Below are 72,089 nucleotides of genomic sequence, written 5' to 3'. Positions count from 1 at the left end.
CCACTCCGCTACCTTCAATCAACAGCACCTAAGAGAGAAGAATGACAGCTAAAAAGATCCAGGAACTTAATAAAAGTGGAGTATGACTTAGATACCAATATAGTGGCATCTGCATATCAGACTATCACATATAATGAACTTTATTTTCCCTTTCAATTTTAAGTTTTTTCTTTCAAAACTTTTTAATTTAGTATTGTGTACTATAAACAACTTATCTCAGCTCGCAGATGCTTTTTACGTTATCAATCCCTTCTTTAAAACCTTAAGCATGGACAACGCACTTTCATCAAATTCCCAAGTTATCAGCAGATATTCGATCCAGAAACAGATGAAACCCTATTATTACCTGGTAAAAACAAAGCCTTAATTTTAATCATCAACTCTACCATTGCCTCCCTTCACTGTGGAAGCACAGACAGACATGTGAACTGGTGTTTCCTTGAAAATTGGGAAGGCAGAACATACGGAATGGCTAGGCATGGTCAGTTCTTCCCATCCCAGCATGTATGTTTTGTTGATCAACTTAAATGACACTAAGTAGAAAATCTAAGCAATTCATAACCTAGCAATTCATTTAAAGAACATGACTAGCAATTTCTAGAAGATATCCCAAAATAGTCTGATGAAATCTGCATTCTTTACAGAATTTGTTGACAGCAAAGTCAAACAAGTGAGCAAATATAACACAGATACTATAGCAATCATGATGAGGAAGACCAGTTTTATAGGCTCTTTATGGTAAACATGCTTGTTTTGTCATGTGAATTTATTAAATGTGTTTGAGCGATTGTGAAGTAACATCTTCATCAATAAATGGGCTACAAGTTATTAAAAGAAAGTGGAAATATCAGGAGCAGACATGACTAGGCACAAGAAATTGACTCCCAACATGAACATTAGCAAACATTCAGATCACATGGCCAGGATAAAATGACAAATACAACAAAGCAAAGAACCGGATGAAGTACAGCAGGCATGTGTTCCCAATGATTTGTCAAGCAAAATGTATATCAGCTGTGAACCAAATGACTAATCACCTTATGGTGCTTCTTTTTTTTTTCTTTTTTTGGTTGGAGACATTTCAGCAGTATACCCTCAATTAACTACAAAAAGAATAGTTGTTTACACACAATTGAAACGTCCCTGAGAAGCAAAGATACTCCTGGACAACAAATTATCAATTCATTGTCCAAGAAATTTTAAAATGAAGCATATCATAAGTTAAAGCTTAAAAAATCCAGACAACCAATTATTAGCCAGCATGTCACAACAATAATAATGCAACCAGAGATAATAATAATGTACCTTAGCTTCTGAAAGATGTAGTCAAGGTCCGACTTCATGGACCTCAAGAGACGGGTATTTTTGGAGAAATCACCTGAAACCTCATTAAAGCAATTCTCAGAATATTCATTCAAATGTGAGAGCACCGCGTTGCTGTCCTGTAGCCTTCCCCAACTGCAATTTGAACCACGAAACAGGAAACAACCATCAAAAGAAGATAATAATACAATCAGCAATCCATCTAGAGCAACCAGACAGTCCAAAGATGAAATGGTAAGAACTACGCTGCACGTCATCCCACAGAAGAATTTTACCAACATAAGCAATCCATCTAAAGGAACAAGTAGCCCATTCAAAGATTAAAAGGGGACAAGTGTGTCGCAAGTCCAAAGATGAAATGGTAAGAACTACGCTGCACGTCATCCCACAGAAGAACTTTACCAACATAAGCAATCCATCTAAAGGAACAAGTAGCCCATTCAAAGATTAAAAGGGGACAAGTGTGTCGCAAGTCATCCACAGTGAGAAAAACAGTAGCATATGTGCTTATATAACGCATCCACACAGATATGATTAATCTAAATTAATTATGCAAAACATAGACAGCCCCTCATTCTTTTAACAATCAATGGTTAGAAAAATAGGTAAGCACAGAAATCTCCCATAACTGGCTGAGTAACTGGCCAGGATCATTTCATGGAACAAATATATGGTATGTATGTAGGTATGTAATGTATTTTGAAAGTATGTACATACTGATGCACTTATGAAACTATCTATATTACAGGTAACCTATATGTATCAACGTATATATGTGAATGGCTCCAATAAGATAATTTCTGGTCTTACAGAGTCATTCAACATTTGAAGCCACTTATTTCCAATTTATCTTAGATGTCCACCCAGAAGATCAGATCCTCTATACTAGTTTAAAGATTTTGAACCCAAGCAGCAAAAAGCCTTACATGATAAAGAAGTCACCATAACCAAAACATGATCCTACGTAGTGCAGAATTGCCCAGGCTCCAATTCGTAATCAAGTGAGATGAACAAATCCAACAAGAAGTGTGAGTCCACTTCCAACAGTTTTAGCATTCTTTACACTGAACTGGAACCTCAAGAAGAGAATCTCTAGTTCTCTTTTCACTTCATCTGCTTCTCCTTTTCCACTCTAGCTTGACTCTATATTATTACTCAATTCATTTTACAAAATCATCTGGCCTTGCTAAATGAGAACTAGCCTACCTAAGGACATATCTAAAGCTAAATGGTCATTCTACCAGGCATTTGGATGATAGTTAAAAGTGCATGCTTTTCATAGTAGACCCAGCATAAAGAATCGCATGTATAAACCTCAGTTCACAAAAATGACCCATAATCTGCGTTAAATCATAAATACTGAAACTCAAATGGACTGATCATCTAACTTAGAATATCCACTTTAAGGATTTGAGCATTTCCTATGAATTAGATAGTTCGTTAAATTAATTTTCCACAACCATCCTATGATGAATTATCATCCTAGTTTCCTATGAATACTTATTTTTCCACAACAATCTTATGTTATCATCCTTGTTTGCCTGAGGGTGGAAAGTACATGTTTATCATAGAAGCTAAACATTCAAATCAAATCAGAAGCTTTCCCAAAGAAGAAGCAAAAGTATTTTTTATATATTGAAAGTAAAAGATGTAAGATTATTTTGACAAATGTAATAGTTGTTGATGCACTTCTGTAACTATCGTCAATTTGCTACCACTGTGTAAACAGTCGATGTAAATAATCATAGGAATAAAAAAAAAAGGCACATCAAATGAGTAAAGTTTCACTTGATTTGACTTATTCTCCTTTGTCTCTATGCATTGATGACTAGGAATAAAGAAAAATGGCAATTTGAATGAACCTGAGGTAGCTTTCTTTTTCATAGACAAGATATGATGAGACAGACATAAGGGAGAATGCAGGATATTTACCAAGTGGAAGGATTCAACTATATAGATAGATCGTGGTGAAGAACACCAGTGCAGACAGACCTCTTTCTCTGACTAAAAATTTCCAACAAAAGTGAAGCTTTTCCTTCACTGGAAACAAAATTATTTTTTAGGAAAATCCAGAAGTTGGACCACTTCTGTGCATTCCTCATATTTATTTGTTTTTTGTTCACATTGACCCATAGTAACTCCTTGGCAGACCTACTTGTGTGATAAATTTCCTAATTCCTAATGCAACATTCCACTAGGTATCGCTTAAGTTCCAGAATTCAACATACACCACTCCACTTTTATAGTTCAAATTCTGAATAGATGTAAAATGTAGTATGCCGGCTCCAAGAAAGAAACTACAAGATCTCACGGAGACACAGAATTCAACATACACCGCTCCACTTTTTATAGTTCACATTCTGAATAAATATAAAATGCAGTATGCCAGCTCCAAGAAAGAAACTACATCCCACCAAGAGAGAGAAAGAGAGAGTGTGTGTACATGAGGTGCTGTATTTGCTTAAGGGAATCAACATCATCTGTATTAATGAGGGTCTTGAACTCTTGAGAAACCTCCACTGATGCCTCTTTTATTGATTCTTTCTCTGATTCTTCCATTGATGATAGAGTGCAAAAACTTCTGCACATTGAGAAAAATTCAAATAAGGGGCATATAACATGGAACTGCTCACAATTTTTCATTTTGAGAAAGAAATGGTAACTTGACATTAACAACCAGGCCATACAGTTCAGGATATGATAGAACCACAATCAATCATCTTCTTCTCATGTATCTTGGTTTTTATAAAGCCCAAATCATCAAATTCAGCAATCCATTATTATTTTTGACAGGTAAGGTGGGATGGGCAAATAAGAATCGAACAAAGACCTCTTAGACTTTAGTAAGTTGTAACACAACTAAACCAACAACAGCCAGCATGAACAGCTATGATTACTGGTGTTAGAATCCAGGAACCCAAAAAATCCTTAGGCATTCGAGATAAAGATTACTCTTTAGGTAGTCCATGCAATATAAGTTCCACACAGTATTTCCATTAAAAATGGCACAAGAAAACTGCCATCACTTTATCAGCATATATCATGGTAAAGAAAACCAGTAAAGGTTTGAAAAGGTAGCACAAGGTGATAGGAGAAAACAACCTAAGCTTTCCCCTCATGTACCGCCTTTTAGATTATTGGACTATAATCTGTTGAGATAGGTCCAGCATCGGGAGATGACTAGTTAACATGAACATGAAATGACAGGACCCATCTACACAACCACATCTAGCAAAAAGCTTCACTTTGCAGCAGAGCAGCAATAAAATTGACCTTAAAAAGTTCACACATCTAAAACGCCAAAAGCCACCACAAATCGAACCTTTGTACCTGGGTGGACGTCAAATTACAACCATTTTGAACAAACATCACAACATCAACATCAACATCAATTCCCCCTGACATCATTTACACGACTAATAAGGCACTTCAGTCGTCTGAATCAGGTATACATAACTGGCCGAACTGCTAGATTGCAGAAATGAGAACACCCACAAAAGATCATCGACCAATGAGCAAATTTCGACGTTCAAAATCAAAACTTTTCAGTGCCCAACTCATGATACTAAGCGCAACTTTTGCCCCCTGACATCCTTACCTTGAACTCTGCTTCTTCACATCACGCTCCGGACATTGTGGGGCGTTTAATCTGAACGGAGAAGTTTTCCGAACGGTAGAGATTCGCAAGGATAACGGTCGATTCCGTTTCGTGATCAAAGACGAGAGAGAGAGACTCTGCGTCGGTTTGAGTAATGGAATGGTGTTTTTCTCGGAAGAAGGGGAAGAGGAATTGACCAACGGTCTATCCCATTCAATGAAATTTCACCATCATCTACCATCCGCACTTCGCCGGACCACCTAGGCATCATCCACCATCATCTATTCTCGCTTAGGACCTCACCCTCAATCACGAAGCAAGCACCATAAAAGCACCGAACAAGACTCGAAAAGAATAGAAGGCATATTGAACAATGGTGACAAAAGGGTTGGGTTCATCTGCTGCTGCCAGAGCTCATCCTTTTAAGGCATTTGACCATGGTTGTAATTGTTACTAAGACTGTGCATGATAAAATTTTGAAATAGAAATTGATTTCGCTAAAAAATTGATTTCTTAATTTCTATTAAGGATAAATTTCTGAACTAAGAAATCAGTCCGTTTAACAACTCAAAATTTCTATTTCGAAACGAAATCAGTTTAATAACAGAATAAAATTTATATTTCTAAGAATAAAACTTAGATAGATAACAACATAGGAAATTCTCAAATATAAAATAATAGTTGAAATAATATTAGTACATTACAAAAATTGAAAATACAATTTCATGGAATTTTCAGCATATTATTATCCATTGCCATTTTATTGGCAATGGTTTTCCAAAGCGTATTTATTTGGTTTCCATCCCCAGTCAACTAAATGTTTGCAAGCTCATCCTGCGTAGGTTCAGCCAAGTACATCGAATTTCTATATAGAGAAAAGTTCTTATCCAGCTTGTCTTGATCACTGATGTAATTATGGATGGCACAACATACAATTATGATATGTGCTTGCTTTCAAATTGCAAATGAGGGCACGTGTCTCAAAATGAAAAGGTAATTCTTCAATGTCTCAAATGATCTTTCAATGACATTATTTAAAGAAGAATGCCTATAGTTGAACAATTTTCTTACAGTTGTTGGCCGTGTCGCTCTACCCCTATACTCATTTAAATGATACCGGTCACCTCTAAAAGGAGTTAAAAATCACGGAGTTGCTGCATAACCAGAATCCATGACATATTATTTGCCTACAACAATGTATTCATACATTGGTCATAATTTGTAACTATAAATATGATCATAAATAAAATTACTCCTTAAAGGACAAATAAATACTTAGTGGCCGTCGAGGAAATTCCAAGTGAGAAGTCTCCAGTGCTGCTGCAAGCACTCGACAATTGTTAGCAGAGCCTTCCCACCCAGAATATACAAAAGTAATTTCATATTAAATGAACAAACGCACATCACATCTAAGTGGTGGTGTCTTTCCTACCTCTAAATGTGATTTGTTTCGACACAAGTATAGAAGTATGAATGTGGGTGCCATCGATATTATCAAAGACTAGTATTATACAATATTATCAACAAAATAAAATTGATGGTGTAAAGAAATATATGAGAATTCTACCTTGAAGTAACGTATATGCTTAGGATCCATAAGAATCTCTTGTGGGACAACATCAAATGAATGTGGTATGATAACTTCTTTTGTCAATTTGAGAACAAAAATTTTATTTTTGAAAGATGGAGAAAAAAAAATAATTTCTGTTTCTATTTCAGAAACAGAGAAGCTACAATTTCTAGCTTCTAATTTTTCCTTCAAATTAATTTCTGGAATAGAAATCTGTTTCAGAAATAGATAAATCAAATTGCGTTATCAAACAAATTTCATTTTCAAACTGTTAATGAAGGCAGAAATAGAGAAATCAAGAAATATAAATTTTATCATGCACAGCCTCAATAGCCTGCTGTTGTTGCCTCAACCTTACAAGCTCCTGCATAAGCACATTCTTGTCTCTTTTGAACCTCTTAGCCTCTTCCTCACATTTTCCACCCTCCACACAAGCACTGACTGATTTACTATTTGATTGTTGTCTTAGCTAATGACTGTGGCCATGAGCAGGTTTTTTTGCCTATTTATACTCCTATCTAGCTATTGTCGCTGCTAATATGCTGCCAGGAAATCACCACCGGAATCAAGCCCTAAGACATAATTTGAGCCGCACCACATCAAGCACGGCCACCATTGTTGTCGTAGAAGCCACTCAGGCCTTCACCGCCATTCACCGATCATCACTACTGCCGTTGGGTGGGCTTGTCGCTGCTACCAGATTTTGAATCACCGAGCCCTAGGACTCGATTTTGGGGTCACTAGTGTCGTCTCGTCCTTCAATTGCTTGCCATTGTCCAAGCCCAAGCCATCGTCAACGGTTGCTGTCGAGCTCATGTGATTGATGAAGAGATGGAATGAGAAGATGGACTGGAAAGTCGATCTCAGGCTGAAGAAATAAGAAAAGACCTAATGAGAACAGGAGAAAAATAAATTAATAAGTAAAGAAATGCTCTACATAGAAATGCTTTTGTGATGAGTTTCACTTTCAATCCTCTTTTCAAAAAACCAAAAAAGAAAAGAAAAGAAAAGAAAATCATAGAATGCCATTACGGTTAACAGTGCTGCCTCCACCATAGGAGAGCCACCAGGTGGGATCCTTTAAATTAAAAATAATAATTCAAATGAAAAAAATAATAGAAAATGATACTTACTCGAAACATTATTAATATAAAATATCTTTTACATTCAGTTTAAAAAGTACAGTTTAAATATCTCTATTACTATGCAAACAGATGTAGGATTTCTATTAACTAAATTTGCAATATAAACATTTTCACTCTCAACGGCCATGAAAAAAATCATAATTTAACGAAATGAATACAATTGCCAAAATTCAAACTTGAATATCTAATTGACAGGACTTAAAGTATCTATAAATTCTACTCAAGCCATGGCAATCCAACGTAACTCGAAAATTAGAATCATGACATCTTGTGACTAATCAAAACCGGAATTTATTTAAAAATTTTAAGTATATTGAATTTATGTAAATAAAATTTTTTATCTCACCACTTTTTTCTTTTCGTATAGCTCCATTTTTTTACCATGCTAATCAACTTTGGAATTTTTCACTTGTTTGATACTACTTTGAAATTTCATTAAATTAAATTAAAAATTCGTGTGTCGTTACTAATTTGGCACTCGTTGTATCTATAATTGGTGAAAATGTTTTTGCGAGTACACTATAAAAATTTAATTAGTTATTCAAACTGTTAGGAAGTTCACAAGCATCGAATATATTTCCTTCTTGTTCGCTTCAATTTTATTTTATTTTTGTAAAAATTAATGTTGTCCAATATTTCAGAAATTTTTGTCAAGACTCTTTTCCAGAATCGCTCAATGCTAAGTTTATGGTGCCCATTACTTTTGAATGGCCATTCGTGGTCAACAACGCACCGTTGTCCATTGGAACAACGATGTTTTTTTTTTTTTTGGATGACCTACGAAACCTCAAAAACCGACAACCGGTGGGAAAAACTTAGGGCTGATGCAAGCTAGCGACCACACTCATGCCAGTGGTTAATTCACCAAGTAACGCCGCTGGGATTCGAACTTGGTACCTTTTGTGGGAGGCACAAAACTCAAGCCAACTATGCCACCGCAGTGGGTGGTCGGGAACAACGATGTTGTTACCATAACAACATCCAAAAAATATATTTTGGTTTAAGGTCTTATTTGAATTTATAAGCCCTCAATCATATTCTTGATTCCATAAAAAAAAAATCCCAATTTTATATTTAGTCACAAATCTGCCATGAACTTTTTTTTTCTTAACAAAACCCTCAACTATCATTGTAGTCCCAAATCTACCTTAATTAACTATCAATAAAAAATCACCGTTAAGTCTTCTGACATGGTAATTTCACATTAGCACAAAGTCCACGTTAGAAGCTGACATGGAAAAGCTCTCCAAAATGTCGACATTCTTACTCTACATATTTGGAGGAAGTTAGGTCTTGCTTCTTCTTCTTCTTCTTCAATTCGCGCTCAAAGAGACACCGGGATATTGCTCCCTCCATCGGGTTCACTGTCTACGCCACGAAGCCAAACCCAGTGAACTTCTCCGTCCCCCTATTCATGGGTTAGCCTTCCTATGTGTTTCACTTGAAGGGATAGATTGAGGACAAGAGGGATTCCTCCGTAGATTGAGTGAGTCGTGAGCTCCATAGCGCTTGGTCTCTTCCTATATAGGCTCATGCTTGGTCACTTGGAGGAGAGAGTGATGGAAACTACGATGGATGTGAGAATGCTTTCTCATAACTTATGAGATCAATCTAGCTCGGCTTAGAATTTATCCGAGAGTCCCTTGCATGTAATTGAATCATTCCTTGTTCATTGTCTCTCTAAATTTGCTGAATATATGTGACTGGGTCAATTAAACGAAAATTAATTATGCATATATGTATGTGCTGGGATGTCTTCTTCTCAATTTAGGTTAATTAATTACGATTATCCTGAATGGAATTAGTGCAAGTTTAGTATCAAATCCGAGCTTCTTAATGTGTTGTTTCTCCTTTTGTCGAGTGTACACAACCTGTTTGATGATATGTCCCTAAAATATAATCATGAATTAATTCCGAGAATTGCTTAATCTGAAGATGTTTTAATATAGTCACAAATGGTCTTTTGGGAAAAAACTTTGGTTTAAATGGGGTTTGAAAAAATCATTCCTTGTAAAAGATTTTGGATATTTTCTTTAAAGAAAAAAATTAGATTGGTGAAGGACTCAAGCGGATGGCAAGCCAAATCTGGCACTAATGGCGCCAAGGTTGCACAACCCAAGCAAGCTAATTTAAATGAAAAATATGGTTTTCTCCGAATCTTCTTGTTGTCAGTAGATGGAAAATTATATTTTTATGTTATTTTTCATGGTAATTATTAGGTTCTATTTGTAAACTAGAAATATTTTAAATGAAAACACGTGTACTTAGGAATTTTTTAAATTATGTTAAATTCTAACAAAATGCACGTTACATGTATCAAAATGTCTCCATAAATCTGAATGGTTGTTATTCCATTACTTATCAAAAAGATTAATCGAAAGTGAGTTTTGGAAGATTTCCTTGTTGGTTTGGAAAATATTGATAACTCTAATAATTTAAAAAAATTAATTTTAGGACCATTTTGCGATATTCAGGAAAATCAAGTAGCGATGTACTAACTTGCAAATATTTTCAGAGCCATATGATATGTGCGGGCCCCACTAGCCTAAGACTGAACCTCTGGGGATGTTGTTCGTCCTTTTGCCAAAACGGGCATTTTGGCCCAAGACTGTGTCTCGTTGTTGTGTTGAGTTAAGATATTCCGAAATGGGCCTTGAATATGTTGGGTCGACTCCGTATAATTTGACTCAAATTTGGGAGGTTATCGAGGTAAGCACCTTTTATCACTTTTGTGTTCCGTAAAAATTGCATAACATGTTTTCATCGGGAACTAAACTCGTACGTGTTAATTTGTGGCGTGTGCCTTGAAATATAGAGAAACAAAATTATTTTTGTGGTATGCTATTTGCGACAAATTGGACCTGGCGTTGGATAACCTGGGCATGACGTGAGCGTTGTTTGGAAGAGTATTGAAGCTATAAATGTAATCTATGTTGGGCGCGGCGTCTTAGGCCCGGGTGCTGTGGGCTTGAAGTCTCCCTCAGAGCACCCGTGCCTGGGTAATAAGGACCCGGACACGAGTACTAGGGTATCGAGACCAGCCCTTTATGGACCCAAAATACGGTGTTGGGCAACACTAACAAAGTCCTAGGCCCAGCCACCGGCACTGATGTCCCAAGTCCAACCTTTGTGGACTTGGGCTTGAACATTGAGTCTCCGAACTCGGCCTCATTGGTGCTGGGCTTGGACTCGATGGACCCTAGTTAATCCGGTCCCGGTTTCTAGACCCAGGTTTGTTGCCAAGGGTCTAGGAACAAACGTTGGCCATTAGGGTTTCTATACCCAAACACAAAGTTTTTGATTTAAGGACAGATATCTGATCATGTTCTATAAAATGATTTTTGATTTTTAAAAAAGAAAATTATTTTCCTGTATTTAAATATAGAATTTCCGTTGACTAAGAAAACATTTTTCATTGACAAGGAAAATATTTTCCATTAACTCATTTTCTTAAATGATCCAAACGTCGGAAATTATTTTCTGTGAAATAAATGGAGTCTTGATTATGACCGATGTATTTTTTCGAGGCTTAATTACAACCGAAATGGATCATGTTACCTAGTGAAGCATGATTGTAGGATTTTTACACAAGCGACTAAGAATGATAATTGTTGGGTATGTCATAGAAAAAAAAATCATCACGTTATTTTAGATTGCGTGTTGGAGTTATTGTCATGATACACAGAGCGCACGCTCGTGCATATATATAATTAAGCCCTAGATTTGCCCACCATTTAGGTTTCAAGAATGGAGGAGAGTGACCAATTTATGAAGAGGGCGTGATGGAGGTGGTGTCTTTTCGCTCTTTGACTAAAGCTTATTAATAATCACTGGAGTTTGTCCTAATAACTACTATTTTCACATAAGAAGGGAGAAGTGAGGAGTTCGATTCCCTACTTTCTTGGAGGGCTAAGGATAAAGACATTTAGTTTGAGGTGTGGATTTCAACTCCCATACTTTACAAATTTACAAAGAGAGAAGGCAAAAGTATGAGAGTGAGTTGAAAGTTAAGAGTATGACTGACTTAAAAAAAAGAAAAAAGAAAGGCTTATTAGAGTGGGCTTAAGGGGTTAATTTCTATTAATGCAAGATTCTATCTGTTAGGAAATAGTAATAAGGGTAAAATAGTCATAAGAGGGTTACTAGGGTTACTCCTATATATATATATATATATTCTTGTAATCCTTTTTTGATTAAGTTAATACAATACGTAGAATACTCTCTCCTTCAACACGGTATTAGAGCGAGGTTAAAACTTCAAGAGAGTGATCCCACCATCACCACAGCCCGGCGGCGGAGGCCATCGCTAGATCCAGACCCTCCGCCGCCGCCGCCACAACGTGCTTCTCTTCTAGATAGCGAAAGAGAAAGAACGCCTACATCGTCGTTCGGTCATCATACCTAGATCCAGATCTGTCTACTGGTTTTCTAAGATTTGGACAGAACTCTGCATCAATCGCCGAAGCCCATCCAGCAAAATCGGTTTGTGTTCAGTCTTCTTTCTTGATGACGGGATTGAAAATCGATTGCGCGATTTGGTCTTTGTTTGTCTTGCGATCTACATTTTGTGCTTTTCATATATCCTGAGGATTTCGGAAGCCTTCGGTTCTGCAAGGGTTTTGTTCGGTTCTGTAGGGTTTCACCCGGAAAAGAAAAAAAAAAAAAAAAAAAAAACGACCCGGCGAGGGCATCGAAGTTGTTTTCCAAGATACTTATATGGATTCTCATTGAAGTATATTGCTTGAAGTGCTGGTTGGTATGATTTAATGGCATCCTAGTACAGTATATTGACTTGGTGGTGAATCGATTGAACCCTTATTTATGTTTGTTGTTCTGTGGCTAATTGCACAACTGGAGTGCAGTGCTTGATTATTGTGTCATTCTTATTGGGTTCGGTCGATTCTTGTGTTCAACCTGTCTGGCTAATTGCATTATTGGAGTTCAGTAGAGTTAATACTGATGGCTTCTACATCATCTACTGGTTTGACGCATTTCCAATTGACATCTGTCAAGTTGGATGGCACTAACTATCCATTATGGTCTAAAGCTGTACAAGTTTATCTTACTGCAACTCGACAGCATGATTATCTTACATCCACACTTCCCTCGGATAAGAGTAAAGTAGATGATTGGATTGTTGGAGATGCAATGATCCGTACATTGTTATGGAATAGTATGGATCCGAAGATTAGCCCTCACTTCATTCAATGTAATTCTGCTAAGGGAGTTTGGGATAAATGTGCTCTACTTTATTCTGGCCAAAATAATATGACACGAGTGTGTGACACGTGGGAGGCCTTGTTTGATCTTCAGCATGGAGATCAGTCTCTATCTGAATATTATGCTCGTTTCACTACACTTTGCAGACAGCTAGATACTTATCTTCCAGCTTCCAATGATCCAAATGTATTAGTCAAACATCAGGAGGATCTTCGCGTGATACTATTTCTTAAAGCACTAGGGCCTGAATATTCCTCCCTTCGCCAGCAGATTACGTCTGAAAGCTCCCTTCCTACAGTTGATGAGGTTTTCTCCCGAGCCTTACGCTCGACACCTACTAACAAGATCTCCACTACAACTTTAGAGACAAGTGCCATGATTTCTCATGGCTCTAGTGGACGTGGAGCTCATGGTCGTGGTTATCGGGGTCATGGATGTGGGCATATTCAAGGTGGAAGTCGTGGTGGTCGTGATCGAATTCTTGGTCGCCGTGGCACTCGATATTGTAACCATTGTCGGAGGGCTGGACACACTTTGCTGCGCTACACGCTTCATCCAGAGCTTCGACCCACAGTTGCTGCATTTGTTGAAGTTGAAGATTCCTCACCAGTTCAATCCGATCCTACTAATGTGTAGGATACAAAAGATTCAGTTACATTGACACGTGCATAATATGAGGCTTGGATTCGCTCCAAACAGGTGACAGGAACTTCAGCTCCCACTACCACTCTAGTACATAACTCAAAAGGTAGTTCATCCTGTTTACTTTCTACAATGTCAAACTCTTGGGTTATAGATTCTGGAGCTACTCATCATATAGCTGGTAACTCTAAATTGTTGTCTTCGTTAAATTCCACACCTCTTGGGGTGTCCAACTCTGTTACCTTAGCTGATGGTTCAATTTCCCAAGTTACTGGTACTGGAGATGCCCATTTGAGTTCCTCCCTTTCTTTATCATCTGTCCTTCATCTCAAATCTCCATATAATTTGATTTCTGTTAGTTCATTAACTAAAGAGCTAAATTGTTACGTAACCTTTTTGCTTCTCATTGTGTTTTTCAGGATCTGAGGACTGGACAGATGATTGGTGGGGGACATGAATCAAATGGCCTATACTATCTAGACAAGAAGGTGATAGCTGCAGCAACTCTGAAGCACACATCCACTGATGTCTATCGGATGCATTGTCGTGCTGGTCATCCCCCGCCAAACATTCTTCGACGATTGTTTCCAGAGTCTGAGTCTGTGAGTACTTTTGAGTGTGAAGCTTGTCAGTTTGGAAAACACCATAGAGTCTCTTTTCCTTCTCGCTTTCAGAGTCGTGTGTCTAGTCCCTTTGAGTTAGTTCATTCAGATATATGGGGTCCATGTCGTGTTTCTAATACATCTGGTTTCCGGTACTTTGTTACATTTGTGGATGATTTTTCCCAAATGACTTGGTTGTTCCTAATAAAAGATCGTACGGAGATTTTTCATTGCTTTCGTCAATTCTATTTTGAAGTGCTGAATCAATATAATACTTCTGTGAAAAATCTCCGATCCGATAATGCCAAAGAGTATCTTGCCGTTGCCTTTGGTTTTCAACCTTTTCTTGATTCCCATGGCATTATTCATCAAACTTCTTGTTCATATACACCACAACAAAATGGTGTAGTTGAACGTAAAAATCGTCATCTTCTTGATGTTGCTCGTTGCCTTATGTTTCACATGCATCTTCCGAAAACATTTTGGGGCCATGCTGTTCTTACAGCCTGTTTCTTAATTAATCGACTTCCAAGTTCTGTTCTTCAAGGGGAGACACCTTTCTCTATTTTACATCAAAATCATCCTTCCTTTGCATTACCTCTACGTGTCTTTGGCTGTGTTTGTTTCGTCCATTCTCTGACTCCAGGTCTTGATAAGTTGGCTCATCGTGCTGATAAATGTATCTTTGTTGGGTACTCTCGAACTCAGAAGGGCTATAAATGTTACAATCCTATTAGTCGCCGAGTGTTTGTATCAGCAGATGTGACATTTTTTGAGGACCAGTCATACTATAGTACTCAAACAGTCTCTATTGTGTCTCTTGACACTGACAAGTGTGTCTTACCAATTCCTCCACCAATCTCACCTCCTCCAATATCATCAACAGGATTTCAGTTTGCTAATCAAACTTACCATAGACAAGGAACAGCTCCCACTACAGAGGTTCGGCCATCACTTGATTCATCTGATCCCTCATCAATTGCTGTGCCATCCCCTGATCAACCCATTGCTACTTGAAAAGGTACAAGATCTTGTGTTGGGCGTCCTGTGGATCGTTATACATTTTATTCCGGTTTGTCTGATTGTCTTCGTACTCGTCATCCTATTAGCAACTTTCTATCTTATGATCGTTTATCTCCTACCTTCTCTACTTTTGTCTCGTCCTTGTCCTCTATTTCTGTGCCTAGCAATGTTACTGAAGCTCTTGCTCATCCTGGTTGGAGACAAGCCATGGAGGATGAAATGAAAGCACTCATTGAGAAATCGCACTTGGAAGCTTACTACCCTTCCTGTGGGAAAGCAACCTGTTGGTTGTCGTTGGGTTTTCACGGTTAAGGTCCACCCTGATGGCCCTATAGATCGATTGAAGGCACGGTTAGTCGCTAAAGGATATACTCAAACATATGGTGTTGATTATGATGACACTTTTTCTCCTGTAGCCAAAATTCCATCTGTTTGTGTCTTTATTTCTCTAGCAGCACATTTTGGATGGTTTCTTCATCAATTAGACATCAAAAATGCATTCCTACATGGTGATTTGACTGGAGAGGTGTATATGGAGCAACCACCTGGATTTGTTGCTCAGGGGGAGAATCTGGTATGTCATTTACATAAGGCATTGTATGGACTCAAACAATCTCCTCGTGCTTGGTTTGGTAAGTTTAGTGATGCTGTTATCAAGTTTGGATTAAAGCGTTGTCAAGTAGACCATTCAGTCTTTAGTTCTGTCTCCTCAGCTGGTTGTATTCTTCTGGTGGTATATGTGGAAGACATTATTATTATTGGCAGTGATTCAGATGGTATTCAACAACTCAAGCAATTTCTGCATACACAGTTTAGTACTAAGGATATGGGACGTTTGCGGTATTTCCTAGGTATTGAGGTTGCCTACTTGCATACATGTATAAATTTAACTCAGAGAAAATATGTTCTTGACATTCTTGATGAGGTTGGACTTGTTGGGGCAAAACCAGTTGATACTCCTATGGAACCCAATATGAAACTTGATGCAGAAGATGGAGAATTATTACACGACCCATTGAAATATCGGAGAGTAGTTGGTAAGTTGAATTATCTTACCGTCACGAGACCTGATATATCTTTTGCCGTTAGTGTTGTAAGCCAATTCATGGGTTCTCCTTGAACTACTCACTAGGATGCTGTGCTTCGAATTATTAAATACTTGAAAGGAGCACCAGGTAAATGACTAATTTTCAAGAATTGTGGCCACCTGAATACCACAGGTTTTTTTGATGCGGATTGGGTTGGATGCTCTACTAGTAGAAGATCTACATCAGGTTATTGTGTATTTCTTGGAGGTAATTTAGTTGCTCGGAAGAGTAAGAAACAACATGTGGTTTCTCGATCAAGTGCAGAAGCGGAATATAGAGCAATGGCACATGTGACTAGTGAATTGCTGGTTGAGGATGTTATTGTCGAAATTGGGATATCAACATCAGAACCTTTGATATTATATTGTGACAATCAATCAGCTATTCATATTGCAAACAATCCCGTCTTCCATGAGCGAACCAAACACATTGAGGTTGATTGTCACTTTATACGAGAAAAAGTTCAGAAAGGAGAGATCACTCTTCAACATACAAGAACGGAGGATCAGCTTGCATATATTTTTACCAAGTCTTTATGAGGAAATAGAGTGAATTTTTTATGTAACAAGTTGGGATTGTTTGATATTTACATCCCAACTTGAGGGGGAGTGTTAGGAAATAGTAATAAGAGTAAAATAGTCATAAGAGGGTTACTAGGGTTACTCATATATATATTCTTGTAATCATTTTTTGATTAAGTTAATACAATACGTAGAATACTCTCTCCTTCAACACTATCCAATTAATATCTTTTCATATAATGATTTATTTTGGTTAAAGGCTTCATCCTTTATTTCATGAGGGATGGCCGGTCATTCCCCTAAATTCTGGATACAGATTTGGGGTGTGACGTCGAACCTTAAGAAGGTGACCATATGATGTTATGAAATGCTGCAAAATTTGGTTTGTTCTATCACATGCAAGTTGTAAGGTCTATAAATACTCTTGTGAGCTTCTAAAAGAAGAGAGGAGAACTACTTTGCTCATGGTTCGAAAGTTAGCCAACTCTAGAGAGAACAATCCCTTATTGAATCCTACTTGCCTGTTTCTCAAACACCATTGTAATTCTTCTAAAATGTTCAAACCTATGGCCGGATCATTGTCCGAACACCCTCCGATTAAGGATCCCTCTCTGCGCATTGAATTTATCAAACTTAAAAGTTGATCTTCTTAATTTAGCAAGCAAATAAATGAAACATTCATGCCCAGGAGAGGAACTAGATTTCATCGTTTCTCCTATTTCTGCAATAATAAAAAAAAAAACTCGAGGATATTGCTTTCTCAAGGTTATTGTTATGGATAAAGGTACGCCTTAATATCTCTTGCCGTGAATAAATCATGAAGATCTAAAATTCTTTTATTAAGAATTTCCACGTTATCGATTACATTATTGCTAACAATTGCAACTTCGGTTGTTGTAGATACATTTTGAAGTAATCTCAAGATGAACTTAGTCACGCTTGTTGTTTTCTTCCCTGCAAAATGAAGTGGAAATCCCGGATTCATATTATCGTCTCTGCATGTGTTTGCGCTCGGATGAATGTCTACCTACTATCTTGCAATGTTCTAGGATGTATATCAATGGCCCCCAATCATCCTAAATCCATTCATTTGAAATTTGAGAAATCTTTTTTTTAAGAAGGAACCTTAGATGCCGGTCTTTCTGTCCATCAATGTCCACCTCTGATTTTTTTTTTGTGTGCTAAATCCCCCAATATCCCATCCCCGCCCGTGCAACACTTAGGCAAGGGGTTGACAATGGCCCTCCACGTTTTGTGCCGGCTTGGTAGGCTACCGCTGACTGTCTAGACCTCCAATCAGCATAGGTTTAAGGCAACCAAGCCCTCGAGCCGAGCCTTGGACCTTCCCTGTCCCAATTGCAACTTGTCCTTCGTCCTCGTCGACACCGCACTTGAGATGGGACTGACTAGAGAGTATTGGACACAAATTATGTGACCCCAAGATCTCCATAACTAGAACAAGGACATGCATAATTGAGTAGAAAGATTAACGCACCTGTTTTGGGATCCATCGTTCTTGAAGCAGTAGCGGAAACACAATGATCCACGCGCAAATCATTCTCCTCTATTGCCCTCCATATCACTGACTCAATGAGACGGCCCCCTCATGTGTAACGTTAGGTAAACACCCCTTAGGTGAGGATATTGTGAGAATTAGGGTTAGAGGAGAGACTTGATCACTATTTATAGAGTTTCTAGCCAGGCCCCCTCATTACGGGCCAGGCTCAACTCGGCCCACACTAGCCAGCCTCATATTATACTAATTAAGAAACCTTCTATCTCACCTTAGACCAGTCCTGTTTTACGATAACCGTAAAAATAGTAAATTAGAATGTCAATTAATGTAGTCCACATTAAAAAAACTCTTACATTCTCCCACTTGGATTATATTAATTGAAATCGTACCTTATGTGCGCACATTGGTCTAGAGATAATTCTTAATAGTCAATTATATCCCATAAAGTCTCAAATACCAAATCATGGCGGTAACTGCATGTATACACACAAAGCCTTCTATGGTCACGAGTGCTCTCAACTTTATTGATATGGATTCAATATGGTAGTGTGGCAAATGGATAACATCTCTCATAGAGAGATCCCATTTGTCAGTCACCATTCTCTTACCTTAGGCGACACAAAAAACTTGTGCCACTAGAGAATGCTTTATGGTTCCAATGAACCCACATATATCTTGTCCTTACGGTTAACCTTTCTTTATGTATCACAAGACATATGCACAAGGCTAATAACCGGATGTCCGGATGCCCCTAGCCTTCACTCAAAATTTAAGCAATATCTTGAGACTTTTAACAATATATACATATATATATATATATATATATATATATATATATATATATATATTCAACATAATAACAATCCATTCAAAAAGTATTTTATTGAATGCAAAAGTTGACATACACACACACACAGATATATATATATATATATATATATATATATATATATATATATATATATCAAAGTGTTACTGAATTGTAACAAAACAGATGTAAACTTTATTCAAAGAAGAATAAAACACAGCTCCCACTAAATAACAGTATCCCAAGACGCTCCTAGGCCCATACTAATGACATGTCGATCAAATATACACGGGCGTAGGCCTTTTGTGACACCCCAAACCCTTTGCAGGTCGTCACCAGTGCCGGTGTTTCATCTTTTACCATCTCTATCTCTTGGCTAAATTAAGCCTTGCTAGATTACAGGCATTTTTTTTTTTAAAAGCAGTCCCATGCACGACTCATAGTGGAAGCAAAATTTACATCGTCATCCATCTCCCTTCTAACCCATGATACAAATACACACCAACTACACATCAGGATTTTATAAATAACGTTGACGCTTTGCTTACATACATACATATAGCGAGATGGGGTTTCCTTCGGGTCAGTACAAAAACCAGAAAGGTTAAGACTCTGCCATGTCCCACCTAAAATCTCAAAAAGGAACTCCGACCCCTAACATCACATGAACACAAAACCCTCCCATCACCAGCATCAACTATCTACATCAAAAAGTGATCTCGCTTCTACTCCTCACGCGCAGGTCTCACACCCAACCTGGTGCCTCAGGTGGTGGCGGCGGCAGCATCCCTCGCATAGCACCATCTCGACGGACGTGAACAGAAATGAACTCTTGTATGATAGGGCCCCTAGCCAGGCCGATATGATATATAACTAAGCATCGCACTCGGATAAACGTCAATCCGGGCACAGAGGGACAATCTATCTCCGTACACTCCACCTCAACATCAGACGGTAGACCGTAAAATACCCCACGCGAAACAGCAGGTAGCGGCATAGTGCTAATCTGAAATGTTATCCCCAAAAGGGGTGAGTACACCACTAGTACCCAGATAAGTGAAATCCAACAACAACTCAGTGCACCATGCATACCATCATACAATGCAGGCATTGCTTACCTTTTTTTTTGTCAAGCATATTCATGCATCATCAGAGCATATATATCATCATCATGGCATCTCATATATCATTATCATCATTAACCATGCATCGCCATGCATATCACATTATCATTAGCCATGCATCACCATGCATATCACATCATATCATCATTAACCATGCATCACCATGCATATCACATCATCATTAGCCATGCATCACCATGCATATCACATCATCATTATCCATGCATCACCGTGCATATCACATCATCATTAGCCATGCATCACCATGCATATCACATCATATCATCATTAGCCATGCATCACCATGCATCTCATATCATCATTAGCCATGCATCACCATGCATATCACATCATAGATCAATTTCCACTTTTACTTATTAATTGATCCCCACATTATCTTTTCTCAAATCATCAAATTTTACCATCATCGTCATCCCTTCGGGCAGAAACCTCCGACAGTGGTATCATTATCAATCCTTCGGGCGGAAACCTCCGACAGGATATCATTATCAATCCTTCGGGCAGAAACCTCCGACAGGATTCCATGATCAATTTCATCATCACCCTTCGGGCAGAAACCTCCGACAGGGTTCCCAGCATTCCAACCATCTCATGGCCACTGGGCTTCCGGCCCCCCACATTCCGAGCATCTCGCATCTCAACTAGCATCACGAGGCATTCCCTTCGGGCGAAACCTCCGATGGGGCTTCCGGCCTTTACCCTTCTAGCCGGGATCTCGCACCCCAATCCTGGCATCGCGAGTCACTCCCTTCGGGCAGAAACCTCCGACGGGCTTTCGGCCCCCACATTCCGGGCATCCCGAAACTCCTGTGGAATCTCTAGAATTACGCCACCGGGCCACCGAGACAACATCCTCCACCACAACCTCATCCTCATCCACATTTATCTTTTATCTCAATTTAACATGGCAGTTTGGTGTGGCATCAAACATATCACACTTGCATTTCAATTCACATGTCATGCACATGTCATAGCCTAATCACATAAGTATCTCAATTTACATGTTATGCACATGTCATAGTTTAAATCACATAAGTATTTCAATTCACATGTCATGCACATGTCATAGTTTAAATCACATAAGTATTTCAATTTAATGCATATACAAAGATCTCATCACACAAGTGCCACACAAATGGAATTGAATCCATGGCCAAATAAAAATCTATTTTATTTTATTATTTCATTATTTTATTATTATTTTATTATTTTATTATATTTATTTATTTTCATAAATAAATATTTAATATTTATGATTTTCCCAAAATCATAATATTCAATAATCATTTATAGGATCACAATTTTATATAAAATTCGTGGCCAAGCTGTATTTTTCACAATTTCACAATTTCCTCCAAAAACATCCTAAAATTCTCGGATTTAAACCCACTGCACAGTTTCCGAATAAATTCAATTAAAATACCCATTCGGTCTTCAAAAATTACGAAACTTTACAGGATGATAGCAAACACATTTTCGTACCTTTTTCATTGAGAACTTTAAGCCAAATTCCTTTTATATTAATTTCCATAGCCCTACGAAACTTCTGGAATCTCTACCGCGACGTCCAGAACACACTCCTCCGTATTTCTTAGATTTCACCCATCAAATCTCTTTCGTTCCTTCTGAAATTTAAGTATGTTATGTAAAAATACGTCCTTTACAAGTTCCATGAAGGGATCTAGGTCAAATACCCAGATTATGGTCACCATTTTAACCCATGAAGTCTCGGGTGTCTCGGTACACCTCACCAGAATCGACCATCTCCAAGATCTAACAGATTCGCCAAGTTATACTTGTTATTTTTGCTCCAAATTTGAGTATGTTGTAGCTTAAGGTGTTTCCTACAACTTTCAAGAAGACAACAAAGTGAGATCTCCAACAGAAATCAACATGCAACCAAGAAATCAACAAAAGGTCAGTGAAGATTTCGCAGATCTGAGGTCTCCGTATAACAAAGCTTTTGAACCCACATATCACCATCGTTTTCCATGAAATTCGATTATGTCATACTACAAGACATTAGCTTGAACTTTCATGAGGACACCGAAGCCAAAATCGCACTCCAAATACACATGCAAGCTCGACTAAGATGCTGACTACCACAAACCGAACGAAAACAGTCACATAGCTTGAACACGTCCAACCCTTACCTCGGTTTTTTTCGCCCAAATCACACCTAAAACCGAACATGCAACTAACAAAACAGACATGCAAGAGAAGTAAAGGACCCCACTTGCCTCCAAGATGAACAAACAACAATGAACGGCGGCGTACGGCGGTCGAACTAGGCGGACGTACGGCGAACGGGCGGCGGGAACTCTCGGCTCCACCTCCTCTCTCTCGGTCCCTCCTTTCTCTTTCTCTCGAAATCTCTCTCCCTCTCACTTCTCTCGGCCGAATGAGCTAGAGGAACCGCCACTCTCTCTCTCCTAATCCCCTTTTATATCCCATTATTTGTAATGATTAACTCACCTCAACCATGGCCAATGCATGAGGACTTGTCTTGCCACTTGTAATTTTTGTTTTTAAATTTGAATTTCAATGGGCTTGGGCTTAGGCCCAACCGGCCATTCCTCTTTGGGCTGGTCGAGCTTCCTTCTTGGGCCCTAATGGCCGACTAGCTTGGCCCACCAAGCTTTAGGCTAATGGGTCCAAGGCCCATTTCGAAAACAACCTCTTTTCTTTTTTTTTTTTGAATTCCTTTTTATAAATATTTCTAAATTCAAATTTCATCTTGGCCAAAGTCTTGGGATATTTTTAATTATTGAAATTTAAATCATATGGCCAAGCATTAATCTATTAAATTTGAATTTCCACAATCACAAGCAAAATTCATCAAATTAAAAGACAAATTGGCTAAAGCATAGGCCATAAAATTCTATCACCTAATTAAAGACATTTAACACACCTTAAGGCTTGGCTTTGAATTTCCGAGATGCCACACCTTTAGTTAGTGGATCTGCAACCATATCATCTGTATGAATATAATCTACTGCAACGTCACCATTCTACACTGATTCTTTTATAGTCAAAAACTTGACCTCCGTGTGTTTAGACCCCTTGAGACTTCTGTTGTTATTAATAAACAACACTGCAGAGTTATTATCACAATGCAGTTGTATGGACCTATCCACAAAATCATAAACTGATAACTCCCTAATGAGGTTTCGGAGCCAAATAGCTTGAATAGCAGTTACAAACTCCGCTTGCATGGTTGAAGAAGATATAGATTTCTGTTTCTCGCTCTTCCATGATACTGCATCTCCTACCAACATAAATATGTATCCAGTTGTTGATTTCTTATCATCTTGACAACCAGCAAAATCTGAATCTGAATACCCTGCTAGTTGTAAGTCTGGAACATGTCTATAAATCAGCATATAATTTTTTGTTCTCTTTAATTACCTTAAAACCTTCTTGGTAACAACCCAGTGATCGCGTCTTGGATTAGACTGATATCTGCCTAGAAGCCCTGTTGCAAAAGCAATATCTAGCCTAGTGCAAACTTGAGCATACATGATACTTCCAAGCACACTAGCATAAGGTACGTTCTTCATTTGAGCTTTCTCAAAATTTGAATTAGGGTATTGTGAAAGACTCAATTTATCACCCTTAACAACGGGAGCAATTCCTGGTTTGCAATCTTGCTTACTGAATCTTTCTAAAATGCGATCAATATATGCCCTCTGAGACAAACCCAATGAACGGCGTGAGCGATCCCTATGGATCTCAATGCCAAGAACAAAAGACACCTCACCAAGGTCTTTCATGTCAAAATTTGTCGATAACATCCGCTTCGTCTAATATAGTAAACAAATATCATTACTAGCAAGCAAGATATCATCTACATAAAGTATGAGAAAAATATATTTCCTCACACTGACCTTGGTGTATATATACTGATCTACTTTGTTCTCAATAAATTCAAATGAAGTAACAATGCTATGAAACTTTAAATACCACTGTCTAGAGGCTTGTTTAAGACCATAAATAGACTTTTTCAATTTACAAACAAGCTTACTTGAGTCATCTGCTGCAAAACCTTCAGGCTGCACCATATAAATCTCCTCATCAAGGTCTCCATTTAGAAAAGCAGTCTTAACATCCATCTGGTGTAACTCCATATCGAAATGAGTTACCAATGCCAAAATCACTATAAAGGAATCTTTAAATGAAACTGGAGAAAATGTTGCTTCATAATCTATTCCTTCTCTTTGAGTGAAACCCTTAGCTACCAGTCTGGCTTTAAACTTTTCAATCTTTCCTTTGGAATCCCTTTTAGTTTTGAATACCCATTTGCAACCAATAGGTTTACAACCTTCAGGCAATTCAACAAGCTCCTAAACACCATTGTGTTTCATAGATTGCATCTCATTTTTCATCGCATCTAACCACAAATCTGATTGAGGACATGAGATGGCATTAGTATAAGTCACGAGATCAACAACGCAGCCTATATCATAATCATGCTCTCCCAGGTAGACTAGATAGTTTGGTGGTATAGCTGAACGTCTTTCCCTAGTTGATCTTCTGACTGGAGCTACTTCATCCTTATTATGAATTTGAGGAGCTTGTGGAATTTCTTCAGGAACTATCTCAACAATAGGATCCTGGGCCACAATAGGCTCAATTTGTGGCATAGGAGGTTCCATAATTATTTGCACAGGATGAGATAGTGATCCAGTAATTTCCACCATACTATCATCTTCGATAGCTTGTGTACAACTACCCTTTTCGGCTATATCAAATTCCAAAAATTTTGCAGCCTGAGATTTCACAATTCTTGTACCTCCATTAGGGTTATAAAACCGATACCCCTTTGAGTGATTTGGGTAAGACACGAAGTAACACCAAGTAGTTTTGGAATCCAGCTTACTCAATGTTGGATTATATAACTTCACTTCCGCTGGTCATCCCCAAACTTTAAGATGATTTAAGCTAGGTTTACGTCCATTCTACAACTTAAAAGGAGTCAATGGAACCGCTTTAGTAGGAATGCAATTTAGAATATAAAGAGCTGTTTTCAAAGCTTCACCCCATAGAAAATTAGGTAAATTGGTCCTACTAATCATACTTCTCATCATGTCCATAAGAGTACGATTGCGCTTTTCAGCTACACCATTCTGTTTAGGATTTCCAGGCATAGTAAACTAACCTATTATCCCAGAATCCTCTAAGTATTTGGCAAATGACCCTTTAAGTTGTCTAGCATCTCCGTGCCTACCAAAATACTCACCACCACGATCAGATCTAACAATCTTAATAACTTTTCCCAACTGTTTCTCCACTTCAGTCCGAAAAATCTTGAATTTATCAAGAGACTCGGACTTTTCTTTAATCAAGTATAAGTATCCATACCGAGAATAGTCGTCAATAAATGTGATGAAATAAAAATTTCTGCACAAAGTAGCCGTGTATGGTCCACTAATATCAGTGTGAATAACTTCCAACAAGTCTGAACTTCATACATCAGATTTCTTCTTTATCTTAGTCATCTTACCTCTGCAACAGTCTATGCAAGTCTCTTGATCATCTTTAAGAGTAGGCAAGATATCAGCCTTTATTAGCCTTTCTACTCTATCTTTAAAGATGTGGCCAAGACGTTTATGCCACAATGCATAAGACTGTTCCTCAGGTAAAGGCCTTTTGGAAACAACATTTTCAGCTGAATAAGCAACGTATATGTCGTTGGGAGATAAGCTCAATCGATATAATCCATCGGATAAATTGCAACACCAAATCTTATTTGAATCATAAAACATGGAAATAGTTTTACTCTTTATTTCAAAAGAGTATCCACACATGTCCAAATAAGACACAGAAACTAAATTCCGCCTAAAAGAAGGTATGTAAAAAGTGTTACTTAACACCATCCGAAAACCAGAATCTAAAATCAAAATAACATCTCTCACGAACTCTACGTCAACTCCAACGTTGTTTCCAATAATGAGCTTTGATTCATCCTGATTTAGCGTCATTCAATTTATGAATCCCTGAATGGTAAATGCAACATGATTAGTTGCACCACTATCTAGCCACCAAGAATTGGTCGGAACTTCAGATAGATTGGATTCATAAACAAATGCCAAAGAATCATTACCTTTAGGCTCACTCTTGGTTCACTTTGACAACCAAGCCTTAAACTTGCTGCAGCGTCTCTTCACGTGTCCTCTCTCCCTACAAAAGTAGCAAATAACACCATCTTTCTTGGTGAATACTTTCTCAGGACCCAGTGTGTTAGAAGGACCTACACCTTCAGAATTTCCTTTGTTGTTCGAAGGACCAGCAGCTTCTGAATTGCCTTTGTGGGTATAGTTCTTCAACTTCTTACCTTTGTCACTAGCAAAACTAGAAGCATAAAAAGCAATATGTCCTTTATCTTTCTTCAATTTCTCTTCCTTTGCCACCAACCTTACAATCAGGTCATTAACAGACCAGGTTTCATCTTGGGAACTATAATTGGTCTTGATAATCCCAAAATCAGGAGGAAGAGTATTTAGAGCTTGATGGACAATGCAAGCAGTAGGAATTTCAACATTGAGAGCCTGAAACTTTGTTTGCAAATCAACCATCCTCAGAACATAATCTCTAACTCCACCAGAACCATCATACTTCATAGTAAAAAGTGTTTGCATATGTGTCCCTATCTCAGCATTAGGCGCACACGATTTCTAGCCATCAAAGCTTCCATCATTTGCCTAGCATTGCTGTCTGTAGGCAAATCACTTTTCAAGTGTTCCTGAATGGAACGCTTTATGAACAGCAAGCAAATTCTATTGCTCTTTTCCCATGCAGCAAAATTTGCTTTTTGAGCCTTTGTACTCTCGGCAGTCAAATCTAATGGCCGATCAGTAGTAAGAGCCATATGAACATCTGTCATCTCCATAGCAAACAAAAAATCCTCTCTCCATCTCTTAAAATTCGAACCAGCAAGAACCTCAATGGTGATGGAGTTACCATTTATAGAAAAGGTGACTGAAAAAACAAGCAATGCATATAATTAACATCATGTGAGTATTGTGTAACTTGACGTACAAGTACACATCCAGAGAGTTACATGCAAAATCACATGATTACCTTTAGGCAGAATACATGACATGCAATTGTACACTCCCTACATGATAAGGGTTATGAGAATATATTTCAATCTTCGTGAATTCTTCACCTTTGGGCATATGAACCATTAGGATCGGTCACTCCTCCACCACACTATCATGTATCCCTCCATGAACTAATACACAATCACCTCCTTTGGGAGTATAACTATGCATTAGACCAGGAGACATCCCAATCAAATATACGAGATCGAAGTTTCTCAAATTCAATCAAGTGTGCCACTTTGGCGGTCACAACTCAATTGAATCCTTGAAATTCTCTCATACCAGGGATATAAAATTTTCATCTCACATAAACCATACATATACATATGTGATTTTAACTTTAGTGATAGGGGTAGTAAATCACTAAAATCACATATTATGCTAATTACATTACTTCATCCATTAATAAAAATAAACTTTATCGTATATTATTAATGAATAACACACATAAAGTTCATGTGATAACATACCTGTATCCCGGCACCTGTATTTTCAAAATCACAGAAAAAATACAAGAAAAATATGCAAAAAATACACTAAAAAGCACGTATTTAGGATTCCGTATATATTTTCACATCCATAAGATCATCAAAAATGTAAAATAAATATACTATGACGTAGGAAATAATCATACGAGTCCATCGCCGCCGGCCACGCACGAATCGGAGCCTCCACGCGCCCGCACGTGCCGCCTGAGTGCGCGGCGCATGGAGCCCACGCACGGGCATCAAAGGCTAGTCACAACCGGTTCGACCGATTCCCGATCCGACCTTCCAGTCAACCGCCCGGTCCGACCAGTTGACCGGTCCAGTCAACAGTTGACCGGTCCAGTCAACAGTTGACCGGGTCGGGTTGGGTCAACGGGTCAGGTCAGGTCCTAGGTCGGGTCGTGTCGGTTGCCATTCGGGTCGGGTCGGGTCCAATCGGATCGAATCCAAATCCGGATCGCTGACGTCATTGTGACGTCAATGCCCCACGCATGGGAGCGCGTGGGCGCGAGTCTCGACGCCCGACGGCGCGTGGCCGCGCGTAAGGACGTGTGGGGCCTCCCTCGACGACACGCCTCCCACGGTTTTGCTCGTCTTGTCGAGCCCAATCCGAATTTGTGATTTAATTTTATTTTTACTGTACTTAAAAATCTCGAAAATCACAAAATTATGGCAAAATACTATTCATTCGAGTTCTAGGGTTATGAAGGCTCTGATACCACATGTTGGACGCAAATTACACGACCCCAAGATCTCCATAATTAGAATAAGGATATGCATAATTGAGTAGAAAGATTAACGCACCTGTTTTAGGATCCATCGTTCTTGAAGTAGTAGCGGAAACACAATGTTCTACGCGCAAGTTCTTCTCCTCTATTGCCCTCCGTATCACTGGCTCAATGAGGCGGCCTCCTCACGTGTAGCGTTAGGTAAACGCCCCTTAGGTGAGGATATTGTGAGAATTAGGGTTAGAGGAGAGACTTGAGCACTATTTATAGAGTTTCCAGCCAGGCCCCCTCATTACGGGCCAAGCTCAACTCGGCCCACACTAGCCAGCCCCATATTAGACTAATTAAGAAACCTTCTATCTCACCTTAGACTAGCCATGTTTTATGGTAACCGTACAATGTCAATTAATGTAGTCCACATTAGGAAAACCCTTACAGAGAGAGCTGCAGACATCGCTTCATTGGCTGGAGCAAGTGCTGCAGACATGGCTTCCAGCTGGAGAAGGTGCTGGAGAACATAAACAATACCACAAAAAATGAAAGAAGAAAAAGAAAATTAAAGGAAAAAATTACAAAACAACATCGTTTTGCTTAAGTTCTTTCACGTCAGATGACAACTACCGTGCCATGTAGGATGCCCATTAAAGACTGGACCGCTACATTAGCATTTTGCAACCCCAATTTACTGGGAGGATTACATTGAAATTTCACGAAAATGTTTAAGACTAAATTGATCAAATTAAAAAGTTTATGATTGAATTAACAGTTGTACAATTATTTTAAGATTGATTTAATAGTTTTCTCATTGTCCAAAAGTTACTGACGTGCTCCCTTTATTAAATCCCAAGAATTTGTTTCTCAAATCTTGCCTATCCTTCTAAATTGTCCAAAATGGTATATGAAATTGTAGTCTATAACACCCTCCTATTAAGCATCTCTCTCTGCACGTTGAATTTATTAGACCATTTCATTGTCGCAAAATCTAAGAGGGAATTACTTTAAAAAATAAATTAATAAAAGAAGGAACACAATGAGCAATCATTTGCATAAACATTCTCCTTGAAGGTTGATCTCCATCGTTGATCGTCAATTGTCTGATTGGGCCCAATAATTTTTGCCATGATTTGAGTCAAGATAGGGTAGGAATGCCCAATGATAGTGCGGTGGGTGGATCCTGGAGATCAACAATGTTAGATGTGTTTTAAATTATGATAGGGCAATGGGTGGACCCTATAGACAAATGTAATAGGAAGTTCCCAGAGAATGAGTAGAAGTTGTGTGGAAGTGCAATTCCTCTTTCCATGAAGCTGGAAACTTTACTCCTCCACTTTGGAAGACTTGATCAGCTTTACTTGAAGTCATTGCTCTTCTTTTTCTTTCGATGCCAAGGGGGAAAATGCAAGCAAATGCCGTGTCTTGAGCTTCGCTAGGCACTCGTGCCAATAGAAAGCAACTTTATTACCACCAAATGTCCTTGGTAGTCTAAAGTCTTTGTCAACTCTAGAGATACATTCTAAAGAACTAGTGAGTTTGAAGCATTTGCACCAGTTGTATCCTCAGCTAAGAAAGCTTCCAAACTCAGTTGGAAAATTGAAGTCACTAGTTAATTCATTTTTGTCCAACACAAGAACTGCAGGATTACCATATTCCATTCAAAATCTTAATATGTTGCGGGTGATACGTATGAACCCAACTAAGTAAGAGAGCCACCAAAATTCATAGGTATGGTGGAGACTCTTGAAGAATTGCCCAATATATTAACATGGAAATGTCATCGTTTTGTCATCTTAAGTTTTAGATTGCTCTAGGTTACATGACTTCGATGGCCTGGTCCGGCTTTACAATGAGCGAGAAAGGTCTAGGTAGAATCTTATTTTCATTTGCTTGTGATACTTTCCAATCAATCATTTCATGTTTAAAGCATATACAATGGGTGTTATTGACCAAATGCCCTAAGCTAATTCAGATTCTAGGCTTGTTGAAATCATTGAATATATATTGCCAATTAAATTCAACAACTCCATATAAAATTTTAATTGGCAATAAATCTAATGGGTGTTATTGACTGACCGGATAATTTTCTCATTGTCCAGAAGTTACTGATGGGCAACTCTAGAGAGAATAGTCCCCCTATCGAATCCTAGTTCTTTGTTTCTCACATCTTGTCAATCCTTCTAAATTGTCTAAACTTCGGTCTGAAATCATAGTCCATAACACACTTTGATTAAGCATCTCTCTCTAAACTTTGAATTTATTAAACTAATCCCTAAATGTTGATCTCCATATTTAGTGAACAAATGAATGAAACATTCATGTGCAGGATATACTTGTTGTTTCATTGTTGTAAAATCCGAGAGGAAATGACATAAAAAAATAACTTAATAAGAAAAGGATCACAATAAGTAATCATGTGCTTTATACATTCTCCCTAAAACTTGATCTCCATCATTGATTGTCAATCGTCTAATTGGACCCGATTACTTTGCCTTGGTTTAAGTCATGGTAGGGTAGGAATGCACAATAGACATATATTACAAGGAATTCCAAGAAATTGATTAGAATTTGTGTGGAAGTGCAGTTGCTCTTTCCATGAAGCTGGACACTTACTACGTTGGAAGACTTGGTTGGCTTTAGTTGAAGTCTTTGCTCCTCTTTTTCCTTCGGTGTTTAGGGGGAAAAGCAAGCAAATGCCGTGTCATGAGCTTTCGGAGGGTCCGGCACTTGCGTCAATGTAAAATCTTCGTCAACTCTAGAGATACATTCCACGGAACTAGCGCATATGAAGCATTTCCACCCATTATCTCGTCAGCTTAGAAAGCCTCCAGACTCAGTTGGACAATTGAAGTCACTAGTTAATTTATTCTTGCCCCACAAGAAATGCGGAATTACCAGATTCCATTCAAAATGTTAAAATGTTAAAGGTGATATATTTAAACAAAGACTAAGTACGAGAGCCACCAGCCATAGGTATGGTGGAGAATCCTGAAGATTTGCCCAATGTATTTAACATGGAAACGTCATCGTCTTGTCTTAAAATTTTCAAAGTGCCCTAGGTCACACGACTATGATGGCCCTCTCCGGCTTTACAATTGGCGAGAAAGGACTAGATAGAATCTTATATTCATTTGCTCATGGGTTAATCCAATCGATCATTTCTTGTTCAAAGCAGCTCCGATGGTAGATATATTGATTGAATGCCCAAATTTAATTCAGATTCTAGGCTTGTTGGAACATAGAATACATCGTATGCATTGCAATTGAATTCAACAACTCCATATAAACTTTACTCGGTCTACCAAATAAACCAATGCTAGGAGTGCTCCAATTGGTATGATTGAAGAGGTACAAGCAAGAACAATGTGAATTTATTCGTCAGTAAAAATGTCAACATGGGAAGTACTTCCAATGGTCTACATATATCCATTCATGACTTCACAGCAAATTGAAATTAGCAATTTTCCAACTTGTTATTAGCCTTTTAAATTAGTCACTTAAGACAAAGGCTTTTGGATGTTTCAAGGAAGAGATATTAGAAGATCAAGACTCAAGTTCAAAGTATAAAACAATCAAAAGTAAGTGATAAGAGATGATCAGGAAAAATGTGGAGCATACTCATGAAAGACTAAAGAATTGAACGCAATAGCGTACAAGGCTTCATGTCCGTGGCCTCGCAGATTGTCTAAGTAATACTAGGTTTAAGGATGCTCGACTCTATGAAGGAAAGAAGATGGTTACCAAGCTGAAAAGCATCATATATACTACGCTAGAATGCATGTGAATTTTACAACACTAATTCTAGATATGAGGTACTATCGAGCAACAAAAAACAGTGTAAAGCAACCTCATTTATTGCCAGCATAACGCGATAAAGTTGGACCCCGCCACTTTCGAGGACTTCCAATGGCTAGACCTACCAGAGTCGTCGCCATTATTTTTCCTTTCGGTGCCGAGAAACAAGCAAACAAGTCCGAGAAAGACAGCTAAAGTTGCTGATTCCTGTTGAGGAATCTCATATCAGATCCAGAAAGGACTCCACGTCTCGTTGCGATCAAACCCGGTGAAGATTTTGAGCTCTTGAAGGAGAATGAAGAGAAAGAGGGACTCAACAGACGCAGCGACCACATCTGCTTGTGTCAATGACGGCAATTCGTCATCAGAAGCTGGATACGAGGTGTTTTTGAGTTTCAGAGGCCCCAATACTCGCCTCAATTTCACCGATTACCTCTATCACTCCTTAGTCCAAGCTGGGATTCACGTTTTTAGAGACGATGAAGAGATCCAAAAGGGCAAAAAGATTGAAGGTGAACTTCTGCATGCCATTGAATCCTCCAAAATATACTTGCCTATCTTCTCTATGAACTACGCATCTAGTAAGTGGTGTCTTCGCGAGCTCACACACATGCTAGAGTGCTCAAGCAAAGTGAATGACAAAGCGATCCTACCCATTTTTTATGATGTAAATCCCGATGATGTAAAGCTCAAAACTAAATTGTACCGCCAAGCTCTGAAGAAGCATAAGGAGAAGGTCGGCTGCGATGAGGTTCAGCAATGGAAGAAAGCTTTGACCGCGGTCGCAAGAATCGCGGGATGGGAAATGAAGGACAAATGGTAAGAGTATGACTTTGGAATCTGCTTTTTGTTCATTTTTTTCCAGAGCAGTAAATAGTGAGATTATAATAAGGAATGGAAATTTCTCCCATTTTTTTCTGTCAATCACAGTCAATTGGTTTATCCATTTTCTTCCCTTTTTTCCTGGTTATTATCTTCTGCTGCCAAATCACTCATCCAAATAGAGTATAAATCTAAATTTTCATCAGTCGAGATTTACTTTCACTAAAGAAAGTGAGCTTTATTCGGTAAAACCTCACCCATTCAAAAATTCAATTAGTTTTGTGTTTACAATATTCCTTAACTTCATAGTTCATTTGTCATATGTTTTACTCTAAGACTCTTATGTCAATATGGCAGCCAAGGTGAAACCATCAAAACTATTGTTTATGAGGTTTTGACCAAGTCGATGAGCAGAAAGAGAACATTGCCGGATCATTTAGTCGGGATTCATGATCATGTTGAAGCTATCATTGACAAGTTAAATGAAGATTCTCATGATGTTTGCTACTTGGTCATCTATGGAATGGGCGGCATCGGTAAAACAACTCTCGCAAAAGCTATCTTTAATCAAATCTCTAATCGATTTGAAGTCTGTAGCTTCCTTTTAGACATTCGCGAATCTGCAAAACACCAAAGAATTGTTGACTTACAAAAAACATTGTTATTAGAAATTCTCCAATCCCAATTTCTAGAAACTCTCACTTCTGTTGACTTAGGGATTGAAATGATTAAAAAAACATTTCGTGATAAGAAAGTTCTCCTTATTCTCGATGACGTGGATAATAGGGATCAACTCTCTAAGCTAGCTGGGAAGAAGGATTGGTTTGGTCTAGGAAGCAGAATCATCATTACAACAAGGGACATCAACTTTTTGCCAATCAAAGAGAAGGACAAAGAGAGTAGTTTCCAAGCACATTCTCAAAAATTTCAATACTATAAAATGAAAGAAATGGATTTTGTTAATGCTCTTTGGCTTTTTAGTAAACATGCCTTTGAGATGGATTTACCACCACATGACTTAGATGATATGTCAAGGAAAATTACTACCAAAACAGGTGGACTTCCTTTAGCTCTTGAGGTTATTGGTTCCTCACTTCAAGGCAAGAGCAAAACGTTTTGGAAAGCCACTTTGCAAAAGTTAAAGTCAGTGCCCAACCGAGAAGTCTTCAATAAATTAAAAATCAGTTATGACATGTTAGAGCTTGAGCAACAAGAGATCTTTCTTGATATCGCATGTTTCTTCATTGGAAAAGATATACTCCACCCGGGCTATATGTGGAAAGCTTCCAACTATTTTCCAAAGACGGAACTACGTGTCCTTATTCATAAGTCTTTGATAAAGATAACAACAGATCTTAAATTTTGGATGCATGATCAACTTAGAGATCTTGGAAGAGAAATCGTTAGGTGTGAAGACATCAATTTTCCAGAGAATCGTAGCAGGTTGTGGGAGCCTGAGTTTGCCCTTGAAGTGGTTCAGAGGAAAAAGGTAAGCTATTGTCACCTTACTATTTTCTTTAGGAAAAGCTCAACCATGCATTTTCCAAAGGTTGTGGAGTTAGTTTCTTGCTGGTACATTTTTTTTTATTTAACTTTTACTTTGGCGAAGAAAAAAAGAAAAAGGTTTGTATAAGAATTCATGATGGTAATTCCGTTATATATCATATCTAAAAAGTTACAACATGAAAGTTAATAGTAGCAAACACTTCAGGAGTACATTTAGTTACTAGTTTGTTCAACCAATTATGTGAAAGCAGATCCATATTGCAACTCCCTAGGCTATCAAGGCTATTTAAGGCTGATTTTATTCCTTTTTGCTAAGTTGGAAATCATTAGCAACATTACTTTGCAATGAGACCCCTTACCTGAAAAATGGTAATAGATTTTGTAATTGATTGTAGTGTGCAATCTTTTGTGTATAGCCCAGTAGAGCTTTCAAATAATATACGAGAGACTTTTATGAGGTTGGTTGAAAATCTTTACTATTATGAAAGCAGATCCCTTTTTTACATTGCTCTTTTATCCTGTGGAATCAGTAACGAGTCCTAAAACAAGACAGACTTTCTAACTCCTGTCTTCATCGTGCAATTAAAGTCAGGAAACCTAATAGGGGACGCTCTCGAGTAAATCGAGCTCCCACACACTCCAGACCAAGCAGATTTCGGTACATGGAGTTGGAATGGGGTTATAGATAATTTGGTTTGGCAACTTTTTCTAAATTGGAAAACCATTGCAGAATTTTTTTGTTGCAAAAATAAATAAATATGGTGGCAGTATATCTATCAAACGGTTTTGCTCAACGATATTAAAGTTTCTTGCTATCATTTGGCGATAGAGCTTTAATTGATAGGTTGGAATTATTATTTTGCTTTATACAGCATAAGCCATTCATTTCAATTGTACGAACTTCTTTCTTATTCTTTTCTCAATTTAGATTTGCGTGAACCAATAATGTGTGTTTTATTACACTGAATATAATCAAGCTTCTCAGACTTGTACAGCACCTTGTTTGTAATCCAATTCCAATGTTTACTTATGCTTTTCCTATCACCAAGGGACACAGAAAGTCGTAGCACTCAAACTAACAGGACTCTCGAAAGAGCAAACTTTCACAAGTGAACAATTTTTAAGGCTACCTAATCTAAGATTCTTGGAATTAGAGGGCGGAAACTTTGTTGGGGACTTCCAGAATCTTCTCTCAAAGTTAACATGGTTAACTTGGATTGATTTCCCTTTGGATTTAAGTGCAACAAATTTGTGCCCGGAGAAGTTAGTCGTGCTCTTGCTTATGGATAGTGATGTTATTGAAGATTGGGCCGGATGGAAGTCATGCCTGGTACAAACATCATATCGTGCAATTTACTTTTTTCTCACATTTGTCTTGCTATTCAAACTTATCAATTGTTGAATTGGCTAATTCTTGATTTGGTTTTTTAGGTGAGTAAGAACTTGAAAGTTCTCCATTTTGGCTCAAGCGTAAAAAGGATTCCCAACATCTCGAAATGCTCAAATTTGGAGAGATTGACTATTGATTCGTATGAAAGCTTGCTAGTGACTAATGACTTTCTCTCTCAACTAGAGCACCTAAAGTACTTAAAAATCTCCTCTGGGGAAATTGTGACCCTTTGTGATGACCTTTTTCCAAAACCTTCTATATTTGGTAGTCTAAAATCCCTATCAACGCTAATAATAAGAGGGAGCTCCATTCAACAACTTCCACATATTGGAGAGATGACAAGTCTGACGGAATTGTCTTTGATGAATTCTACTTTGACTAAACTTCCAAACTCCATCGGAGATCTTAGAATGTTGAGGACGATGACATTTACAAACAGTTGGATAGTGAAGCTACCGAAGACAATAGGAGGATTAGAGTCTTTGCTTGAGCTAGATTTGACAAGAACAGGAATTAGAAAATTACCTACTTCTATTGGGAATCTTAAAAAGTTGAGGAAGATGAACTTGTGTCAAGCTCCTATAAAGAAGCTACCGAAGGAAATAGGAGGGCTAGAGTCTTTGCTAGTGCTGCATTTGAACTCCACAGGTATTACAAAGTTACCTACTTCTATTGGAAAGCTCAAACAATTGGAGATTTTAGGTGTATGCAGTACTGCGATTAGAGAGCTACCAAAGGCCATATGGATGCTAAAGAATCTTAAAGTTTTGGATGCTGGACACTGTAAAAATATCAAATAGCAAAATTAGGAGATTGCCCACAACTATGAATAAGCTTTCGCATCTCCAACGACTTTGTTTGGGTAAATGTGATGAACTTGAAAAGTTGCCAAAACTCCCTGTGAGTTTGAAGGAGTTAAACTTCTCACCTCATTTATTGTGGACAAGCCTTGACCTCTCATACCTATCTAACCTAGTCGATCTTCATATATGGGACAACACTCCTCGGTTGCCAGAATTTAGACAAGGAGCCCCGAATATAAAGTGGATCGAGGGGTTATATTGTCTAGAGAAATTGACGCTTGTCATTGGAGACATCAAATTACCTCGAATTAATTTGGCTACTCTTTCTTGTCTTCGGATTCTTGATATAACTTGTGCTCGTCTACAATCTCTCAAGGGGCTTTCATGCAGTCTTGAAGCATTGACTCTACGTCATGTGAAGTCACGCATGAAAAGGTCACTGTTTTCCAACTTGACAAATCTGTCTCGTTTGAGGTTTGATTATTCAGCTAAGAAAGGTCAAATTTGATGATGTACTTGGAAAACAACTGGAGAAACTGCGGAGTTTGGACTTTTTGGGAAATAAATTGCTTAGGAGGCTTACTGTATCAGGCTTAGAGGGGCTCCAACAATTGAGGATGATTTCTTGCCCTGCGCTAATGGAGATTCGAGGTGTGGAGGAATTGGAATCGCTAGAGGAGTTGGGTATTCACGAATGCAGTTTTTTAGAAAGGTTGCCCGATTTATCAAAATTAAAGAAGCTGCAGACGTTAAAACTCACGGACATTCCACTGGAAAGGTTGCCTGATTTATCAGAATTAAAGAAGCTGCAGAGGTTGACACTCACGGGCATTCCACTGGAAAGGTTGCCTGATTTATCAAATTTTAAGGAGCTGCAGGATTTGGCTCTCGTCGGTTTCCCACAGGAAAAGTTGCTTGATCTACCTATTCCAGACACATGTCTAGTGGAATTTGAAGACTTTGAGGGCATTTACGAAGAATGGAAGGATAATTGCAGAAATGGAGCGGGTGATACCTTCGACCAACTCCAGAAAGAATAAAACATCTCATCCTCTCACGGTTGGTAGAAGTTCCTTTGGTTTCTTCTTCCTCTATATTTTCTATTTGTAACTGTTAGAAATATTCGGTTTAAAGCATGCATGCATGTGCATTGTCATTCTTACAAATAAATAAAGCACCAATCGCTTTTGTAATATTCTTGAATTTCAAAAGAAAGGGAAAAAGGAAGCTCTCAACATGATCCATGGATTAGATAGTCACGTTATTGTCGGAATTATAAGGTATTTTGTAAATAGGATGATGGCTCTAGAAGTATTGTGAGATTTTGTGTGACACCACTACCAACTATTCAAAAAATTTAAACTGCAAGATAATGACGTAGTTTAATATTTAATTATTCAAGCACTCCCCCTCACGCTTAGTCTGTCTTTTTAGACATATTTAACTACCGAGGCAAATGGAACTTGGAGAGATTTGAACTAAATACCTCTAGCTCTAATATCAGGCAAGATTTTGTGCAGTATCACTGCCAATTGTTCTCAAAGCTTAAGCTATTAGATGAAATCGTGGTTTAATATTTAATTATTCTAACAAGTCTTAGTTGAGGTAATAATGGTTGTTCACATTCATTATAAATTGCTTAGGGGAACTTTGTGTTTGCCGAGACAAAGTTGATTCCATTCTCTGGGTTGTTGAAAAATCTGAGAATATCTTCTGTGTATTATCTTGTTCATGCCGTTTGAAACTGAAAGCGGGGCAGAGTGAAAAGAAACTATTATTGTACTTTTTAGTTCTGCTCACGGATGTCACATATGCCTTTATCGATTTGTTCATGGCCATATTTCAGGACGAACATGCTCATCAGGGATCATTTGAGAACAAGATCGGCTTCATTGGATTGAAGTAAGCAAGTCATTTCTCTTCTTGCATCTGCAACACATATATTGATACTCATGGAAATCATCATCGATGATGTCAATCAAGGATTTGTACTTGGTTTAGTCGTAATTTAAAGACCTAAAAGAACACAGGCTACATGTGCTGGATTCTTAGTGATGTAAAAGAAATTGTCCAAGGTTCTACAACTAAATAGAGGAAGTAAGATGATTACAAATACCAAAAGGAAGTCATAAAGCTAAAATCTATTAACAAAACCTATTTACTATGTATATAATCTCTTAGAAGTGTGTACATCCAAAAATACCACTTCCTGAAATGTCGGAGTCATGGAGTGTTGCCGTTTGATATGAACAAACCGTTCTAATTCTAGAGGAAATGTTAATCAAAGAATACATTTCGCAAGATACAGTGTGAATTACCGACTTCTTCAACATCTTCATCCTTTTTTATAGCCTTAAAGCACAATAAATTACTGAATTGGCTTGTTTCCTCAATGTTGCATTATCGATGAACTAGACCGTTGGCATCTTCCTCAATTTTTCTCATGGTAATCAAGTTTCACTTCAAGATCTTTGACCTTCAAGACACAATCTATATGAATTTAGTTGCATCATCCAAAACAATGACATGTGAATGAACACGAGTATGTGGCAGAAGTCAGAAAAGTCGACGCGCAACTAGGTAATGACAGTCTCTTAACCATGTAATGGTTTCAAGATGGGGATATGACAACCAGAACGACCCATAATAGATTAAGCATCCATATAAAAGCCCAACAACACGGAAAATATAACAAATTTGAATACTGCCACTTCCAAGGGCTACACATGTGAAGTATTCATCATATAGATCCATACTGCCTTTCATCTTTTGAGGACGTCTAATTGGTCCTGCATATACTATCAAAATGACTACTGGCATATGTTCAAACTACAGGGAGAAGTTCGCTGGGACCAGCTGGGGAAAGAAATACCGGTAATTTACTGCATATAAGCTGAAATTCTGGATGGCACAAATCTCGAAATACAAAAATGGTGGAGAGGCAGCCAACATTTCTCTTGATCAGTGATGATGGGTTGATACAAGACTTGACATTTTCTCCAAGAGCAAAGAACATAGTTTTGTTGTTAAGAATTGTCTTAAAGCAATCTCTTGATTCAACCTGGCTATGAGATCTTCCATGTCTGTTTTTGCTGTAGATAAACTCTCTTGCGCAGTTGTAAGAACTCTGTTCAACTTATACCCCTCTTCTGATGAAAGAGGGACAGCTAAGACCCTTGGAAAACTGTAACCTTGCAGTGGCAGGATGTTGCGCCTCAGGAAATTCGGGATTGTACATAGTGTTGTTTGCAATGAGGCTCCTCTGCCACTCGCCATGCTGTTTACACCTCTGTTGCATACTTCAAGTGAGGAAAATCTTTCCATGTTGTCCAAAATGAACTTTCTATTGAAGAGAATACTTCAAACTTGCTTCTGGATAGGCCAGCTCACGTTCAGATTTGTCAATGCCAAGATCAGCAGGATCACTATGCCCGAGTCTTGCATAGCCAAGTTCAGATATCTCGTAGGATGTATCACTGCCCTGCTCTGACAATATTGGACTTACAACACTATTAAAAACATAAGCTACAGGTTGTGGTGTTAGCAGTGGAACTGCACCAGTGGCAATCGAATTTGCTTCTGAGCTCTGCTAATGTACCTCATGAAAATCTGCAAAATATAGGAAGACATATACTAGTACCATTACCCTCATGTCTGTCATGCAACAATCTCGGTTCAAGTGAAGACAATAGTAATGAGGATTTATCAGACAAGCCCCCACATGACCTCCCAGCAGCTTCAAGCTTGAGAAAGTTTGCTACCTAGCAGATTGTGATATATCGGTATCAGGTAGGAGCTTATCCATCCAAACCTCCAGAGAGCACCTTCTCCGCAGTGAACCAAATATTTGAGCACATTACTATTACCATTCCCGGGAATGAATTTACTATGTAAAAGGGTAGCACCAAACAGAGAAATTTATTTTACAGTAGATGTTGGGATGATAAATAAGTAAGCCCTTAATGCAAAAATTGTCAAGTTCAAGCATATTGCTATATCAGAAGCAAAAAACCAAAAGAAAATTATGAAAGATCAATGGAAAACACACTTCTAATGAAACAAGAAAGAAATAATGCAGAAATGAAATCCACCTAAAACACAAGTATCTACTTGATTGTTAAATCTGCATAGCAAAAGGAACAAAGCTTGTAGAAAAAAAAAATGACTGCTAAGGCACTATAAATATGCGAGAGAAAGCGAGAGAGAGAGAGAGAAGAAACATGGCATTTTCTTTGGAGGAGTTGAAGGCAGCATTTTCACGGGAAATCCCTTTCTAAGCAGCAAAAACATGGAGAAAAATATCCAGTTTCCAGAATAATTTACTTGAATGATTAACCATCTCCCTGTTGAAGAGGATTTAAGTGCTTATGAGCACAATTCCAGAAATTACATACAGTGGTTGAGTAGACAATTGACCAAGCATTGATACACTTTGCAATCATGAAACAGAACAGTCACCTCCTATGAAACTTCAAAAAATCACCACATCTTCATAATATTCCTCGTGTTCTGGTGATCCCTTCTGGCGATTGTATGCCAACTTGAACTCTGTAAAACTGTTCTACGTGGATGCTAAAAGAGGAAGTGACTTTTTTGATACCTACACTTCAATGAAGCTGGTGAGTCGCTGTAACAAGATATTCGCATGGAGGATATTCATCTTTCCAGGATACATAGATATATCTAGTCATTAAGATACAAATCCTGTCAATATGTACAACAGAGAAAGCCTAAAGAAAAGGAAATGATTGAAAATTTACTTATCCCAATACATTTACCTTCGTCGAAACTTATCCTGAAGCCTTCGTGGGTTAAGTCCCTTTACGAGAAAGACATCTTTGATGATCAGATTGCCCAGCTTTATGTTACCCCTACCAACAATTATGCCTTTTTCCTCCAAAGGTGACAGTACACAGTCGATTTGAACAAGGCTGATGATTTGGTAGCACCACCGTTCACATGTCGCGAGCAACCGCTATCGAAATACCACTTATTTGGAGATTCTACTGCTAGTTTGGAAAATAATTCCAAACTCTTAAGTATTCCGAAAATTCAATTTAGGTCAATTTCATGAGAAGAATTATTTTCTGGCGTTCCAGGAAAATACGTAGTAATTTACTAACTTGTAAGTATTTCTGAGCTATTTGATACGTGTTGAGCCCACGAGACATAAGACCAAATTTCGGAGGGCATTTTCGTAATTTTATCAAAATGTGCTTTTTCACCCAAGATAGTCTAGTTGTTATATTAAGTTAATATTTTCTGATAATGAGCTTTAAATTGTGTTTAGGACTGGGCAGATCCAATGGTTGACTCCGTATAGTTTGACTTTGTGAGTTATTGAGGTAGGCGACTTCTACCACTTCCATATTTGGTAAAAGCAGCATGACATTTTCTTTATAGTGAACGAAACTTTTATGTATTAATTCATGGCATGATTATTGAAATCTAGAAAAATAATAATTCGTGGCGTTCTATTTATGGAAAATTGGAACAGGCATTGAATAATTTTGGCATCAAGTAAATGTGGATCGGAGAAATTATCAAGCTGAAATTATCATCTATGTTAATGATATCTATATGCACGCATATTGGATTATGATCTAGCTTTTGTGCTCATCATCAACCTATGCAATGAGATCCGGTGTCCATGTTCACAGACCGGTTCTATTTTGAGATTTAATCATGGTGACTTAATTTTCGGGGCTTAATCATAATCTATGAGCTTTTTTGGTTTTAACCATACCGGATATGGTTTTCGGGCTATGCTATCCGACAAAGCATGAACATAGGATTTTTGACATGAGGCATTGAGAATGATTATATTTATATGTTACGCTATGAGTTATGCAATTATGGAAAGAAAATGTATGGAATATACACATTATTTGAGAATGCATGTTGGAGCTACTGTCATGATGCACATACATACATACATAATATTGCATTGTCCATTGCTTGCTCTTATAGAATGTAGTGACCATCCCTCTTATTGAGCCATGATTTTGCTCAATCCCCTTTATGTAATTTCTAGTTTTGAGAATGGAGGAAAGCGACAAGTTTACAAAGATCTTGTTATACATTCGAAATTATGCACGTAAAATTGATCAATTCCTACTTTTTAAATATGAGGGAAAAAAAATCAATTGCTCAACAACATTTTTTTGTATTTGCTCCAACCAAAACATATAGCGAGAGTGACCTCGACTCATGCCAAAACTTGATCGAACTACGTGACAACCATTAAAAAAAAAAAAAGAGTTATCCACCTTCTCCTTTTCCTTTTTAATGGTTTTTCAAGTCAGTGATTATAAATTTCTAGCATTGGCAAGATTCTAGTATTATGTGCTAAAAGATACGGAATTCTTTCCTATGCTGGTAAATTTGTGGTAAAGTTTGTCGTGACCTATAGGTTTAGGGATATTACCTAAAAAAGGGGTTTGCAACCCATGATTTAGATGCAGTCTCTTCCAAACCTATACCTTGTGCAACATTAGATGTTCAAATTGACAGTATTAAATTTTCTATAAAGGAGTTGCCACTAGCCTATTAGGATCGGCTAGAAACCAAGTGAAGTGTGAGAGCGTACTTTACTTCCTATGCAACTAGAGAATTTAAGGTCGAGAACTAGATTACATTAATTAATCAACTAATGCCCTTTTGGTACATATTCTTGTTCAATTCAATAAAAGTTTTGTCAGGCAATTTGGATTGATTTTAAACTTATTCACTAACATATGAGATGATTATACGGATGCGCATTCATTAAAATAACAATCAACAACCAATGAAGTGATAAATAAATTGCAAAGCAAAACAAGTATCTAACGCTAAGAAAGGTACTGTTTTTAACTAGACTAACAATCAACATGTTGAGGGTTTGCAATTCAATTATAGTCGGAATAAAGATGTGCGAACAACCACTTGGCATTCAAACCCTATTGTAAAACCTTAAGAGCTCGTTCCATTTTGAGCAAAATATTTTCATCAAGGATTTTCGCATATTTTAAGAGAAAATTACTAAAAGCTAATTTTTAAATAAAATTATTTTTGGAATTTTAAAATTTTTACTTTCTTTTAAAAAATTTAATCCGAAAATAGGGAGCCTGGTCCGAACACGGGTTGAACTTGGACTCTCGGGCCTGGGCCAAGAATATAGATTGGGCTCTTCGGTCAACTGCACTCGTTGGCTAAACCCAACTCGCTCAAGTACAAACCCAGCCCAAACAAAACCCAGCTTACCAAACTAGAACTTAAGCCCAACACTTGCTGGCTCCATAACCAGAACTCAGCCTATTTTCAACGCCCACGACCACTTTTTGTTAAAACAATAACCAGCCCATTCTTTGATGAAGACGACGCACTAAGGCTGCGCATGGTAACCTTCCCTCAGCCCAAGAATTTCTATTCTTCTATTAGGAAACAAAAAAAAAGAATTAAGTAAAACCTCGTTTTGATAACGGCAACTTAAGGCGTGCATAAACGTTTAAGAAACGTTTCGGCATCTTCTGTACGGAGAGTGCGTCTTAACAAAAAGAAAGTAAAACTTGCGTTTGGTTGCGTTTTTGTTTTTTTTTTTTTTGTTTCTGGAATGAAAGAGGAACAGAAAAAGAAACAAAAAAAAAGTCGTTTCTTTTGAAAAGAAACACTTCTTCGATGGAACAAAAGAACAAAAACCAAAGGAACAAAAGAACAAAATCGGAACAAAGGCGAACTCTTCTCCTTCGTGCGTGCTCGTCGCTCCTCTCGTCGGCTGAAGCTTCGTTCTTCCTTTTCCGGCGTCTCTCCCATCTCTCCGGCGGCTCCCACTCGGCTGACTCTCCGGCGACTCCTCACCCGGCGACTCCAGGTACGTTTCTGGTGCTCCTCCTTCTCCGGTCAGCGTTGCTCCCCCTTCGGCGCGACAGATCTGGGACGGCTCGCTCGAGCCTCGAGCGAGCGTTGCTCGCCCAGATCTGCGGTAGAGCAAGGAGACGAACTCGAGCTCCGGTTCTGCTTCCCCCCCTCAGGTACGTCCGCCTCGTGCAACGCCCCCCTTCGCCTCCTTCGGCCTGCTAGTTCCGGTTTCACCCATTTCATGATTCGACGTGATCGTGCTATAATTTGCATTGATTTCTTGGGTTGGGGTGTTGCAGAGGCTGGTCATGGCGGAGAAGGGAGGGAAGGGGCATTCGCTGCCCGGCAAAGCGGCCAAGTCCTCGCTCAAGTCCACCACTCCCAACGGAGGTAAAAGTTAGCGCGACCCATTTTCGCTTTCTTCCGATTCTCGCGTCGTTGCTTCGTTTTTCGATTGCATTCTTGTTTTTGTGGCAATCGGCTTCTCTTGCTGTTCTTGGGTTTATGCTGAGAGAATTTTTCATGGTTGTGTGTATGTTGACGTGTAGCGTCCGCGAAGGGCAAGGACGATGGTTCTGGGAAACCCAAGAAGGGGAGGAAGGTTCAGTTTGATTCCGAAGGTTTGCATAGCGTTTGGGTTGTTTGATTCTTTTTCGTGGTTGTTGATTATAAGTGGTTTGGAGATGTGGGTTCTGTGACTATCCGGGTTTCGCTCCGTTTCCTTGTGGTGATGTTTCTTTGTTGTGGGTGGCTATTTGCACAGGTCTCGGGGATGGAATTTTCGGGTTTTCATCTGGCACCAAAGCAGACAGCTTGTTGAAAATGTCCGTCTCCGAATTCATCATTTTCGGGCTGTTTCTGTGGATTTATTGCTTGGCAGTTCCATGTGGCTTCGGTTGCTTGCGATGTGTTATTTGCTACTTACTGCGTGCTGATTATTTTGTCCTGGCAATCTGTGTATTTTCCTTAGTGAATTTGGGCAAAGGAGGGAAAGGAGATAAGACTGGCAGGGCTGCCAAAAGTTCCGCTCCCAAAGAACAGCCTCCTCTGGAGCTCAGAGTTGAGCAGGGTAGGTGTTTAGCTATAGTGCTCCTTTTTTTTAGCGGCGCAGATTGAATATCTTACTTATGGGTTGCTTCAACCGCTGACTGTCGGGTATAACTACACGTGTGGAGCTTCGCTTGAATTGGTTTTGTTTTAGGTATGAAAATCCAAATGAGATCAGTAATTGGCCTAAATTTTTTTATTTGAAAAATTTGGTTTCAAGCGAGATGGGCTTGGCAAGAAGGTGGCAAGAAGGCATTTAATACGAATGGAGAGACAGATGCCTTACAAATTACGTCTACCTTTAGCAGTTAATAAACTTACCCAATCATTGACTCATGCTTGTAAGCATAGGTCTGCATGTTGGCAACCTCTATGATTGTTTCGTTTCTGACTTACTAGAGTCATACAGATTGGACTTCAGCAGGTTCATTTTGGACTGTGGAGTCGTGGTTTTTCCTCTTCTGGCCAAAGAGCAGAGTTGTATTGAATTTTTCAATTTATTGGGCATATTGGTGATGATGCTACGTGTGAATAATACTTTACCTTTTCGTCAATTTAAAGGTTTGGTTTAGACTAGTTACTGTGTTGGGTATGCTCCCTGATCTTGTCAATTTATTGAATTTATAGAACTCCCAAAACATGCCAAATGTCTGATGGACTGTGAAGCTGCTGAAATCTTACAAGGAATCCAGGAGCAAATGGTTGTATTGTCTGAGGATCCAACGGCCAAAATTCCTGTGTAAGGAGTACATTCTCGTGGGTCTCTACTTTATGAACATCGGTAGGATGTATCAAGCCCTTCTGGCTTCAGGAGACCTCAAGTCTGCAAGGATTGTGCTGAGCAAAATGCCCAAGGACGATCCCCACGTGCGCCTCATCATCCAAGAATCCCAAACGGTGTATGCCAAGATGGCATCTGAGAAAAAGACGGAGAAAAACCGGAAAACAAAGGGAATAAAGCATAAAAAGTCGAAGGCGAAAAAGTAAGTGTGAGGGCTAACTGCATTCCTGTTCGAGTACTTTGTAGTTCCTAGGTCAATAGCCTCTTGTACATGTTTGCCTTGATGTTGTTTTTAGCGTAGCATCATCATCCTCCAACGCTCTTGTGACAAATTTTCACGGGATTCCCCCGTTCATCTAACCTAATGGTTACTAATATATCAAAATGCTGGGAATAGTAGCATGAGAAATCTTTAACTTCTTCCATTTGTGCGATATCGTCTTTGAATTTATTTATTTATTTTTTCACGAATTGGGTCCTCGGATTTTGATGATTAATTTCGTTTTGGTTCTTTCATAAAAAAAAAAAAAAGGGAAGTCATTGTGAAATTTATTAATTAATGGTGTGAAGCGAAGAAGGTTATTAATATATCTAAGTATTTACCTAACTTGTCATGTCTCAGCATCTACCTTTGCAGCTCTATGCTTTGTAATAATTCAGAGAATTTACTAAGGTACAGGGTATTTGCCAATGGATGCTAGTAAATGCAATTATCGGACGGAATGAAAATGTAATATTTCGTTGCAAAAGTTACTCGTCAGCGGTTCTGATTTTCGAAGTTATACTTTTGTTAATCTACGTTCTGATTTACCAAATGAAACAGTAAAAAGAAAACATTCAAGCAACAAAAAGAAAATGATGGATCGTATTTATTGCAAAAATGTCACTAGTGGTCTTTCTGTTCAAAAGGCGCTTTAATTAATTTTGGCCGTTTTGAGTTCTCTCATTGGAAAGCTCGTGTTCTCAGAGATGATATGCAATCTTGCTGAAATAAAGATGTGAAAATGATGGCACGTGGGGTTTTGCGATAGTTTGGAGGAGGATGAAGTCGACAATTAAAAAAATTCATGAGCATTTAGCAAAATTTATACAAACTTTAATTACAAAATTTCCTACGAAATATGCCATATGATCATGCTAAAAATGTTTGTCTTCACTAATCATGAACAAATAAAATTAATGAACATTTCATAAGAATGAGAATTCAATATCAATTTTAAACTTTATTAAAAATGTTTTTAAAAAAAAAAAAAAGAATTTTTTTTTTTTTTTTTGCGTTTACCAAACGTGTTTACATTCTTTTTCTATTCAGGAACATAAATTGGTTGTAGTTACCAAACATGTTTACATTCTTTTTTTATTCCAAGAACAGTTTTTTTTTTTACACTTACCAAACGCATTCTTTTGTTCAAAAATTTCTGCTCTCGAATGTAAACACTTTTGTTTCTGTTCCCAGGAACAAAAAAAAAATGTAAGTGTTTCCATGCGCACCTTAGTTTTTTGTTCTCGGGAACAAAAAGTTAGCCTGGGAATGGTTTTGGAATAAAAATGAGAAGTAAAAAAAAGTTGCTTCTTGTTCTCGGGAACAAGTTTAAGAAATAAGTGATTTTTTTCTTTTATTCTTCTCTTGCTAACCGCCATTGACCGGCGGGCGCGGAGGTCGACCACCGCTGTTCTTGCCGGTCGTCGCCGGTCATGCTGCCGGACGCCGCACGTCGACCGGCGGCGGCGGCGTCTGGCGGTAGCGGCGGTCTACCAGCAAAAATAAAAAATAAAAAAATAAAAAAGAAACTATTTTTTACCAAACACATTTCTATTCTTTTTCTATTTCTAGAGTAAAAATTTTGTGTAGTTACCAAATGAATTTTTTTACATAGAAATTATTCCCTTAATAGAAATAGAAAAGAACTATTTCGAAAGAAATTGCTCCCGGCTAAGAAATGTTACCATGCTTAAAGCTTAAAAATCAAGAACAACCTTGCGCTGAACAAAACCAAATTGCAATGTCTTTTAGACAAGTCGGAATCGAGACTAACTTGAACAGATTTGCTTCGGGCATTTCTTCAAACATATGGCGAGCGGCGAGTTGGGGAGCAAATATTGACTTGTTCGGAGGCTCGAGCGCACACCCAAACTGAAAAGTAATCAACGAGCAACGTTCGGATTCCACAAAAACCAACTCATTCGGGTCGGCACGAGCGAACTAAAGAAATGGAGTCGACTCTCACCTCGCTCGAGACGGGACAGAACAAGGCGGGCAAAGAGGTTCGTGGAATTAGCGTCCAACCGTGGGGGTTCCTACCCGGCTCGGCGACGACGACCAGGAGGTGAGCCCGAAGCGAATCGAGCTATGTTCAGCCGCCTCGATGTCGCCGAGCCGGAGTACAAGTGGATCGAACCCCAAGGAAAACTCACCCGGAAGTCGGTCGCGCGGAAGAGGAGGCAGCCGGCTCGAGTGTGTCGGCTAGAGGTCGTCGGCATGCGTCGGGTGTGGTCGGGTAACGCTCGTCGAGAACGAAGCTCGGCTGTGTGTCTCGCTTTCTCCGTCCCCTCCCTCGGGTCTTTTCAGCCGAAGAAGAAGAAGAAGAAGAAGCAGAATCCTCACTCTGTCTGTTCCCCTTCCTCCGTGCTCTTTTTGTCGCGGGCGCGAAGCGGGGGGGGAAGGAGGAAAAGATAAGGGTTGGGCCGAAGGAGGGGAAAATCGACTGGGCCGGCCGAGGCGAAGAGAATGAAGGAAAGACAAAAGAGGCCCGGCCCGGTTCGTTTTCCATTCTTTTTTAATACTAATAATTAAAATTGATAATGATTTTTTTGAAAATTTTAATAATTAATACTATTAATCCAAATGCTCCTAACATCTATATGTGATGCATTTTAATGAAAATCATTTACTTTACCTTTTACTTTTTACTTTAATAAAGAAGAAGATAAATCCCTAATTTTCTATGCAATTAAGTTTGAAATAAAAATGGTAAAATTTTTGTGTCAATAAATTTTAGCTGGTCTTTTAGCCGATCGTGCTTCCCTACCATTTAATTATCAAAAGAAGAAGAAAAAACCAATAGAATGCATTATGATCGCTTGAACTTTGCTAGCAAAGGCGATTATGCTTGCGTTGGAATGAAGTGATAAAAACTTTGTTTAGGTTTCGTACAGTGTTCTACCTTCATTTGCCAGAATAGCACAAGCCCATACAAGTTGGAGGTGACATAGCAGCTTACAATTCTCATGTAAATATGACACCTAGTAATACATGGGAGCTTCAGCAGGGTCATATCCAATCTCATAGTATTCGCCAGAAAGACTCCCCATAGGCGCAGTCGCCATGGGACCGGATGCTGCTCCGGAACTTCGGACCTCTCTCATGACCCGCTTCAGGTTGCTCCGTTGCACCTCAGAGATCCGACTAATGGTCACCTGTTAAAAACTGATGGCGGAGTCAGTAATAGTGGAGATTTGAGAGGACGATGTTGCTTCAAAGCAGATGGGGGCGGATTGATTCGCAGTCAAGAATTACCTTCTCCGAGGGCCAAGTTGAAGTAAAGGTCATCAATGTTGGGGCAGTTGTGGTAACATGCCGGTGAGCAGAGCTTGGTAGTGAAGCGAGGCTGAAGGAGAGCCTCTGAAGATATGCCAACAGACTTCCTATCCACTCCACAGGCATCGGTCTCGATCCACTCGTGCATGGTATCCACAGCCACTTGAGAGGTCTCGCATTTGTATTCCATCTTCCCATCCGTTGGGCTCACGTAGTTCTCCAGGACGCACCGCCTTCCATTATACCAAGCAACTGCTCGCATACAATGTCACCTGACAACGAAAAAAGTAAGGAAAGAAAGACAGGTCAATCGAAAAATCAAATAGCTTGTCACGGTTGCACTGTGGTGAAGAAGAGCCACGGGTTATATACCCATTACCCAGAGCTCTTTGGAGGAAGAGCGAGAAGGCAAGGAAGAGATTCCAGGCCATTTTGGGAGAAGAAGAGGAAGCCTGTTTCTCAGGCCAAACACGGGCGAGTGAGAGATCTCGGTGTCTTGCTTGCTGTGCTTGTTTCTGTAGCAACTTTTCTTTTGCTGGTGATGAATATGAAAGTGTAAGGGGGTGCATGACAAATCAGAATTTCTGTTCCAGAAACAATTTTTCTATTCCAGACTTGTTTCTGGAATAGAAATCCATTTGATAAACCTATTCCGTTTTTCTATTTCTGGAATGGATTTCTGTTCCAGAAATAGATTTTGATCAGAAATCAGAAGTAGAAATTTTCTACTTCTCTATTTCTGGAACAGAAATCAGAAATAATTTCTCTATGAAATTTTCTACTAAGATGAATATGCTTAGAAAAAATATTGCCAATAAGATGGCAAGAGATCATAATATGCCGGAGATTCCATGAGATCGTGTTTTCAACTTTTGTAATGTATTTCTATTATTTTGTATTTAGGGATTCCCAATCTTTGCTTTTGTAATGTGATACTGTATTTGATGATTCATATCTCAATTCTTGTAATGTAATATTCTACTTGAGGATTTCCCTTATTTGTAATGGTCCTTTATGACAAGCTCTATTGCACTTCGTAAAATTCGCCGATTTTGTAAAATTTGCCACAAATTGCCCAATACACTTCTTTGTGTTTCTTTCTAAAACGATTGCTCGATATCGTAAACCATGGCGGTGATCGACATGACACACTAGCATGAAGGGGATTAGAATATGGTTGCCCACCTTCATTCTACTAGAGTTTTGGGAACCTTCTATCATGCTCAAAAGTAATGCATATTGATTTCTTTTTTCTATTGTATAAAGACTATTGATAAGTATATTGTTTGACCGTAATTGCCTATCTAGGTGGATGCTAAAGAATTTTGTGTGAAAATTTAGAAAATTTGATATAACAACTCTTACTTTGTATTTTTTTTCAAAAAAGGAGACTTTACTTCAAAAAAAAAAAAACTCTTACTTTGTATTTGGGTGAATGGGTTCATAAGCATATGAAATTTGTAAGAATGGACATCTCATTTGCTCAAAAAAAAGAAAAATTTGTTTTAAGAAATAGAAATTTTATACTGTTATCAAACGAATTTCTATTTCTAAAATAGAAATTTTGTATCGTTATCAAACATATTTTTTTGCTCAGAAACTCGTCTAGAAATAGAAATAGAAAAATCTATTTCTGTTCCAGAAACTATTTCTGGAACAGAATGGTTGTCATGCGCACCTAAGCTAGTGAAGGGAGGAGCTTGTTTCTGCACCGTAATTCCCCATGGAATTCGATGACACTCCATCCAACCACCGTAAATCAATTATAAATCAATAACCAGGCATCTTCAAGAAAAAAATAAAACAAGTACACTCCCCAAATTTTACATGCAAGGAAAAAGAAATAAAAGCGAAAAACTAAAAAATAAAATATAGGCAAGCAGTGAAAACACCTTTCTTTCCTCCCTCTTTCTTTCTTTTTTTTTTTCGATAATTTCGTCAGAATATTAGCATATTTACATAAATCATAAACCCCATCTCTTCGATTTACATAACGTGCAATGAAAAGCAAGAAAAATTGAAAAAAAAAAAGCCGAAAGATCAAAAAAGAAAAGAAAGAAGAGAAAGCAAGCAATGGTAGAAACAGTTACTTGCTTTGGAATATTATTTTTCTTGTTGACTTGTTGACTGAGGTTCTGGTTGGGCGCTCTCTCTTTTCAATCCAATCATTTGAGGGGCTTCCATGTGGCACATTGGAGAGACTGCCACCAAACTGGACCCTACCCGTGTTGGGTATGCCAGGCGGCTTCATCGCGGGAATCCAGCTTGGGGGATTTTCTCAATTTGGCTAATTTACCCCAGCGGTTTATCATTATCCTATTTTATGTTTAGAGTTGACTCCGATAAACGGAGCAGTTTAAGGACTTGCTCAGGTCCTATTAGAGAATCATAGAGGATGTTTAGTTTGGTGGCGGTCTCTCCAATGTGCCACATGGAAGCCTCTCAAATGATTGGATTGAAAAGAGAGAGCCCGACCAGAACCTCAGTCAACAAGTCAACAAGAAAAATAATATTCCAAAGCAAGTAACTGTTTTTACCCTTGTCCAAAAAAAAAAAAGAAGAAGAAGTAACCGTTTTTACCATTGCTTGCTTTCTCTTCTTTCTTTTCTTTTTATCTTTCGGTTTTTTTTTTCAATTTTTCTTGCTTTTCATTGCATGTTATGTAAATCGAAGAGATGGGGTTTATGATTTATGTAAATATGCTAATATTCCTGACGAAATTATCAAAAAAAAAAAAAAAAAAAAAAAGAAAGAGGGAGGAAAGAAAGGTGTTTTCACTGCTTACCTATATTTTTATTTTTTAGTTTTTCGCTTTTATTTCTTTTTCCTTGCATGTAAAATTTGGGAGTGTACTTATTTTATTTCTTCTTGAAGATGCCTGGTTATTGATTTACAATTGATTTACGGTGGTTGGATGGATCGTCGTCCACTTAAATGACGTTATTGTTTGTGGTAGATAACGGGTGAAATTGGTAGCTGGAGAAGGACAAGTTGTCTATCTAAACGCTCTTGAAATGGAATGCAATTAGTGTTATTTTGATGGAGCACCGTGATGTCCAAGAACGCTGCATTTCAACAAGAAGTTAGGTTTTCGCGCCCCCTAAAAAAAAAAAAAAAAAAAAAATTAGGTTTCATTGTCGGTGTCGTCCTCGCTCTTCGCTGCTTCGGAAAAGATTATGCCTTATCGATCCTTTTAACCTTGTACAATTAGCCTTGTTATTCTCCCCTTTCGAGTTCCCCGAAAGATTTCTTGAAATACTAACGACAGCTCCACCTTTGAAATGGATAATCGATGCACTGCTCCCGGTTCTTCCTAATTTCGACAGTGCCTATTGGGACGTATGTGCGAATTGTGTTAAAAAGGTTTCGCATCGAAAAGTTAGTATAGTGTGGTGTGGAGCAGCTGATATTTCTAGTTTGCCAATAGCTCATTGGTTTAAATTTTTTAGTGAAAGTTGGTTAACTAGATATGTTGATAGGCTCATGTGACGGGGGAGATTGTTAAGATGCATTGTAATATTTAAATATTAAATTATGACTTCCTCTAATGGCTTAAACATTTAAAATAATTGACAATGGTCTTGTAAAATTTCACATGACCCACAAAAATTTGACCTCAACACATCATGCTTTGATAATATGTAAGATATCATGAGATTATTGTCAATTGTTCCAAAAGTAAAAACAATTTATCTTATGTGGTATTAGAATAGAAGATCCAAGCTTTGGAACGGTTGTTAGTTTTATCATAGGAGGCTTTGAGTTCAAATTTTTCGAAGCCCCTATTTTCTCACCTGTAATTTTTTTCCACACTTTAGTCCTAGGGTAAAATCCAACTTGCATGTAAGAGGGAATGTTTCAATATTCAATCATTAAATTGCTTCTTCATCTACTAGTATAAACTTTTGAATAGTTAGTAGTGTTCCTATAATATTTTACATGTGTGAGTTGTGTTGTAAAGTCCCATATAGAAGAATTCGGTGATGTATGAAGTAATTAATTATCCTAATTAGCCACAATTTATTGACTTTAATTTTTTGAGTAAATGTAGTTCTATATCGAAGGGCGAGGAGTTAGACTTCCTCTTGATGATCTCTCCTATAAAGATATCTAGTCTCAGCCGCGTCGCCTGACAATACCAACAACTATAGGTCGGCTTTCCCTGACTTGCAAGAACTTCTTTTAGGGCTTGTGATGAGCTTTAACAGTTGGCTGAGCTTCCTGCGAGTTTAGCAAGGTTTAGTGAGTTTTCGTCTTCATCATTGTTTATTGTTGGAACTTAACCAACTTAGTTCATCCAGAAATAATTGAGAGCACTTTAAGGTCCCAAAAAAACCAGACGAGTTCGAACACCAGAGGAAGGATGGCTAGGGAGGTTATCTAAACCCTAGGAAATTGTCACTATGTTGAAGATATGATCTTGCCTCCAACTGATTTGGGTTCCCATTGTCGACTCAAGAACTCAAAATAACTTGTGTTGAACCCCGATTTATTACGCGACTTACCATCTAGTATTGAAGGTTTGACTTTGGTAGAGTGGTGTCACCATTAGAGTGGTCACTCCTTTCCAACTTGAAAAAATTGTCCACTTGAGAGCATCGACGGTGTTGGCTAACAGGGATCGAGTTTGATGTGCTTGGACAGGTAGAGAACTAGCATTCCTTGTCTGTCAACATTTTGTGAATTGATTGTGAGGCTTTCCAAGCTATCGTGGTTAAAGCAGCTCCGATGGTTGGTTTCGATTAAATTGCCTGGAGCTAATTGAGATTCAAGGCTTACAGGACTGGAATCCTTTGGAAGAGTTATCAATTGAGGATTGTCGTTGCGTTCAAAGGATACATAATCTATCAAATTCGCATAAGCTAAAGGAATTGAGTCTTTATTCTTGTACATCGTTGGAATTGAGTTTTCATTCTTGTTACATGACTTCGATATCCCTTTTTCCAAATTCACAACGAGGGAGAAATCTCTAGGTAGAACCTTCTCTCACATTGTCAAGGCAGAACATTTTTCATTTGCTTGTGAGGCTTTCCAATTAATCATTTCACGTTCAGAGCACCTCCAACGGGTGGTATTGACCGAATGCCCAGAGCTAATTCAGATTGTGGGCTTGGAGGAAATTGGAATAATCTGTTTTCTTCTCTCTTTCTCCCGCCAAAATAGGAAATGAAATCATTGAATCCATTGCTAATTGAATTCAACTTCTCTGAAGAAAGGTTACCCGGTCTATCAAATAAACTGAGCCGCGGAATGCTCTGGTTGGTATGATTTCTGAGGTAAAAGCAAGAGCAATGCGATTCTGTTCATTGTGGTCGTCATTAAAATGTCAACACAAGTCTGTCTTTCAAATGATCTACGTATCCATTTCCCACTTCGCAGTGAAATGAATCGGCGACTTTTAGTTCGTTTTTAGCCTTTTAGTTAGTCAATTAAAAACAAATGGTTTTGGGTACTTCAGAGAAGAGATACCGGAAGATCAAGAGAGTCAAGTCAAAAGTACAAACTAAGTAAAAGAAAGTTATAAGAGATGAGATGTCGAGCATATAGTACTCATAGAGGACTGTAGAATTGACCACGGAAAGTAAAAGGATTCATGTCAGTGACCACATAGTGATAAGTTCATTGTCTGTGTTAAAATATGTCTCGAGTTTGAATTATTTATAAAACCCGATCTAATTAAGGAAAAGAAGACATGACTAGAAAGAGAGATATATACATACATACATATAACTTACTAAATAACTTCTTGTTTGCGTATACATACATATGTAACTTACTAAATAACTTCTTATTTGCGTAGTTGCAATTGAAAAGCTCTCTTGAACCAAAGCATGGTAATCATCCTCCCAATCGATAATTTTTCGATAGTTCTATCCACCATCCAAAAATAGTAGATCCTCCAAGATCGATTGACATGTAATATTCCACAGAATCCCATTAATGCCACTGCGAAACCTGATCCTAATCCTGAGTAAAACCAATTAACAATAGAGTCACCTTCAGAGTCACCTTCAGAGTCACCTTCATTATGCTCATCTCTCGAACAAACTTTCAAAAGAGGAGCTCCACAAAGTGCATGGTTGCCTCGATAAACAGATTGATCATCCAGAGTGCTTAGTTGATTCCCTGATGGAATAGGACCAGATAAATTGTTGAAGGAAAGATCCAAACGACTTAGAAAGTATAGATTGGATATGCTAGGAGGGATTTCACCTAATAGCTTGTTATTGGATAGATCAAGAGATTCCAAATATCTCAAGTTGCTAATATCTAAAGGGATTTTCCCAATCAGCTTATTTCGAGAGAGGTTCAAATTCTGAAGTTGAACAAGCTTAGTTAGTCCTTCCGGTATTTGTCCTTCTAGTGCATTGCTTGAAAGGTCAATGGAAAACAAATATTCGAGCGACGCAGTGAATTCCAGGCTTATTCCTTTTATATTAACCACCATAACGAAGAAAAGCCTCCTCCAATCATCCATAGGATATGAACCAAAACTAGAATTGGCCCACATCTGTGAGAAGTCGCTAAAACAAGGAGGAATGCCTCCAGAAAGGTTGTTATGCGCTAGGCTTAGATATTGGAGTTCAAAATTGTCACATAATTGCCAAGGAATGTCCCCGGTGAAGTAATTTCTCTCAAGATTGATTACCTTAAATCCTATGCTAAATGGAGGTATTCTACCAGTGAATATATTGTCACTGAGATCAAGGATTTCCAAGGAAGGTAGGCCTATTAAACATTCTGGAAGCACTCCATTCAAGCCATTTTTATGGAGGCCTAGAACTTGCAACTTTTCCAATGCACATAGGAAGCTTGGAAAATGACCATTTAACTTATTGTCACCCAATGAAATCCAATACAAAAAAGGTTGCAACCCCCAACATGGTGAAAGTCTTCCGGATAGTTGGTTCTTAGAGAGATCAAGTTAAACCAATGCATCAAACATGCATGTAAAATTTGAAATGTTACCACTAAGGTTATTTCCAGAAAGTGACAGTTGATATAATCTTGGTGTCTTTTTTCCAACAATTTCGAATATGTTGCCTCTGAGCATATTGCTTGAGAGATCTAACTCTCCAATGTTATTTAAAACATCAGGTAGCCAATGGGGAACTTCCGCTGCGATGCCAGCATTTGACATGTGCAAGGAGACAATGTTCCTTTGAGTTCGAAGCCAATTTGGAAATTCTGGTCCTACCTTGCAACTTGACAAATAAATCGTTCTTAATTGGAATGGAGGAACCCAAGATGCACTAACATTTATAACAAGCTTGTTCAACGATAATAAAAAAAAGGTCAAGCTGGTGAGATTTGCCAAGTGAAGTTCGCTGACAACTCCATCCAATCGATTATTACGAAAGTCCAAAACTACTAGATTGGATAGTTGCCACATACTTTCTGGAATGTTCCCACTCAAATTATTTCCATGGAGGATCAAAGATCTTAGAGATGATAGTTGACCCACAGTGGCAGGAATAGGACCTGAAATCAAGTTAGATCCAAGATCAAGGATTTCGAGATCTTTGAAATCCCCAAATTGACTGGGTAGATGACCAATGAAATTGTTCGAACCAAGGCCTAGATACTTCAGATGCTTCAATTCGCTAAGAGCAGCAGGAAGAACCTTACCTCCTAGATCACACTGTTCTCGATGGAGCTCCAAGATGTGACCAGTCCTATTGTTGCATTTGACTCCTTCCCACTCGCAACAATGCTCGCCAGTCCATGAAGATAGACATCTCAAAGGATCAATGAGATTCTGCTTGAACTTCAGAAGGACTTCCCTCTCGGCACCAATGCAGCTTACATTTGTTAAGGCATTGGAGTAACTGAATTTCAAGGCTTGAATGACAAAGAGTGCGCGCAAGAGCGCAAAGATGAAGTTAGTGTAGAAGTAGGACGCCATTGTTGTTTAAAATGAACCTGAGAACTTCCATTTATAATGGCAAAGCGACTGTTCCTTTAAGAAATATTATATTTTTATTCACAAAAATGTACAAAAAAAAAAATAAGGAGGAAATTAACATATTTTCTAAGTCAAATTAACATATTTTCTAAGTCCAACCTCTGATCGCTTGCCACCTAGAGCGACTTAAAAGTTCCAAGTCGTGCGTTGCAAGACCCGTTGAATCGTTTAAGACATCAATCGAGCAAACCGTTGAAATGGTGTTAGCAAAGAGTAAACATTGGGTTTGGGCTCCGCCAGGAAAACTTCGGCCGAAAGCCGTTGAAGACTATGGCAAGCCCCTTGAAAAGAGATCTTTTGGACTTTTCTTCATGTTGTGAGGGAAAAGAAAAAAAAAGGGTGGTTCTGTCCATCATAAGTTGATTTTCTATTTTCCTTTTCCTGTGTCCACTACAATTTTAAGAAAAAGAAAAGGTTTCGTTTGCTGTTTGTTCAGCTGAAAATGAATGTCTTGTGAAATATTTTCCTAAAAATGATTACTTGTAATAATTAGTTAATGAAAAATATTTTCATTATCGACAACAATTTATGTCCAAATATTTTCACGGACAATGAAATATTATTCGTTCAGTCATTTTTGAAGCGATATAAGCAATTATTTTTAGTAAAATATTTTTCAAATTATTTATATTTCGTACGACAAAATGGCTCTAAACAATAACAAATTGTCACCATTTTTTTTGTTTCCACCCCAAATCAGAAGCCACTAACTGTCATTTTTCTTCGCGTGAAAAGAAGCACTTCACTTGGGTAATATGGGAACCTGAAATGCGCGAGTCATGATGCGGAAGGCAACAGTTTCAGATTCTGCTCTCGTGATCAAAGCTCTGTAGATTGAAGTAGGTATTTATTAGCTCTTGAAGAAAACTTCCGCCTATGCTGAAGCTATCCTCAGTTCCTTTTCCTGAATTTTTGAAGAGCTTCCCTCTCTGTATTAATAGAGCTTACATTAGTTGGAGCACGGGATTCCAATGCTTGAATTACAAAAAGTGTACACAAGAGCTTATACTTAAAAACTAAAAGTTAGGGGATAATTACCAAAATGGTTTTAAACTTATTATATGGATAATTCAGTCCTAAGCATTTTAATTTGACCAATTTTTTTCTAAACAGTTAGACAATTTGTCAATATAATTTTTATGATCAATTTTGGTGGGAAATTACTAACGTGGTCACTAGTTGCGGACGTGACACACCCAATTCTAACATGGACAATTTTTACAATTATTTTAAAATAACATTTTTGAATTTCATATTTTATTTTCTTCATTTTTTTTAACTATGGCTTCTCTGGTCACAAGCAAGGCTTGACAATCCTCACTAGTCAATTGGGCAAGGGCTGCAACACCCTTGCCTAGATCTAGCGACTTGCGCCACAATTGAGGCAACGAACCAGTGGAGGGCAATAAGAAAAAAATAAAGAAATATTTTAAAGAAATTGTTCATGTTAACGTGGATTGTGTTATGTAGGATGGCTAATGTCTACGTTAGCAATTTCTAACAAAAATTGGCTAAAGGACTATATTGGCAAATCTCTAAAAGGTTTAAAACTTAATTGATATCTGTACAATAAATTTAAAGTTAAAAAAAAAATTCCCTTTAGGGTAGGACGCCATAGTTCTTTGCACTTTTCCAACTTAAAGATTCGCAAATACATTAGTGCTAGGTTGGGTCAAATGGATCTCTTTATTTGATTCACAAGGAAAAAACACTTAATCTTTTCCATATCCTATATTATGATTTGATATTTCCAATTCAATGCCCTCCAAGACCCATCCAGTCCTTTATTTGCAAATACATTAGTGCTAGGTTGGGTCAAATGGATCTCTTTATTTGATTCACATGGAAAAAACAAGGAAAAAAAGCTTAATCTTTTCCATATCCTAAATTATGATTTGATATTTCCAAGTCAATGCCCTCCAAGACCCGTCTAGTCCTTTATTCGCAAATACATTAGTGCTAGGTTGGGTCAAAACAGATTTCTTTATTTGATTCACAAGGAAAAAACACTTAATCTTTTCCATATCCTAAATTATGATTTGATATTTCCAAGTCAATGCCCTCCAAGACCTGTCCAGTCCTTTATGTCGTTTATTATTTTGTACTCTAAACCTTTCAACAATCTCACGACATCTTATTTTATTTGCCAATGTAGAAAGTTTCTATTTGCAACCGAATTGTAAGTTGTGATAGAAAGTCCAATCAAGAGAATATAGGACTTCTTGTTAGGTGATATAAAATTACATTTCAACACCTCCGCTCACATTCAAGCTAGATTAAGAGTGACATGAGGAATTTGACTGATGAGGCGTGGACATGCATATGCAAAGGTTTAGACTTAAAAACTAAAAGTTAGGGGATAATTACCAAAAATGTTTTAAACTTATTATATGGATAATTTAGTCCTAAGCATTTTAATTTGACCAATTTTTTTAAATAGTTAGACAATTTGTTAATATAATTTTTATGATCAATTTTGGTGGGAAATTACTAACGTGGTCACTAGTTGCAGACGTGACACACCCAATTCTAACATGGACAATTTTTACAATTATTTTAAAATAACATTTTTGAATTTTATATTTTATTTTCTTCATTTTTTTTAAACTATGGCTTCTCCAGCCACAAGCAAGGCCTGACGACCCTCACTAGTCATTGGGCAAGGGCTGCAACACCCTTGCCTAGATCTAGCGACCTGCGCCACAATTGAGGCAATGAACCAGTGGAGGGCAATAAGAAAAAAAAAAAAAAAATAAAGAAAATATTTTAAAGAAATTGTTCACGTTAACGTGGATTGTGTTATGTAGGACGGCCAATGTTTACGTTAGCAATTTTTCTAGCAAAAATTGGCTGAAGGACTATATTGGCAAATCTCTAAAAGGTTTAAAATTGAATTGATATTTGTACAATAAATTTAAAGTTAAAAAAATAATTCCCTCTAGGGTAGGACGCCATAGTTCTTCGCACTTTTCCAACTTAGGATTCGCAAATACATTAGTGCTAGGTTGGGTCAAATGGATCTCTTTATTTGATTCACAAGGAAAAAACACTTAATCTTTTCCATATCCTAAATTATGATTTGATATTTCCAAGTCAATGCCCTCCAAGACCCATCCAGTCCTTTATGTCATTTATTATTTTGTACTCTAAACCTTTCAACAATCTCACAACATCTTATTTTATTTGCCAATGTAGAAAGTTTCTATTTGCAACCGAATTGTAAGTTGTGATAGAAAGTCCAATCAAGAGAATATAGGACTTGTTGTCAGGTGATATGAAATTACATTTCAACACCTCCGCTCACATTCAAGCTAGATTAAGAGTGACATGAGGAATTTGACTGATGAGGCATGGACATGCATATGCAAAGGTTTAGGATTATATTGGCAAATCTTTAAAAGGTTTAAAACCGCATTAACGTCTATATAATAAATTTAAAGTTTTCAAAATAATTTTCCTTTTAGGGAAGGACGCCATAGTTCTTTGCACTTTTCCAACTTAGGATTCGAAGAATACGTTAGTGCCAGGTAACGGATCTCTTTATTTGATTCACAAGAAAAAGGCACTTAATCTTTTCCATATCCTAAATGATGATTTGATATTTTCAAGTCAATGCCCTCCAAGACCCGTCTAGTCCTTTATGTCGTATTATTTTGTACTCTAAACCTTTCAACAATCTCACGACATCTTATTTTATTTGCCAATGTAGAAAGTTTCTATTTGCAACTGAATTGTAAGTTGTGATAGAAAGTCCAATCAAGAGAATATAGGACCTTTCGTCAGACAACGTGCAATTACATTTCAACACCTCCTCTCACGTTCAAGCCAGATTAAGAGTAACGTGAGGAATTGACTGATGAGGGGTGGACATGCATATGCAAACGGGATAACACTAACTCCGATATTATGATAATTATTAAGTTGAATGAGACCACGTGAATGAATATAAAGAGCATAAAAGATCTATTGTCAAGTGACGTGAGATAATATTTTAACAAATTATTCTTACTATTATGCATATCATGTTTTTGTAGATGCTAGTTGGTAAAGCAATCCCACAGTCATGCCAAGACCGATGCCATTTGCGATGGCAAAAGAACACTCCAAGTACCAAAACTTTGCATAAATGAATGCTTAAGTGCCAAAAGTTATAAAAGTGACACTTAAGTGCCACATTTTTTTGAAAGGTGAGACACTTGAGTGCCACATTCGATGAACCTGGCTAGAAATCCTACATGGCAATTAAATATTAATATTGCTTGCCTACATGGCTTGCCGGAAAGTTGACTCAGCTCTGATTCACCCAAAGCTACGTCGTTTCCATAGTTGCCAAAAATAAAGCCCTTAAATTGGCCAAAACGATGTCATCTCCCCAAATGCCTTAAATCTATAACCCTAAATCGGGCAAAATCCCCATTGAAGCGCTTGAGCCCTAGTCTCGAACTCTTATTCGATTTGCCCCAAATTGTATAGCCGAATATTGGAAATGTAGAGCAAGAATTTCAGTAGCGGCTCAAATTCCTTTCGCCAAAGCGAAGGAGAAGGCGGGTGTTTTTATTTTTATTGGTTACCAAGTCCAAGAAGAACATTATGGACTCGAATGAATCCCAGGAGAAGATTCCATGGATGCGCCTGATATAGAGAAGGGTCGAAGTGCAGATACTTCAAATAGGTTGATGCGAAGTTCTCTCACTGAGCCACAGAGGTGATATTGGACCTACTTAATGAACGACATCAACCTCCATCTATGCTTGTGGATGACTTAGACGATGTTAACTCAATGCAAGCTCAAGCATCTTCAGTAAACCATTTGAAGAATGAAGTTTCAGGGATAAAAATTGAACAGAAGTGTTACCAAGCGTTTATTGTGGTGCTGTTTTTTTTTTTTTTTTTTTTTGTCTATCCTACTTTATGATGAAATGTAAAGTACTAGAATATGAGAAGGAAGTTTCTCTGACTGTCATAGTTGTAAATGAGTGGACAAATGTACTTGTTTTTTTTTTTTTTCAAATGTAACTTTTTTTTTAGAAGATGAGAAGAAGTTTTGTGTTGTCCATAAAATTGTTGTGGCTTTTTTTGTTTTTGTACTATCATATGTATTATATGTTACTTCTTGTGCTTGTGGGGAGGTCAAGGAAAGGGAATGAATGAGATACTATTTGCACTATATTTTTGCTTATTCTTGAATATAAACCGGTAAGGATGGATGTGTATTGGGTCAATGTGTTGTGGTGATTTCTTTACTTGAATTGAATGTAAACCAACAATAAACATTGAATTGAATGGAGTTGCCATGAGTTAAACTGAATATATAAACCAGCAACTTTTCTAGTTTGCTGCAAACCAACATATACAGAGGACAAACACAAGTGATTACTCGAGTGCTATAAGTCGTATTTAGTGATCACTTAAGTGTGAGTCATGATAAAAAAAGAATTATTTAAGTGTCAATTTATTATTAAAAGCGATCACTTAAGTGCCACTTGTGATTAAAAGTGAACACTTAAGTGCTAAGTTTTTTAGAATGTGATCAGTTTTTTTTTTTTTCGTTAGAGAATGTGATCAGTTAAGTGTTGGCTTTTTTGGAAGTTTCCTCTATATATTGCACCAACCACCAGCTATCACCACCGCCTACTACTGGCTACAATTGGCCTCCAACCATCACCAGCAACCACACCGGGCATCCCAGGCACTACCTTGAGCCACCACCAGCCACCGCTATGCTGGTGGTGTGCTGCTGCAAAAGTTGCTGGTGTAAGATGCCTTGCACTAGTTTGCACCAACACTACCTGGTGCAAGATGTTCATATTGCACACTTGCATCCTGCACTAGGTGCAACATAAGCCCCCAACCCAACCCCCATGTGAATTTTCGAGAATTTTTGTAATTATTGCAATTTTCAGTAATTTCTAGAAGAATATAGCATACTTGGAATCTTGTTCCTCTCAATAGATGGAAAATTAATTCCATCTACATGTTTATGTTATTTTTCGTAGAAAAATATTAGGTTTTAAATTTGGTATACGAAGCATTTTAAATGAAAGTACATGTGTACAGAGAAATTTCTAATATCAAAAGCCGTTTGGTAGAAAACACATTTGAAAAGCCCATTTGGATAATTCATTTTTAAACTTTTTTTAATTTTTATTTGTTTAAAAGCAAAAAAAAAATAATGTCTACAACTTCTTTATAACAATGTTAAAGATATCGTGTAAACAATTTTATTAAAAAAATAAATTTTCTTTTTTTTTTTGGCTAACAAAGTTTCAAATAAAAAAAAATTCACATCAAAGTGGTCTATCTCTCAAATAAAAAAAGAATACTTTCATTACAATAATCATAATAACATATGCCCTGAGAAAAGAAATTCATTAACCTTAAATATTACAAATATCATTAAATATTTCCTAAACCCAAAGCTATTTGATAAGATAAACGTGCCATGTCAGAAGTTGTAGCATTATTTGAAGCACTTCAACCAAAAAAAAAAAAAACATTATTTGAAGCACTATCCTCCTCATTTACATCATCAACAATTGTGTACCTTACTTTGATAAGCCAATTCGTATGAAGTTTTGAGGGAATAAAAGAAATTATGGGGATTTGTGATAGATTTGTTAATTGTCATTGAGTAGGCACATAACCAAACTTCCCTAGTTTTCTGTTTGTATCCAAGTTCATGGAACTGCTTTGCCACAAGAAACGATCTTTGTAGCTAAACCAAAATTAAAATGAATTTGTAGATGTCTCTCAAGTCATCATCTCAAACGATAACCCACTCGAAATTATGTACATGAACCAAAATAAGCTTTCAATCTGTAATATCACAAGAAAAGCAAAATGTACACGTGTTTTCAATGACTTCTCAACAGATTACAATCGTTAAATATGTACAAGAAAAAATGGTAAATTTATGTTTGTAGCTGCCCTAAAAGAAAGGCAAGAATTCTTTGCTTGCTACTTCTTATTAGCCTCTTATCATGGACAAACAAAAAGCCACTCATGATGATGGAAGCGGAGTAGCTCGGGCACCAAATTCAAGAGCGTCTTCGTATCTCCTTGTAAGGAAAAATAAAGCAGTTGCACCGTGCGCTGCAACTTTTGAAGAGATCAACTTGAATCTCAAGTCCATGAACACATTGTGTGGAACATGTTCAGATGATGATAGTTTATCATTGTCGGCAATCAACTAGACACTTCACCGGAGTTCCTCTTGCTCGGGCCTTCTAAATCATCACAGTTAGGCTACTCACAAAGGCACGCCAGAGGATTTGCATGAAAGTAATCCTCCTCCTTGGGCTTATGACAATAACTCTACGATGACTTGACTTTGCCATGTTCTTCTCATGTGCCGAATGTACAACAACGTCAAAATTATTCTATGAAAGTGTCCCATTCTGATGCAAATCCAGTAAAACCACTAGCCTTTTATGATCTAAGAGAACGGTTCTCTTAAATCCAAGATACTTGCAGAAAAATGTCACAGTTTGCACACAACTTTTTGAAGGAAAATGGGATAGGCCTAATTAAATCGACTTGTTCTTCCAAGGGAAATAATGGAAGAACGTCAATCAAGTTAACACACAAACAAGCAATCTCAAAGGTCCTACGGCAATCAACAAATAACCAATCGATTAACTCCCCCTTCTCACATTCGATTGGGACAGATCCGCCACAATCGACAATTACCATTTGTGATATCTCATAGTGTCTACTCAAAACAGGACAAACAAAAATCAATTCTTTGTCGGAACCCGCAAAAAGACGTACATGAATCATGTTGGTGACATGGACTAAAATCATCATTAGTAGCGTGTTCTAATGAACTCGTAGGCTGTCAACACGAAGCCATAACTGAAATTCACCCACAATTTCAAATTCGATCACCACACTAGCATAATAATCAAACATGCAGACAACACAAGCCGTAGACTGCGCAAACATCCAAGCGTCTGGAATTAACGAAACAAATGACAACTACGAATTACCTATGGCGGCAACAAGCATTGGGAGGAGCAGTAATGGCGAGTCCACCTTGGCCAGTGCACCATTAGCTTGAAGTAATCGAATTCTTTCTAGCGGCTTCCATCATCAGCCTCTCCAGCAATAATCACCGTTGCGATCCCGCGACAAGAACCACCAGGTGAAGGGGAGATGAAGAAGAAGCCATCAATGGAGAGAGAGACTGAGACAGAGAATTGAGCACAGGTAGATCTAGGGCGAAGGAAGTGCAGAGTCGAGCAGAGAGCAAGCTGAGTGAAGAAGGTGTAGATCAAGGGTTTTAATTTTCAAAAGGGACAAAATTGGATTTTTAATAAGGTCATGGGGCAAAATGGGCAACTGATTAATTTTCATTAATTCAGCTTTCTCAATATTAGTTTTCACTTGAAAACTACTTGAATTCATCTAGAACTAGCCTTCATCTCGATTGTTAATGAAGATAGGGTTGTTATAACATTCAAAAAAATTATGCAGGTAAGATGGATCAAATCATATTATTTAAATACAAGGAAAAAATGAATTCAATTGCTCAACAACATTTTGTACTTGCTCCTCCCAAAAAATATAGTGAGGTCGACCTCGACTCATGCCAAAACTTGATTGAACTCCATAACAACCACATACATATATATATATATATATATATATATATATATATATTATCCACCTTCTCTTTTTCTTTTTAATGGTTATTTAAGTCAGAAATTATATATTTCTAGCATTGGCAAGATTCTAGTAGGATTTCTTTCTCGTGCTAGCAAATTTGTGGTAACTTTTGGAGGGGTTGTTAGTGTTGATCACTCATCCCTATCAATTTAATTATAAAAACAAAAAACAAAAAAGAATGCATTAATTGCTTGAGCTTTACTAGCAAAAGTGATTATATGCTCGCGATTTGAAGTGATAAGACCTCTGTTTAGATTTTAGGTTCCGTACAATCGCCTCCCATGCCTTTTTAACTTTTCTACATTTCTAGATCGATCCTTAGCCTATACTTAACGCACGAAAATATACAAAGCAACTCGCTTCAAGTCGCATAAAAAATAGAATTTTGAAGTCTCTAAACATATTACATACACAAGAAAATCCCATAAGCCTCTCGACAAAAAGAAACACAAATTTACTCTTATGAGATTGTAATCAACTGGGATATTAATTACATCGATCGGCCATGATATTGATGGGCCAAAATAGCGAACGGTAGCCCGCCACTACTATTGGACTATCATTGCACATCAAAGTACATAAAATTCTATTTTTCCAAGTTTCCTTGTGGCGACCGGATACATAAATGCTTGAGGCTACCCGGCACCATTGATGATCTAAACGTTTGAGTAATACAACCATCATCCTTATTTAGAGAATAATGTGGTGGATGCATTGATTTTCGAGATGTGAATATCTTAATTTAGTAGAATAAGAATTCATGTAGGATGTCTGAAATCATACAGTAACGGTGCCATGTATTACTTCCGTCAAAACGTGCCCCGACATGTGTATTTGCCAACACCATATAAAGTTCCAACGTCATGAAATCTTGAAACTTCCATAACTCTGAAAATGATACATAGTTGTACAATATTAATCAAGCATGTTGAGATCCCTGATTTCATATTTATAAGTGAGACTTGTCATGTTCAAAATAGTGAATGTGGGTATAAGGAACAATCAGTGCAGGGCAGACTATACTTTTTTTCTTACTTGGTTGCTTAACAAGTGTCTAAAAAGCATCTTTTTAATAAAATCAATCTTGGAAACGCTATTCATTCTTTTGTATCAAAGCAAAAGGGAAAGAAGCAAAAGACCAAGTATTATATCTCCCACTTCGGAAAGAGCTCGAGTCACTTCACGCAGCACACCAAACTAGGTCGTACCACCCACAAGAAAGGCCTCTCTCTCATGGCCGATTCGGCAGTTTCGAGCAGTCGTTTCTCGTTCATGCTAGCCACGTTGCCAAGGCTCACGTACAAAACACCATCTGCTAGCTTGTTTGTTGAGCCATGAAATGCACCCGTATCTTCCTTCTGTAACGAGCTGGAGGAAAAAGGGGCTAACTTGTGAAAAGGACCAAATGGCAAATATCGGTCCAACGGAAACATTCTCGAATATTATTGATACTTAAATTTTGACGACCCGTTTAATTACTCATTGATTACATATGTATTAATTTTTAATCCCTAACAAAATTAATTTTCATTAAATTGCATCATGTATGAGCATTAGGAACATTTGCATTACTAGTATTAATTATTAAAATTTCAAAAAAATAAATTTAAAAAAAATTAAAAAAAAAATGGAAGAGGGCCGGTCCTGCTGGCTGGTCTTCCATTTTCCTTTGCCCTATCATTTCTTTCCCCACGCGGCCCGTCCCTTCTCTTCCTTCATCAGCCCAGCCCGCTCTCCCTTTTTCTTCCTTCTCTTCTCGCCTGTTTTGGGTGCTGGCATTATGACAAACAGATGGCGGACGAAGGATGGTACGAAGGAAGGAGGATGAGGAATGTCGTGCAACGGGGCCGGTACGCCTTAGCCTGCAACAGCTGGCGTCGTCTTGGAGGAGAAAGCAAGGACGAAGAGAGGGATAAAGGAGAGAAAGAGGGAGAGCTCGGAGGGTTCTTCGGGACGAAGGGGAGAGAGACGGCGAACGAAGACTGAGAGGTCCAAGCAACTGAGAGAGCAAGAGAGGGCGCCTCGGCCCCGCGCAGACCCGTACGAGGACCTTCCCGGCGACGTCCTGAAGCCGAACAGGTACGCTCGGCTCTGCTCGCGTTCTGTTTTGGGCACACCGGGCCGGAGATCGTGGCCGTCCGGCTTGCGTGAGCTCCGGCCCTTGTCATCCTTATATTTTGTTTCCACAGTCCCGGTACGTCGTGCGTCGATGTCGCCGGCGAAGCTGAAAACCTTAGGATTTGGTAGCGCATGTCAACTGCTTGTGAAAATGTCTCAGTTAGATTTGTGAACACTTACACCGATTTTTGCTTTGCTTTCGGAATGCTAGTTGTGATTCCATGTTTCCTTCGTCCGTGGTTGCTTAGTCGGCATTTCCTTGTCGCCTGTTTTGACTGATGGTGGGATCGGGTCTGTCAAGTCTCCAAGTCTGGATTGGGTCAGTGGGATTGCCGGAGTTTAGGACCACTGGATGCGACCGCACCGCTCGTTCGCGGCCACGTTGGTCGGCGAGGGTGGTTGGTGTTGAAGCGAAAGAACTTTCCAGTGAGAGTTCGTCTGCCTCGGGGAAGGTGGGGGAATGAACCTGTAAATAAAGAATAAAAAGAAAAAAAAAGAGAAAAAACAAAATGGAGAAGGAGAAAACAATTGGGGGCTTAACTTGCGTTTTGTTGAATCTGGGCTTATTTAATGAATGAGTAATTTTCGGCTTGAGTGGTTTTAATAGATTTGGGCTGGCTTCATTTTTAGAAGTGCTTGGGCTGAGTTCTTTTTAGTAAGATGGGCTTGGTGCATTCAGTTGCAAAGACATGGGCTTGGTGTAGCTCTAGTGGAAGAGTGGGTTTATTTGGGAATTTTCCCAAATTGGGCTCAGAAAGGGTAGAAATCGAGTGGGTTGAATAATTTTTTTTTTAAAATTAATATTTAAAAATTAATTATAAATTCCGAAATTTGTTTTATTTTTCCTAAAGTTAGAAAAAGCTTAAAAAAATTTTCAATAGTTTTTCTCTTAAATTATGGGGAAATCATTGAGAAAAAATTGTGTTAAAAATTGAACAAGCCCGTACGGCTTTACCAAAGAGTTATGATTGTCGTTAAAAACCAATGCCCTTAATTGCATGCTTCCATGATGATGATTGCCATTTACCTTTAGCACGTTAGATCCTTGCAATTTATTTAAGGCTTTCCTTGATTGTTGATTGTTATTTTAATGATTGTTTACCCGCTAATCACCTCATGTGTTAGTAGATAGGTTTAAAATTAATCTAGATTGCTCATGAACAAGATTAGATACTGAAAAGGCGCTGATTAATTAATTAATGTAACTAAATCCCTGACCCTAAATTATTTGATTGAAGTACACTCTTATGCTTCACTTGATTTCTAGTTGACCCCAATAATGGCGACTCCTTATTAGAAAATTCTCATAGCATTAAATTAAGTTAACGTTGAACATCCTAACGTCGCATGAGGTATGGGCTTGGGAGAGCCAATGTCTAAAACTAGGGCCATAGGCTCATCTTTTAGACAATATCTCTAAACCAATTTCCTCCTTACCGAGGGGTAGGTTATGACAAATCTTCAATAGCATTTCTTCTTCAAGGAAATGCATTATGTTCGCGATGATTGGGCAAGAATTTGTCGTCGCTCTTGTTGTGGCAGCCCAAAGCTCTAGGGTGGTGTTTGAGGGATTCTCTCCCATGGTAATGAGAAGCTGATATTAAAAACGTCTTCCTAGTTGCCTTGCCAATCATTTAGATGATCTTCTCAATTCAAGGACTGGGAGGGCTCTTTACTGCTGCCACCCACGAGAGGTCAGCGGAGCAAACCCAACCATGAAGAAGTGAAGACGAGGGGCATGTTTCGTTAGGTCAGAGGTTAGTTGCCCCCGAAACCTCCAGCAGAATGTAACTCCAGATATTGTAGCTGATAACAGGGGATTCAAATCTCCAACTACAACAACCAAACATACATAATGTTTGCTCAGTTCACAAATAAGCCTAAATGCAGGACAAAAATACACCTGCCCCAAGTATTTCTTTACCAAATACTGCCAGTATATCTGCCCCAATGACCGCGATGGTCAGTGCTGGGAAGATGTGTATGACTGGAGCATCTGGTTACATCACCTCGTAGTTCGTCAAGCTCCTCTTGCATCGTGGCTACACTGTCAATGCCTCCGTTCATGATCCAAGTACCTTCTCAATCTTCTCCTTTCTGTTTTCCTTTGAGGTTGGTTCTCTTTAGTTCAGTTGCTTTGGTGATAATTTGTCCTTGATCGACTGGGCTTGTGTCTTGATCATGATGATTTGCTGTAATCTCGTGTAAAGGTTGCTTGGCACGGTGTATTTCGTCATCATTTCCTGTGATTCTGACACAGTAGATGAAAGTTTGTGTTTGTGGAGTTCTAGACAGCGTACTAGTCAAGTAGCTTTTGTTTTAGCTGGAACGTTTTGAAGTGGTCGAGGTTTCAGGGACTGAATGGGGTTTAATCGACACTATGGACTAAGCGCTTTCGGCTTGCCTTTTTCGACGATGTGTGTTGTAGAAAGATTTTTCTCTGATCGTATTTTTGGTTATAGCATTCCCACTTCCTAGTGTATAATCAATCTGATGCCCAATACAAGGCTTGAACTTTCTATAGCAGCACTAACACGCTCAAATTGCTTAGTTTCTGGAGGCCTATCCCACAGGAAACCACCAGTCCCCCACAAGACATTGAAACTATTGACGTGCTTCTACGGCACATGAGGATTGGAACTACAACCGCAACTTGTTATGGATCGAGTAGAGGGGAGTTTGGTATAGTCAGGTAGGTTAGGAGATCAGTACGGTCAGCCTTGGCAAGGGCGAGCCTCGCCCACCCCTAGCAAGGCTCGACCCTTTTTCTTGACCAAAGAAGCTTAAGAATTTGTTATAGTCACCATGGTATAAACATGATCAAAGGAAGATTACTTAACAAGGAAGTCCTCATCATTTTTTATGAGCTGGATAAGAGGGACCAGCTTGCGAAGCTAGCAGGCGAATCCAATTAATTTAGTCCAGAAAGTATAACTATTATTACGACCAGGAATATTGTTTGCTTAGCAATCGATGGTATCCTAAAGATTACCATTTCTATGAAATCAACCCTTTGAGTCCTACCCTTGCTCTTCAACTTTCACCAAGCGTGCCTTTGAAAGTGAATCGCCTCCACATCATTACCATTAGAGTGGTCACTCCTCTCAAAACTTGTTGGATCATGTAGTGCTCATGGTCGACTAATGTATTAAGATATACGTTCACAGATCGGTTTTGTGCTGGTGCTTTATCACAGGCGATGTGATTTTTGGCTCTTAATTACAGGCAATGTGATTTCTGGGTCTTAACTATAGGTGATTAAGTTTCTGGGCCTTGTCACCTGGTGAAGCGTGACCATAGTATTTT

The 72,089-nt window shown here is 38.2% G+C and overlaps 3 protein-coding genes across 5 annotated transcripts in view; 2 read left to right on the top strand and 1 right to left on the bottom strand.

Annotated features, from left to right (window-relative positions):
• Nucleotides 1-5,165, bottom strand: part of LOC120286343 (kxDL motif-containing protein 1-like) — a 6,250-nt gene extending 1,085 nt beyond the window's left edge. Inside the window, exons 1-3 of the mRNA XM_039312508.1 lie at nucleotides 4,922-5,165; nucleotides 3,767-3,904; nucleotides 1,306-1,458 (exon numbers count right to left, since the gene is read on the bottom strand). Coding sequence (XP_039168442.1) covers nucleotides 1,306-1,458; nucleotides 3,767-3,882 — 269 coding nt within the window. The 5' untranslated portion in view covers nucleotides 3,883-3,904; nucleotides 4,922-5,165. The remainder of the gene's footprint in view (nucleotides 1-1,305; nucleotides 1,459-3,766; nucleotides 3,905-4,921) is intronic.
• Nucleotides 5,166-32,342: 27,177 nt separating this feature from the next.
• LOC108960195 (disease resistance protein RUN1) lies at nucleotides 32,343-40,180 on the top strand. 2 transcript variants are annotated; one of them, XR_005551128.1, is made up of 5 exons: nucleotides 32,343-33,128; nucleotides 33,489-35,967; nucleotides 36,069-37,889; nucleotides 38,677-38,732; nucleotides 39,666-40,180. XR_005551128.1 is itself a non-coding variant. In XM_039312502.1 (2 exons), exons 1-2 carry the CDS (start codon nucleotides 32,605-32,607, stop codon nucleotides 34,762-34,764), a joined length of 1,800 nt encoding a protein of 599 aa, XP_039168436.1. In that variant the 5' UTR covers nucleotides 32,343-32,604; the 3' UTR covers nucleotides 34,765-36,058. The 2 variants fall into 2 exon arrangements, 1 of the variants encoding a protein (XP_039168436.1); XM_039312502.1 differs by lacking the exons at nucleotides 36,069-37,889; nucleotides 38,677-38,732; nucleotides 39,666-40,180 and having other exon boundaries at nucleotides 33,489-36,058.
• Nucleotides 40,181-44,502: 4,322 nt separating this feature from the next.
• LOC104421263 lies at nucleotides 44,503-46,919 on the top strand. Of its 2 annotated transcripts, XR_005551129.1 has the most exons (6): nucleotides 44,509-44,839; nucleotides 44,966-45,056; nucleotides 45,215-45,286; nucleotides 45,430-45,490; nucleotides 45,637-45,735; nucleotides 46,341-46,919. XR_005551129.1 is itself a non-coding variant. In XM_039312506.1 (5 exons), the coding sequence occupies exons 2-5, from the start codon at nucleotides 44,975-44,977 to the stop codon at nucleotides 46,454-46,456; spliced, it is 576 nt and encodes a 191-aa protein (XP_039168440.1). In that variant the 5' UTR covers nucleotides 44,503-44,839; nucleotides 44,966-44,974; the 3' UTR covers nucleotides 46,457-46,919. The 2 variants fall into 2 exon arrangements, 1 of the variants encoding a protein (XP_039168440.1); XM_039312506.1 differs by having other exon boundaries at nucleotides 44,503-44,839; nucleotides 45,430-45,735.
• Nucleotides 46,920-72,089: the final 25,170 nt, after the last annotated feature.

Source organism: Eucalyptus grandis, chromosome 5 (assembly GCF_016545825.1).
Source record: "Eucalyptus grandis isolate ANBG69807.140 chromosome 5, ASM1654582v1, whole genome shotgun sequence".
Classification (NCBI taxonomy): Eukaryota; Viridiplantae; Streptophyta; class Magnoliopsida; order Myrtales; family Myrtaceae; genus Eucalyptus; species Eucalyptus grandis.
The sequence above is the reverse complement of the archived record's forward strand: the minus strand, read 5'-3'. Positions and strand labels throughout refer to the sequence as shown.

What these genes read in the sequence shown, in the direction of transcription:
- LOC108960195 (XM_039312502.1), top strand. Translation starts at nt 32,605, where the DNA reads ATGAAGAGAAAGAGGGACTCAACAGACGCAGCGACCACATCTGCTTGT. An exon ending in TGGGAAATGAAGGACAAATG is followed by an intron (nt 33,129 to 33,488) that starts GTAAGAGTATGA and finishes TCAATATGGCAG; the next exon opens with CCAAGGTGAAACCATCAAAA.
- LOC104421263 (XM_039312506.1), top strand. Translation starts at nt 44,975, where the DNA reads ATGGCGGAGAAGGGAGGGAAGGGGCATTCGCTGCCCGGCAAAGCGGCC. An exon ending in GGTTCAGTTTGATTCCGAAG is followed by an intron (nt 45,287 to 45,429) that starts GTTTGCATAGCG and finishes CTATTTGCACAG; the next exon opens with GTCTCGGGGATGGAATTTTC. An exon ending in GGAGCTCAGAGTTGAGCAGG is followed by an intron (nt 45,736 to 46,340) that starts GTAGGTGTTTAG and finishes TTGAATTTATAG; the next exon opens with AACTCCCAAAACATGCCAAA.